Source organism: Peromyscus californicus, unplaced genomic scaffold (assembly GCF_007827085.1).
Source record: "Peromyscus californicus insignis strain IS unplaced genomic scaffold, ASM782708v3 Scaffold_13__1_contigs__length_99412109, whole genome shotgun sequence".
Classification (NCBI taxonomy): domain Eukaryota; kingdom Metazoa; phylum Chordata; class Mammalia; order Rodentia; family Cricetidae; genus Peromyscus; species Peromyscus californicus.
In genome coordinates, this window is record NW_026294424.1 from 83,373,113 (window position 1) to 83,445,201 (window position 72,089).

Sequence of the window (72,089 nt, forward strand, 5' to 3'; positions counted from 1 at the left end):
AGAGGGGAGACAGGTAATTAGTGCTCACAAATGCTGGTGTCGTCACATAGCTCAGGCAGGTTTGGAACTCACTCTGCAGCCAAGGCCAACCTGGAGTTCACAGTGATCCTCTTGTCTTAACCTTTCCAACTCTGGGGTTAAGGGTGCTAGTGAGCATGCGCACACAGTCTGTGCCCATTTTTTCTCTCTCAGCCTTGTGTGGGCTTTCTCTCAGGCCAGGTGGTTCTCACTTCATTCAGGGCCTTCTTCTTCATCATTCAACTGCTTTTCTGGGCTCAGGACACAGCTGTACAGCTTTCTGATGGAGCGTTGGCTTAACACACAGTCATGCCTTTCATTCACAACACCGCAAATGAACAAATAAAATGGTTTTCCTGGATGCCTTCCTCCTACCCTAGCTAGAGACATATTTGCATATTGCTGGTTATTGTAACAAGTACATTTTACCTAGGAACTGTGGGATAAATGCTGTCAGGGAAGATAGATGCAGAACAGACTTCTGTTGCGAGCAGCTTGCGAGAAACGAAGATCAAATAAGATCTCGGGTTAAGCTTATACAACGACTTCCCACGAAAATTGACTTAAAAACTCACAGGTTACCGGAGGAGGAGGGATTTCTGAAAGTCCAGAGGGATTTGTCAAAGCAAGCCTGAAAAGATGCTGATTGGCCTAAATGATGGGGTGTGATGATGTTTGAGGCCAGGAGGAGGGACTAAATTAACACACTCTTAGCCCTTTCCCAAGGAATGCCAGGGGTGAAGGAACATGAGTCAGCTCCCATGTGTGCGCACATGTATATAATATATATGTATATGTATATATAGTGTGTGATGCATCTGTTTGTATGTGTGTACGTGTGTGTGTGTGTGCATTATCCTGTAGCAAATGAGCCTGACCATCTTGAGAAGAGATGAAAGTGTTTCAGCTCTGTTGTCCTGAAAGTGAGAAAGAACTTACAATTACCTGACTCTTTAAGAGACCAGGCCGGCTGGGAAGTCTGACACTCAGAGGAAGGGGTATAATAGAGCTACCTCAGGCATCCAACACGGAAGCTCGAAGACTTTTCTCTTTAGGGACCAGGACCATAGTAGTTTTGACTTCTCTTTCCCAATCACAGGTCTGCCTACTCATTTTTCCCTAAGGACCCCAACTGATCGCGGGGTGCCAGCCTCTCTTGGGGGCCGAGTCATCCCAGAGAGCGTCAATGTGAGATCATCACTGAGATCAGCAACATGGAAGCTAACAGTCGACCGAGTGGCTTCTCATTGGCTCAGTGCTGTAGCAGAACACTGGCCGGTCCACACCATCTTTCCTTTCTCATTTGCAAAGGACATGTCAACTCCCAGATCAGCCTCTCAGCCCTCCCACCTCAAGTTCTGCCTCTCAAGAGCAGTGGCAGAGACATAAACCCAAAGAACATTCAAGGTCTCTGCCAATTTAATGTGCAGCCACATCTCTCTGGGAACTGGCGGCTGGGGCCCCACAGTGAAGACTTCAAGGTCTACATGGAGCTGTCTGTATCACTTCTGAGAATGACTGTTGATGAACTGAGGGAAATGTGTGAATAAAATTACCTTTGTGAATGGGTTCTGGCTCGCCTACTCTCCTGTATTTATGCCATGTTGACTTTGCTGGCAACGGCTCCAAATACATTTATGTTAATTTGAGCATTAGTGGACGACTACTCTTTTCTCTGGAAGGTCTACTGAAAATGATGCAAATGACTTATAATTGGGCCTTTAAATTTATTTCTATGATTCTTTTATGTAATAAAATAAACAGCAATAGCTTAGTGCTCATTAAATAAGTGAATTAATTTGACTGGAAAAATAGAAAGCTTTAAATTCTAATTATAGATGCTCTTTACTTAATCTTAAGTTAATTGTTTTTTTTTCCTAATCCAGAGTTATCAATATGTTTGTATACATTAGCAACATTAGCATTTGTTGACCATACCATGCACTTCAATGTACTATGTAAAATACTGTGACGGGGACCTGAGAGATGGTTCAGCTGTTAGAGCACAAACAACTCTCTTAGAGGACCCAAGTTTGGTTTCCCACAGCCACATCTGGCAGCTCATTGTTGGCCATGACTCTAGTTTGGAGGATCCCTTTTCTGGCCTCTATGGGGCCCTGTTCTCACGTATGTGCTTGTGCACACATACACGTATACACACACACACACACACACACACACACACACACACACACACACACACACTTAAAACACACAAGGGATAAATAAATATATATAAATACAGGGAGTCCAAGCTACTAATGAGTTGGTGTGAGATATAATCAATTTAAGGCATTATAATAAAGGCATGGGTCACATGTCTAGTGTTGCAGAAGTGGAGCAAACGATCACAGTGTGCAGGAGTTTGAGACCACCCACTGAAGGACAGAGCCTTGCTTAGAACTAGACAAAGAGAATGGCTTCAGCAGCTGGACAAGCAGTGAAGGTGCTTCAGAGAATGGGAGCGTGCCATTTAGTTGTAGTTTTTGTACTGTGTTTTTAGTCATGTGTGTGTATTCGTGTTTGAGTGTGGGCACATGCATGCCATGGCAGATGTGTGGCAGGAAGAAGACAAACTCAGGTGTTGGCTGTCATGTTCTGCCTGGTTTGTCACTGAGTATGCCAGGCTAGCTTGCCCATGAGAGTCTCAGGATTCTCCTGTCTCCACTTCCCATCTCACCACAGAAGCCCTGGGATTACAGATGTGCATCATCACATCTGGCTTGACATGCATGCTGGGGATCTGAACTCAGGTCCTCATGCTTTCACAGAGAGCAGTTTAGCCATGGAGCTGCCTCCTCAGCCCAGTTTGACTGGCTGTAAGACAAGAATAAAGTAGTTGTGGGCAATCAGGGTTAGTGGAAGATAAGGCTGTGATGGGGGAGGGATGTCCACACATATCCTAATTTAAAATGAAGAGATTCTTTCCCTCAATACTTCTTATATGCAGAGCACCAACATTTGCATGTCTTCTTCACATTGCTCTCACAACTGTCCAGTGAAGTAGCTGACAGGCATCCCTCCTGCAGATTCTGCCCCTGTGGATTTGGCTGACACTAGAGTAAGGATACTTCATTATTGCTATACCAAACAGCTGCAGGTGTCTTCTCTCGTCATTAGCCCCTAAACAACACAGTATAACAGCTATTTACTTATCATTTACATTGTCCTAGTAAATAATCTCTAGTTATAAGTAGGCTAGACATGACCTGAAGAGTCGGGGAGGTCGTAAGTCACATGCTAATTGTCCATTTTATAGGATGTGCTTTGGCATCCTTAGATGGTGATGTCTGAGCAGGGCCCTGGAACCAGGCTCCTAGAACTCAACTTTTAACATACATCATGCTAGCCATGGGTTCAAATTCAACCATTTCTTCTGAGTAAGATCTTAGTCTATTTCCTAGCCTTTTCAAGGCTTACTTTCCTCATATATAAAATGGAATATGATAATTTCCCCCATGTGATTGTATGATCATTACACTAGTTAGTAGCTATAAAGCCATGCAAGGGAAAAGGCAAATGGTACTAGTTACAAGAAATCTCAGGTTTTGTTGATCAAATATTGATGTCAGTGGCTCAGCCTAACTGGTATTAAATGCTACTGAATGTACAAATGGATGTCAGTGAAGGTTTTTACCTTACTAATTACACCCTATCATGTGTTTCCCATGTACACACTTCAACATAGGAGTTACACCTAGTTACACCTCTTGTCTCTCCTTCATCAGCTGCCTCAAATGGAATGTTCTCCCCTGTTTCTCAGACCAATCTGCATAGCCCGCAGCCAGATTCCACAGTAATGCTGGCTAACTGAATATCTCAGAGCTCTGAGCTAATAAAATATATTTTTGGAGGATTGTTTTTGGGAGCAGGGGCAGTTGATGTTAAGTTAAAAATATAGCAAAGTTCTAGCTACTGGATCAGACTTGTGAACACATAGATGTATACACAGTAGAATTTATAAGAATATTTCTGATAATTCATGAATTATTCATTTTATTGAGCACATCCTATGTACAACAAGACATGATATGAAGTACAAAAAGCACAAATATAAATGCAACAGACTCTGACTAATAACCGTAGTATGATATCTGGGATTTAATTTTAATTAATATATAACTGACAATGAAATATTTGGATCACCTAAAACAAGGAAAAACATTTTTGACAAATTTTATGGGCTTACATTATGCAAAAATAGCTGTAATAGATTTGGCCTTAGAAACCACATTAATAATCTAGGGCTATGTAACAATCTTAGCATTTAGCCACACAACACAGCAAACACTTATTTCACAAAGTTTCTGAAGATCAGGAACCCAGGAGTGGTTCTATTGGGTTTTCTGGCTCAGGGTCTCTCAGAAGTTGCATTCAAGCTATTGTGTTAAGTACTGGCCTTTGAAGGCTTGTCTCAGGCCTAGAAATCCACTTCTGAGACAAGCATAGAGCATCCGGATAGCTGCTATCGGAAGAGAATCAGCTGGCTTCGGGTAGAAAGGCTCAGTGCAGGATCTAGCAGGCTTTCCCCATGGGCCGCTCAGATCGTCACACACATAAGGAAGTGACCCAGGGGAGCTTTCAAGGAAACTCAGCAACTCGGTGATCAGATCTCAAGAGTTGCACACTCTCCCTTCTGCTTTGCTCTGTTCCTTGGAATTTCTGATGCTGAGAGAGTGAATGTTTAAATGTTCTCATCTTGGAGACGTGATAAGCATGTGGTGCGATTAACTTGCCTGATTCAGTCATTCCACATCCTAACCTACAACATCTCATCAAATGCCATACTTTTATAATTGCTTTTCCATTAAAAAGAAAAAGCAACCATTTTGTCCAGCCAACCTGCAGAAAGATTAAGGAGGACAGATAGGAAAGATCTTTTTAAAAACCACACAAAGTCAATGGCTCATTTGAATAATATTAAAAATATTTTGCATCTAGTGGGAATCTATTCTTGCATGTACTTCCTATTCTTTGTGGATGACTTTCATGTGACACATTTTCTCTTTCCTAATTGAAAAGTTAATACATCATTGTATAATATTTAATAAATATAAAAAATTAGAGAAACATAAAATTTTATAATCTATACATAACTTGTTATTGGTTTGTGAGTGGATATATGACATTAGCATGCAAATACACGAGTAAATACTCATCCATTAACCTAATGGATGGGTATTTTATAATATATTCTTATATTCATAAGGAGAATTTAGCCCCGTTATTAAAATATAATTTTAATGACTGTAACATTCTGAGCAAATGTTCCTTGCCTTTTAAATCATTTTTTTTTTCTGGTTTTGAACATTTAGTCTTTGTACTTCCTTTTGTCAGTATAAACATCAGTGGAATAAATAACTTTGAAAAATACCTTTGTATCACTGATGTCCACATACTATTTTACAAGTAGTATAAGGTAAATTTTACATCTAACTTGTGTTCAAGGAAAAACAAAATCCATTTGTTGCAGCACATATCACCATCTGTTGAACAGTTTGATCCTTGCTAATAAGGATTTTGTTGTGCTCAGATGCCCGTTTTCATTTTCTCAGCCTTGTGAGAACCGAAGGTGTGTTTGAAGGGGAGGCCCTTTTAAAGCTTCCTTCGCAGCTTGCACAATATCACATATCGCCAGCAGAGGGCGTGCTAGAAAAAACACTGCCGTCAGAGGTCTTTGATGTCCCCCACCCAGGCTCCTGGAGGCCGGATTTTTCCTTGGACACTCCGCATCCAGGGGTTTCTCCAACGCTAGCAGCCAGTAGGTGAGATTTCTCTGTCTCTGTCTACTTGGCCTGCTTTTCTAGCTTTTGATTCAGGCAGTCGTGGCATAACCTGGAACCAAGTGCAGGCTGGATCTTTGGTCAAAATCATTGTGTCTACATTTTCTCCTCACTCCACAAATACTCAAGACAGCACTGTGTGGGGCTCACTTTGCTGGGCACCCATTAGAGTTCTCTTCCCATCTTTATTGTTGCTGTGCTATCATAGCTTAATAATTCTTCATGCTAAACTTTGCCCATGTTACTGCAGTTTCTCTCTTCTGACCTGAATTGATGAACACAGTTAGATGCAATACTTTGCACACACTTAATAGTTACTTGCATTTTCTTTTCTGTGAGTTTTCAGACCATCTGTCTTTTTCTGTGCAAGGTTTGCTGAGTTTTGTATTCACTTTGTATACTATACACACACACACACACACACACACACACACAAACACACACACACACACACAAACACACACACACACACACACACACACACACACACACACACACACACATAAATAACATTTTGAGAGACGGCCTTATTCTGGGACACAGGTTGGCCTAGAATTCACTATGTAGTCTAAGCTGGCCTGAATTTATAATAATCTTCCTGCCTTGACTCTTGAGTGGTAGGATTACAAGGACATATCACCATACCTGGGTGGGTTTTAAATATATTATGATCTTTTGGCCCATTTTCAGTGAGATGAAACTGTGCCTTTCTTGATTGATGGGCAAAGTATTAGAAATACAAGACTTAGTTTCAATCAATGAGGGAGACTTCCTGGGGCAGAAATGCCACAGTGTTCCTACGCTGTCACCCAGTTCAGATTCTGGGGATGCTGAGAATGAATAACTCACTATTACAGCTGTTTCACAATTTAATATTGAAAATACAACCTTACCTTAGTACAGGTACCATGATTGAACAATTTAAAATAAAGAATTCAAATGGAAGTAGTTTGGGGCTAGAAGAATATTGATTAAAACTCCACACTGCTAAAGAGTTTACAAACAAAATTCCATAATATTTTTTTTCCAAGTGGGATTAGCAGACCTGTGAGTACCTCGAAAGTGTCACACGCAACAGCAGGGATGCTGTGGTGTCCCTCCTGGCTCAGCTACAGAAGCTTGGCTTTATCCACACCAGTCACCAGCAACAACTAGGTATTTGCAGTCAAATCTTGTTCTCCCTAATATAGTACATTCTATGTGTGTGATATATTTGTTTGCAAAGATAAAGAAAATGAATACAATCAACTTTTAAGACACTTAAAACCAGCTTGGAAGTTATCACTAGAATAGAAGTGTGTGTGTATGTGTGTGTGTGTGTGTGTGTGTGTGTGTGTGTGTGTGTGTGTGTGTGTGGTTGGGGAGGGCAAAATGAAGGGCCCAGGCTGAGAAAATCGGGGTTTAGGTTTTTATTTTTTATGTATTTGTATGTGTTGTGGATGTTTTGCCTGCCTGTATGTCTGTGCACCATGTGTGTGCAGTGTCCACAGAGGTAGGTGTCAGGTCCTCTAGGACTGGAGTTGTAGATGGCTTTGAGTCACCACATGGGTGCTGGGGAACTGAACCCAGGTCTTCTGGAAGAGCAGTCAGTGCTCTTACCCACTTAGCCTTCTCTCCAGCCTTGAGTTTAGGTTTCTTTACAGAGTCCAAAATAATTTTATTCCCAAAGGACAGATGGCTCTGATACTACAGAGTTAAAAATCATCAATCCTTGCAGAGATATTTCTAAATTTTATGAAAATGCTCGATTGTTTACACAGCTGTGAAACATGGCCAATTCAGGTCCTTGATGGCTTGAGAATGTGTGTCCCATTGACATCAAGAAGTGAAGTGTTTACTTCCAATCATTTATGAGTCAGCAAATGTCTCAGTTCTTTTCAGAGTGCAAGATAAAAACAAGTTTAAACCCCATGATATCAGCAGAGGCCACTTAAATCTGAGTTCACTAAGGAATTTGCTATAAATGACATTTGGAATACACAGTATCCAGGCTTCCTTCAGTTACTGAAAATGAAGTCCAATTTTGTCTCAGTCCAACTCTGAATTGCAGCCAACCTCGTCATTTCAAAGAGGAAGCAGGCTGCTTGGCATTCAGTTTTCCACGGCTTCAAGGTCATTCACACCAGAATGCAGAGGCCGATTGTCCATTCCTTTGACAGTACCCTCTCCAGCTCTGTGAGGCATGCAGGCTAGCAGTAGGTGCTGTGAGTGCTTCTAGACGGTGGTCTCTGTTTTCGCTGCCTGTTTACTCTGAAGACACTTCAGTATAAAGGCCCTTTCGGTATTGAATCTGAAAAGGAGAGGGAGAACATGACAATCTGGGTACCCGGAGCGCACTAGATCTACGGAAGGATGAAACGCGCAGGTGCACGCTCTGGACTTACTTCGCCATTATCCTTTCAGTCTCCCTTTTCTCTTCCTCGTCTAATCTTTGAAGAATGGATTCCAAGAAAGAAAAGTGAAAATTAATGTACTGCGCCACCTGAAAAGGGAAAGAGAAGGGTGTGTGAAAGAAAGGGTGTGTTGAGTCAGCGGGAGGGGGTGCGCGGACACACGGAGACTAGGGGCGTCCATACATCACTGCTAATTTCTTCTGTGTCTTTATCCATGAGGAAGATCCGAGCGTTGCTTTTGGATGGTCCTTGTAGAAGCCTCTGCAGCAGCGGGACATCAGTCTTCTTTAGTTTTCTCTGTTCTGCAAACGAAAAGGAATGAACCACAGTTAAGAGTTGAACCTAGAAAAAGGAAGGGGGAGGGAGATGGCGGGGGTGGGGTGGGGTGGGGTGCAACGTTGTCTTTTGGTCTTCCTTTGGTTTGTTTTGGAAGCAACAGGAATTGAGAACTCACTCAAAAACAAAAACAGAAAACCCAAAAAAATTAAAAAACAAAAAAACAAAAAAAACGGGTGAGTCATGCCCCATTATCCATGGTGGGTATGTTCCCAGACCTCAAGGGATACATGTGACGCTGTAGATGGCATATACTCCCATACATCTGCTTTCCCAAAACATATACATACATATGTATAATAAAGTTTAATTTATAAATTAGTCATAGTAGGAGGGTAGCATCACTAGTAACAGATAGAGGAACCACAATAGAGTCTAACAAAACTGTCAGCATTACGTTACTGCTTTTGTAGTTTGAGGCCATTACCAAAAGGAAAGAAAAAGAAAGACATTATTCGAAGACTAAGAGTATGGTGCCTCAACAGTTGATCTGATAAAGAAGCCAGCACTAGGTGGCTAATGGGGAGGTTGTGTCTACAGTGTGGCTACAATGGACACATGGAGGAGTCATCTCAGAGAGGTAGAGTGAAGGACAGCCCAAGAGTTTATCACTATACTCTGATGGTATGCGACTTTAAGCTTAGGAATTGTTATTTCTGGAAAAGTTCATTCAGTATTCTTGGACTATGGTTGACAATGGCTAACTGTAACCATACAAAGAGAAATTGTAGATAGGGTTAGATTACTAATTAAAATTAAATATGAAAACCTTTCCCAAAACTACAAGCAAACTTCTTCCATTCAATATATGGTCTAATTTAGTAACTCAAAGAATTCCACCTTTTAGTTAGGTCATTTAGACAGAGCCCTAGTCCTACCAAAGAACAATGTCGCTCAATTCTTTATAAGTTTTCCTTCCTTCCTTCCTTTCTTCCTTCCTTCCATCCTTCCTTCCTTCCTTCCTTCCTCCCTCCCTCCCTCCCTCCCTCCCTCCCTCCCTCCCTCCCTTCCTTCCTTCCTTCCTTCCTTCCTTCCTTCCTTCTTTCCTTCCTTCATCTACTCAACAAATACTTATTTTCAAGTTTGGTTAATATAAATCCATTTTTATAGTTCTTTTTAATTCTTCCTTTAGTTTCGACCTCATATTCAATTCTTGGGTATTCCAAGAGCTGAACTACAAATGCAGAATTAGTAAGATGACTCCTTTTCATTATTTATGGGTTTCATCCATTCAGCCATGAAAAGGAGACCAAAAGTTGGTACATTCTCAGAATTTCAAATTTAAAACATTACGATAAATGCCCCACCACAAAAGTACTGGCATTTTGTCAAAGTAGAGATTTTGTCAAATCTCCCATCTGGGATTTCATTTTAATAAAAGGAAGCACACAGAAAAGGCCCCAGTGTCCTTCAATTGATCTTCTTTTCCCATTCCCCCTTTTCTCATTTCCTTCCTCAGAATAGTCAAATCTGTTTCTCATCTCTGGATTCCATTTATTCCCATTTTTCATTCCAATTCAGTGTGTGCTGATTTCATCCCTTTGCCTCTTCTGAAGCAACAGGAAGCCCGCATGGCTCTGCCCCTCCCCTCAGCACAGCAGAGTCCTCTCTTGACCTTTATGTTGAAAGCTAATTTGGTTTCACACCCTCAGTTGCTTCCATATTTTCCATTCCTAAGCTCTTTGCTTCATGATGATTTGGAACCATTACTGAAAACATATATCCCCCACCGCGTTCTGAACATGTTCTCTACTGAGGGAGAGCTCATTTTCTTCCAATGTGTCAGACTCAGTGTCAAATAACAAAGAGCAAATGTACAAGGTCAGAGAGGTGGCCTGCAGTGACGACCAAAGAACTAGCTAGGCAAGGAGGGGGATGGAGAAAGAACCAAGTATATAGGTGACATAGACTAGGAGCCCAACACCTCCTGAAGAGCCCCCCACAGATGGATTCCTGATGGTCTGATCTCCACTCAGACAATGTCTGATAAACAAGCCAAGTCCTTTGTATTATAAACTCTGAAGGTGTTTGTTCTTAGGTTATCTTTCTCTGGAACTGGAGAAGATACATGATAGTCTAGCATCATTTTCTCCATGATGGGAGGGTAGCTTGTGTGTGTTTAGCTTGCACCAAAGCTCTGTAAATAACAATGATAATGTGATAATGAACCCTTTCATGCCTTTCCTGCAGTCTGTATCTTTTCTTTCCTTTTTTTTCTTTTTTAATGGCAGAATCAAGCCTATTCTATCTTTATGAACTGAAAACTAACTTGCAGCGCAGGTACAAAAAGAGATTAAATTTCCTTACCTCCTGTTCCAAAAATAATGTAAAGAGCAAAATCCCGAGGGCTATTCTCAATCTGTCAATGGAAAAAAAATGAAGAAATGCAATTGTGTCAGATGATGCTAGATTCAATTAGACCCAAAGTATTCAGCTGTGTCCCACTTGGCCCTTCGCTTCGGATATGTCTTCTCTGCTCCTGGGGGACAACGTGAGTTTCCAGGCTTTTGTTGCTCTGTGGAAAAGATCCACCAGAACTGAACAAACATACGATGCTGGCTCATGGTCCATGGCTTTTTTCAGAAGAGTGCATTCATGTGTCTCCATCAGCTTGCTCGCATTTACGGCAGCTCAGGCTAGTGAGAAAGATTACCTTAAATTTTTGGAGAAGTTGCTTTATTACTTCTTCAGTTCTCATGTTACTATTTGTTCGGACTTTGGTTTCTGATCCAAAGGTTGGGGTGAAAATAGATGTCTAAAAGAACAATAACAAAATCATAAGACTCCATCAAAGAACAACGGTTAGTATTTTGAACCTGAAATGAAATGGACTACATAATTCTGAGAAGTGATGATATTACTCCTAATGATGTCACAGAGTTCTCAAATAAACACTGTTTATTTGAATGATATATACTAAACAGTGTATAAAACTTTTCTAAGCCCTTTATAAATAATGACTTAATTCCCATGAAAGTCATAAAAATTAACTTTAAATGATATGATATAAATGTTCCATGTTTAGGGGGCTGAGAGATGGGTCCCTGGTGAGAGTACTTGCTGCACTTGCAGAGGACTTTTAAGTATTTGCCAAATGAATGAACACACAAGTGATTGTTAAAATGCATGGCATGAAAAAAAATCTTTGAATTCTGGGAGAACTAATGATATATTTCTTAACCTTCAACAAGTGAAACGTCTTACAACTGTTATAGGAAGACATGTATAAATTTTATACATCTTAGCAAAAAATAATCATAAAGGATATTTTATCTAAACTATAGCCACACTTGTATGAACATTTTGCATGTAAGTACAAGATCTAAAGGGCAGGATGAAAAATGTGATGTTTGATTGGGCGAAAGAAACAGTTTGAATGTCTCTAAACCAATCTCAGTGGGAGCCTTCATGTGATTTGGATGTTGTTTGTTGGTGTGTTGGTTTTCCTGTTGAAGCTTTGTACCCACGCCTCAAGAAGCTCATCCTAGGTATTTCAAAGGGTCAGTTCAGCGCCCAGCACCCAGGTGGGACTCACCCATCACGCTGGCTAATAGTCTGAGTTTTGGAGACAGACAAATATGGGTTCAAGTTCAGAGTTATTGTTAAAAGCAGTGTGACTCAAGAGAAATTGTTTGATGACTGTAAACTTTGATTATATGTAAAGGAGAAAAAAATAACAATACCTACCCTGATAGGAGAGCTTTTAGGATTAATGAGATAATTTATTTAAAATACATTTAAAGTTAGGTGTATTTGTCTATATTCTTAATGCTTGGGAGGCTGGGGCAGGAGGAGGTTATGTTTGAGGTCAGCCTGAGCTCTATAGCATGTACCTGGCAAGCAGGGGCTACTTAGTTCATTATTTATTTTTATTTAAAAATCTTTCATACAATGTATTTTGATCATGTTTTCCTCTCTCCCAGTTCCTCCCAGATCTCCTCACCTCCCTAGCCACTCAACTTCATATTCTATCCCTTTCTCATTCTCTCTCAAATAGCAGAAAAAATACCCCAAACCAAAAGTCAAAACAAATAAACCCAAAAAACCAACAAGACAACAAATGCCCAAACAAAATGAAACAAAAAGCTCCCGCTCTGCCAAATGGGGGTTGCTGGAGAGATGGCTCAGCAGTTAAGAACATCGGCTGCTCTTCCAGAGGACCCAGGTTCAATTCCCAGCACTCAAAGGGCGGCTCACAACTGTCTGTCACTCCAGTTCCAGGGGATCTGGCACCCTCATAAATACATACAAACATACATACATACAGACAGACAGACATTAGGCAAAACACTAATGCACATAAAAAAAAAATGGAGTTCATTTTGTGTTGGCCAACTACTCCTGGGCATGGGGCCTGTCCTGGAATGTGATGACATACACAGTGACATTCCATTTTCCTTTTGCCAGCCCGTATCAATTGCAAATAACTTCTTGGTTAGGCATGGGACCCTGTGTATCTCCCCCACTTTCAGTACAGGGACCTCAGCTGGCTTGAACCTGTGCAGGTATCTAATTTAAATCAGTGCTTAAAAACATCTAAACAAAGAAAGATGTGAAGAAGATCCTATTCAAACTTAGCTTATGAGTCACCACAGGGAAAGACTGATGAGTGCTAGGCATCTACAAACATTCTTATTATGGGTCTAAATTGAAACAAATAGCATTGTTAGTGCAATGGACAGCGTTATTCCACATTAACGGGACTGTGACTTGCCTCATGGTCATAGAAGTGTCCGTTGATAGAGGCTCTGTGGCTGTGTCTGTCTTTTCTGTACATCGATGGAGGCTTCATCTTTTTTCTCACCAAAGCTGCTTCACTCATGGTCCTATAGAGCAACGGGGATTCTGGCTCTTCGTCTGCATACGGCTTCAGGGTGCTGTGATAAGATAAATAGTCTGGGAAGAATAAAGATCACAAGCCAGTATCATTTAGCTGCCTATCTTCTTGCATGGTGGGGATACGGGTATGCTTTTAGTAACAAGGATGGCTCCCATTTCCTGGCAGTTTCCAAGCACTGTGGTTCACTGCTGGGTTTACACTGACTTATTAGGTGCTATGTGGGATTGGTCAGGCAGCAAATGCTGCTAGTGAGTTATGTCTCACAGGATTTACGTGATCATGTGATTGGTGTTTCCTCTTTTAATCTCTCTTTGTTGGGGGGGGTGCAAATTATACACAATTTTAGTATGGAAGAACTGGAAAAACATGTTTTCCTGTCAGTCTGAACTCAGACAGGTAAGATAAAAACAGGGTGAGTTGAGTAGCTTTTCTATGAATACAGTACTTCCGAGTGATGGACCAGGCCTGCCATCTCTGTTTTGTCCCGATGCCAAGCTTACTAGACCTTTCCTAAGAAGACAGATCTTGGACCTTTGTTCCCCTCTAGAACTACTGAAACATTCTTGAGAAGTCATTCTTATGAAATATAGAGACAGAATTTGTCCCTAAGTTTCATGAAAGCAAAGTGGCAATATGCTTTGGGCTAGTAGACTGCCAGTGATGTACCACACAAGCACCACAGTGATGTAAGATACAAGGCCCCTTGGGGATGCTTAAGAAGCACATAAATATGAGTTCATCAAGTGGTACTGTATGGGGGGCAAACATTTAGGAGTCGTGTTTCATATTGTTAAAAAAATACACTTTGATACTGACCTTCTGGGGAATGCCTTCCTTCAGACAGCAGAACTTGGCTCCTGTCCAGCTCACTGATATGATAAAGGTCATCAAACTCTCCCCAGCGAGTCATCCGCCTGAAAAGTAACAAATCCTGTCACTGAGACTAATTCCACATGATGGGTCTCAGACTTACAGTGTTGTGAGACTGGCGCTGTAGGCCTCTGTAGGTAACCGTGCTATCCAAACTTAAAAAAGTTTATCATGTTACAAAGATTACATTCATACCACAGTGATAAGCGTGTTTTAAATACAATCTGTATCTTTTGGAGCAAAACAATTCAGCGATACACTGAAATGCAAAATTACATAGATTCTGTAAAATGTATGCTTAGATAGGATTGGTAGAAACCAATGTGAGCCACTGATACACGGATATCTCATAAAGGGGAATTTAGATACAAAATTGTCATTTATACTCATGAATCAAGTATCTACAGCATTAAAATAATTATATAAAGTGACTATCATGACAAGATTCCAATTTACAAAATGGAAATGTATGAAAAACTTCTTCCTAGAAAATTGTTATCTCGTGTAGAATATTAGCAAATTTCAAAATATTCTAGTGCCCAGAATACATGGAACATGACAATTGTTTACTTAATAGCAGATTAACATTCATTTTGATTTTAGTTATCTGGCCTTAAACAAGGTAGTTACATATCCTCTCTTGGCCTCAGTGCCCTCATTTATAAAATGAGAATAATTGTATGAGGTAGAATAGCATTACTGGTAGAATTTAATGTGTTAATTTATATAATATTCTTGAAATAATGTCCTGTATATAGTTAAACTCTCAGTTTATATCTAAAATATTTTCAGAATAATCTCATCTTCAGTGGCATCATCATTACCACCACCATCATCACCATCATCATCATCGTCATCGTCACCATCATCATCATCATCACTGAAATCACCACCATCTGAATTCATTTCATGATGGATCAGGCACAATTTGGGGTCCAGCTCATTTCTGGACCTCTCTAGGCAAATGGACACTATTATTTTCATGAATGTTTTTTGTTCTGCTTTGAGTCTCTTCTATAAAATTCTTTATAGTATAAAACCCAAGTATTTGCATGTGGGGTGTCTGTGACCTTAACTCTACCCAAATGTCCCTGACTGGTAGTTTGAATGATTGTTTCCCCAAAGGCTTACATATTTCAAGACTTGGTCCTCTATTGGTTTGGGGAAGTTGTGGCAAGTTTAGAAAGTTGAGTCTTGCTGGAGGAAGAATACTATTGAGTGCACTTTGAGGATTTGGAGCCATAGGCTGCTTTCTGCTCGCTCTCTCTCTCTCTCTCTCTCTCTCTCTCTCTCTCTCTGATATCTGTGTGTGCAGGACAGCGTGATCACAGCTTCCTGTTCCTACAGCCATGCTATGCCTTCCTCACCGTGATGGACTCTATCCCTGAAAACAAATGTTTCCTTAAGTTGCTTTTGGTCATGACGCTTTATCATAGCAACAGAAAAATAATCAACACACCGATTTTTTCATCTTATAAACCCCAGTGGAAGACGCTGGCAAAGCAAAGCTATTGTTTTCCTCTTGGTCTTGGAATTCCCTTGAAGTCTTTTATAACTCTTTTTTTCATTTATAACAGCCATAAGAAGTAGATAATATGATCATAACATATTTGATAATAAAATTTTGAGCCAACTCTACTATGTGGAAATATTGACAGTCAAAATGCATGTCATAAAGTAGAGGAACTTTGCATGTTAGCAGTTCAGGTCTCTACCCACACCCTATTCATAAGGCACATAAAATTAAACATTTTCTCCAATGTACAGCATATTAGCACTAAAGTAGTCATGTTTGAAGCTATTGAAAGAGGCATGGCAGTGGGAACTGGATACCAATGGGAAGTTAAAACTAAAAGGCAAAGCAACCAGGTGCTGTTTCTAACGGGGAGACCAGAAGTTCTGCAGATAGAGTCCTTATGATCCCCAGAGCTGGTCAGTGACACTGGCAAATGTGACAGCCACCCCCTCAGTTTCCTTAGTTTCTTGCAGTATAATGGTGCCACATAAACACAGGGGCTGAAGAACAGCTCAGTATATTCATTTTGCCTCTTTCCTCCCTGCCACTCATTGTTGAAGTCAGAAACAACTGCTTCACAGTTTGGGATTGTGTGATTCAAGAACCATTCCATATACTTGTGCATATGACTAAGCTTAAGGGCAGTTGCCCATACTTTTCAAGCAAGAACTGGTTAGAACTTTAACATCAAACAGTTGAACATGTCTAAGCATGGAGCAGTTTGTGTTGCTCTGACCAAGCACCAGGAAGTGTACCAGGGGCCAATCTAAACACTGGAGAGGGGCTGTAATGTTTTGCAAAACAAAACGGAGGTAGAAATTTGACAGGCAAATAGAGTGCAGTCACTTCCCTACGTATAACATGAGAAGAGAAAAACCCAGTATCAATGCAAATCAAATGCACACCTGTTCACTTCTTGCTCTTTATTTCTGCCACAACTTGTCTAAAATATGCCAACACTGACTTTAGAAAGATCTCAAAACAGAAATGAAAACCAGCAAAAGCAAAAGTAGCCCCAGTGAGGCACTGCTTGTCTGTTGCATTTTAAAGACACAACTTCTGTAAGAAAACATTTGGCCGAGATATGAGAGCTCAGAGTCCTCCTTTAGAGTCATTTCCACGCACACACATAGTCAGAGCTCAAACAAACCGGTTGATTTTGAAGCCTCTACCATTCCCACTTGGCTAGTACTTCCTCAGTGTGACTCATTTCTAATACGATTCAAACAAACTAACATGGCGAGAGCGAGGAGTTTTCTCAGAGGATGAATGGACAGGCACACAACTGGAGTCATTGTAGCTGAGCACACACTGCCCATGTCCTTCACTGTCCACTGACCCACAGGGGACAGAAAATCTGAGCAGTGGTATAAACTTCTGTTTGTAGATACAGCAGTATGGGCAAAGGAAAATGAGAGAAGGTTTGGAATAAGGGAACGGTCAAATCCTTTACACAATTTAATTAGGGTGCAGAATTTAAATGAGTCGCCTTAAAGGAGGTGATCAAGGAAGGGAACCTGAGATGAACTGAAGTCAGGAAACAGTGCCGAGGGTGTCTGTGCACCCTCAGAGTCAGAGGTCACGGAAGGCCATTCCTCCTGTGCTGTGCCTCCTTGCCTGAATGCTCAGCTGACTGCACCAGGCCCTCTTGACTAACCAACCACAACCAAATAATGCTATCATGCTCATGTGTGTGTGTGTGTGTGTGTGTGTGTGTGTGTGAGAGAGAGAGAGAGAGAGAGAGAGAGAGAGACAGACAGACAGACAGACAGACAGACAGACAGACAAAGAGAGACAGAGGGAGTCTGCATTGTATGCATAAAGGGTGGGATCTCTTCCTGCTAATTCTTACTCACTAGAAAGATATGGTTGATGGCACAAGCATTCTTACAATGTTCTAGAAGATCTTGTTACTATGGTAAAGAACAGGTCAATACCCCCAGTGTTCTAGTATATGTCTGGTTACTATGGTGAATCACAGGCTTTTGCAGTTGTCTAGCTGTATTTTCTGTTTGGAATAATAAGAAATAACTTCTGTCTTGCTTTTAAGCTGCTAAGGCTTGAATGTGAAATGTACTCCATAGGCTCAGGTGTTTGAACATTTGGACCCCAACTGGTAGTACTTTCTGGGGAGGTTGCAGAGTCGTTGAGACCATGGCCTAGCTTGCAGAAGTGGCTCACTGGGGACAGACCTTGAAGACACTTTGATCAGAGCTCGCTGCTTCCTGATTTGCTGAGATATGAACAAGCTATGGCTCAGGCTCCCACTGCATGGACGGAGTCCCTCCAGCTACCATGCCTTTCCTACCATGATGGTCTGTAACAGTGAGCCCAAATCCCCCTCCCTGCCTGTATGCTGCTTCTGCCATGTTTGGCCACGGCGAGGAGAAGGGTTCTTACTATCCCAGCAATGTTCACAGTGAAAACGGGCTCTGCAGAAGATGTGGTGTGAGGATGACAGTCTATAGTCTGCTACAGCACATGAAAAGCACCATCAGCATTACCTTGTCCTTCCACCCCCAGTTCCTAAAAATCACCCAGAATTTCAGCATTTTTAACTCAAAACTAGTATTGTGAATTTGAGAAATTAAAACATATCTTTGAATAGCTATTAAAATAACAATGGCTTTACAAACCAGTGTAAGCGCTTTCTACATCCTTGGCATATCACTTTAATGCCTCATACTTAGGAAGTTTTAATAAACCAAAAGGAATTAAAATGTAGCAAAAGGATTGGCTTCTCAAAGAACTTTGCCATGAGTTCTGAGAAAGACGTGAAATACAATCACTAGTTTTGTGAATTCATATTGTGTATAGTTTCTTTTTAAAGCGAGGCTCTATCCTTTTTAAATGCTGCTTCCAATCATCTGAGTGGCCAGCCTTGTCAGACATCTTGTGCTTGTGGGATGCTGGGTTTCATATGCTGCCTGAGGTCGTGATTCCATTCGTGCTCATAAGTTCCATGTCCTGTGCCCACCGGTTGCCCTTAGCTTGGATGGGAGACAAGTGAGGAAAGGCAGATGGGGTGGGATGGTTGTCACACAAAGAATGTATAATTTATTTGTAGGTTCATGGGGACTTCATTTGGTCTAATTCCCTCCAGTCACCCTTTCTCCATCTGTCATATTTCTATATCCTTCTTTCTCTCTTTTTCCATCCCTTTCTCTTCCCATCTCTCATTCCTCTCTTTCCTTCCCTCCTTTCTTCCTCTCTCTTCTGGGCACTGAGATGCAGAGACAATTCAAGATGCCTTCCTAGAAACTCACACTGAAGATGGAGGACAAGACGTGTAAAAGTCCAACAAACTGTATGCCCTGGAGGTGATAAAGAACACTGAGGTCAGTGCGCTCAGTGTGGGCTGAGGGATCACGGGAGGCTTTCAGGAGAATGTGTTGAATTTGTTAGAGGTGAGTAAGAGAACTGGCCATTGATAAGTGGGCTGGCTTCCAGGCAGGCAGAGTGAGGAGAATAAGAAGCTGAATGACGTGTTTAGGGCACCGCAAAATGTTCAGCCTTGTTCAAGAATGAGATTTGACAAATGTTGGAAAGGTAAAAATCATGGGTATATTCTCTAAGGTGGTACCTGAAATTCCTTATATGTGGCCAAAGGTCAGACCACTCCAGTGCATCATCCTGGTAGCTGTCTGTCCATTTCTCCTCCAGGAATGGATGGGAGGCTAGGAGGTGTGAAGGGAATTGTTGTGGTCCAGGTGTCAGGAGGGAGGTGTGAAGGGAATAAAGATGCAGAAGAAAGGAAGTGAGCCCTTTCGTGAGTATAATTTGGAATAATTATTAATTTTCAAAAAAATTATAAAGGAGAATGACAAAACCCCACCAAAGTCAGACATTCAAGGTATAGTCGCATCCACCCATGCAGGGAACTGTTATGTGCAATGAATTACAAACGCACTTTGCTGAGTTAGGGTAAACGGCTCTGCTTATTCTGAACACGAACGTGATTCAGCCTTCTTTCCAGAAAACAAGAAGAGTCCTTTGTTCCAAGGAGCAGACAAATTTAAGTTTTCTTCGCAGTTTTTGAAGGTCAGCTAGGGACTATTCAAATCTTACCTTCCTATCGTGTTTCTTCCAGTGAACAAGTGCAGTCTTCTGGGAGAAGGCATGGAGCAGAAAGGCCCACAAGCATAGGCTGTGGAGCTCCTGAAACTAAGGTCCCTTTGATCCTGCCAGGTGGCTACCTAGGGATTGTGCACAAATTCACCTAACCTCAGAGACACGACTTCCAAATACCTAGTTGTTAACAGTGGTGTGAGATTGTCCCTAAGCATTCAGGCACAGCTATAAGCAACCTGGGCTAAGAGCGCAAACAAAGAAGGCAGACTGTGAGGCCATCTAAGGAACTACAAGGGAGGACAGCTTACCCTTTGCTGGAAAATGTTTCCGATGACTTCAACAGATCAAAAGAAGAGATTTGCTTCTCATCTTGTATTTTGAGCTGTATGGGTCGTTTTACTCCCCAGAAAATATCCAGCATTCCTTCAACAATCAGTTGTCCATCTTCAGTCTAAGGAAGAAGACGTTACCCACACTAATTGTCTCGCATCATTTATAGAAAGTTCAATGCTTTAACTGAAGATGTAGAAAGGAAGTCTATAGGAGCTATTTCTAGGTTTATGCATCTCTCAGGATGGATTATGTGGCTTCTCAGCCTATCTGCAAAAACAATTCTAATTTTGACATAGCCTTTCATTTTTAAGACAGTATGCCTGGCACAATAAGCCACAGTATCTATGGCACGTCCACCAACAGGCACAGTGCATTCTATGCTTTCGGAGCTCTGGTTCTTGGATTAAGTGGCATTATATTGCTTTAGTTCCATTTAATTTAAAAGTATCGCAGATTGAAAAGCTATACTGAATTAGAAATCAGAATAACTAGTCACTGAGAGCCTTAGTTGTTTGAATAAATAGGAATAATTTAACTCATAAAATTATGTAGAACAAAAAGACTGCTTGTTAAGGTATGATGGTGGTGGCGCCTGTCTTTAAAATCAACAAAGAGGCAGAGGCAGGTGTGAGACCTCTGGACACTAGCTAGTGTATAGTTCCAAGCTAGCCAGGGCTATATAATGAGAGTCCATCTCAACAGAAGAAAAAGAAGGCCTATAAAAAACACACTACATGATACAAAACAGAAAAGTGGAAACTGGTGATATTTTATTTGTATTAAAATATTATTTGTATGTTAATAAATAAAGTTGCCCGGGGGTCAGAGCTATTAGCAAGCCATAGGAAAGCAGGGCAGTGGTAGCGTACGCTTGTAATTCCAGCACTTGGTAGGCAGAGCTGGGTAAGTCTCTGTGTGTTCAGGGATACAGCCATTATTGGATACACATGCTTTTAATCTTAATACCAATCATGGAAAACCTGGAGGCCTATACAGACAGGCTGTGAGGAGGCGGTCATGTGGTTGGGTTTACAACCAATGAGAAGGCAGGACAGGAACTCTATATAAAGACTTTAACACAGGGGTAGCTCTGGTTCGGAGAGGTAGGACCACCGCAGGAGGAAGGGTAAGGTTTTAGCTCTTAGCTCTGACCTCTTGGCTTTCTTCTTTGCATTGGTTCCGTGTTTATTATTTAATAAGAAGGTTGGATACATCTACAGGAAACCCAAGTTCAAATCCCCAGCCCCTGTGTGAAAACCTGGCATGACTGTGTCTGTCCATCACCCCAGCACCAGGGGCTGGAGAAAGTCAAGCCCTAGGGCTCTCTGAATGGTTTAGCCCGAAGCAGCAAGCTTCCAGTTCGGTGAGAGACCTTGGTTCAAAGCAATAAAGAGAGGAGTGATAGCCAGAGACATCATGCTTTGGCCTCCTCATGTGTGAACAAGGTATGTATGCTTGCATACTTATGTTCATGCACCCCCCACCACACACACACAGGTGTGAACAAGGTATGTATGCTTGCATACTTATGTGCATGCACCACACACACACACACACACACACACACACACACACACACACACACACAATAAATTTGTGAAAAAATTAATAGTTTTAAGTACTCATTCAAAATAGAAATGGTATAACAAAAGGAGTAAATGTGTGAGTGAAGAAAAAAGAGCAAACAGGTGTCTGTATATTTTGCAAATACATAAAGAAAAGTTAAGAACAAAGCAATTCTCATACAATTTTCAAACCTATCTTGTTTTTTATATGCTAAATATCTTTTTATTAAGGTAATATATTATTGCTATAGAAACTTTGAGAGCATAGAAACTAGAAAGTTTTATTAGAAAGTCATTGGTGATTATGAAAAGCCAATTTGTAGGCAATTTAACGACTGAACTATTTCTCTAACATTTTAAGATTATTGACATTATGAGATAGCATACATTCACTAGAACTCAACTTATTCATTTTAATGAACAAATCAAACTCGACTTTACAGGTACAGCATGATTTGTTACAATAATACCACACTGGTGGCTACAAGGGTACTGTCACATTTTCTCATTGCAAATGGTGTCACAGTTCACACCTCTCCACACACATGTTGCTTTGAATGTAAGAAAGTAGTGGGCTTACTGTTCATAACATTATCCATTATTTGAGAAACATTCCATTTTAAAACAGAAAGCAAATGTGTCCTTAATATTATTTTTTTGTATGCTTTCCTTTGCCAGCAAGGCTTAGAAACTCGCAGGCATTCCAGGCCTACTATTTTGTGAATTACTCTAAACATGACAATCAGGATAAATTAGAGATTTATCTGCTTATATAGACCCCCACGTGTCCCTAGGTTCTAGACTCCAGCTCACCCTGACTCAGGTACATGGTAAAGACTCTGTGAATCAAGCTGTTGCATTTCTTTAGTGCACTTACCTGTCCATACAAAATATGCAGATTTTTCTGGTTTTCATAGAAAACATTATAAGCCTCCAGTAAAGAATTAAGTTGTTCCCTAAAAAAAAGAAAGAAAGGAAGAAAGAAAAGAAACATTTTTTTCAGTTACATTCCATCTTAAGCCTTAGAATAGAAAACACAGTAAAAGTACTTTCACTTCGTAAAAGTAGGAGATAAAAAAATGTTTCTGTGGAATCATTATTATTCCACCATTTTAATTTAAGGCATCCCATGGGAATCTGAAGCATTCTGAGAACATTAACACATTTTAATTATGCTAATTCATAAATTAAATGTATTGGTGGGAGAGCTTGGTCAGAGGAGGCAGCTGTGAAGCAAAGATGGTTTGCATTGTCACTTTGTGTTGTTTCACAACAGTTAACCACCCAGCGCTGAGCACCTACTATGCATCCGACATTATGGTTCTTTCTCTTTGATGTTACAGCAATGGCCAATCAATGGATTATTAATATTCACTGCTCCAGAGGCTCTCACTCAGGTGACAGGTAGACCCTGGGGCACTGGTTCCTCCACTTTTGTCTCTGCCCTTCCCTCTGAGGCATCATATCTGGAGAGGTTTAACATCTCACCTAGATTACAGAAAGACCCTCCTGCCAGGCTTCTTGTATCTATTGTGTATTCTTGACAACAGGAGTTATTTTAATGTGAACTTGGCCATTTTCCTCCTTTGCTCAAAACTCCTCAATGTCTTCTCAGCATAGAATTCAACATCCTGTTGTCATAGCGACTAGGTTTGATCTAGCCTTCTTCAGCCCATCTATCTCATTCCCAATTACTCTTCCCTTCACTTACTACACTCGGCTTTCTTGATGTCTCCTGAACACTCCAGGTCTTAAGGATTCGAACTTGCTGATTGCTTAATTAGAGTGACCTTCTCTTCACCATCACACTGCTAGCTCATTCATCCATTTTCTTTAAACATTTCATCAAAAGCCACCTATGGGCCGGGTGGTGGTGGCGCACGCCTTTAATCCCAGCACTCGGGAGGCAGAGGCAGGCGGATCTCTGTGAGTTGGAGGCCAGCCTGGTCTACAGAGCGAGATCCAGGAAAGGCGCAAAGCTATGCAGAGAAACCCTGTCTCGAAAAACAAAAACAAAAACAAACAAACAAACAAAAAAGCCACCTATGGAGCTGGAGAAATGGCTCAGTGGTTAAGAGCACTGGCTGCTCTTCCAGAGGACCTGGGTTCTTCCTTAGCACTCACATGCTGGCTAACAGCTGTTCCTAACACCAGATCCAGAGGACCCAATACCCTTTTCTGGGGCCTCCACAGACAATTCATGCACACGGTGCACAGACATACATGCAAGCAAAACACCCATATACACATGAAATAAAAATAAAGTCCCCACCCCCCATTTTTTAAGAAGTCACCTGTGTAAGGAGTCTTTCTTGACCACTCATTCTAAATCTCCGCCTCTCCCAACACTTCATATGCTGCGTTCTTGCTTCACTGTCTGCCTCCGAGGTATCCTCTAATGCTCTATAAGTTTGACTTCGTGACTCACTCCCACTCTCCCTCCCTTCCTTTCTCCCTCCCTTCTCTCCTCTCTTGTTTTTTGAGACAAGCTCTCATTGTGTAGCCTTGGATGGCCTGTAATTCACCTTGTAGACCAGAAGCCCCTGGGAGTGCTGGGATTAAGGGCATGAGCCATAATGTCCTGCTATAAATTTGACTTTTCAATTGTGTGTTCTGTTTTTTTCCATCAGAACGAAGCTCCTTGAGGAAGGGGATGCTTAGAAATTTTGTTCAGATTTTATGTATCCCTATGTCTTAGTCAGAGTTTCTAGTGCTGGGACAAAACACTATGACCAAAAAGCAAGTTGGGGAAGAAAGGGTTTATTTGGCTTACACTTCAGCACTGCTGTTCATCTCTGATGGAAGCCAGGACAGGAACACAAGCAAGGCAGGATCCTGGAGGCAGGAGCTGATGCAGAGGCTATGGAGGGATGCTGCTTACTTCCTATGGCTCACTCAGCCTGCTTTGTTATAGAACCCAGGACCACCAGCCCAGGGATGGCTCCACCCACAATAGGCTGAGCCCGCCCTCCGCATGGATCACTAATTGAGAAAATGTCTTACAGCTGGATCTTACAGAAGCATTTCCTCAAGTGAGGCTCCTTCCTCTCTGATGACTCCAGCTTGTGTCAAGTTGACACAAAACCAGCCAGAACACCCTGGTAGTATCGGTGCACAGTAGGCAGTCAATTAATTTTGGTTCAGTAAAATTATCAGAATAGTCTCTTCCTAAGAAAACCAATAATAACAAGATAAAGGAAAAAGAGTTGTTTAAAGTAAACCTATTTATCAAAAAATATCCCATAACATTTAATTCCAAGTAGTTCCTTGTGCGTGTCTCCTTGATCCTCAAACATCTTTGCCATTCCCATAAGAGTACAGGCTCTGGGAGAGCAGGTCAGTTTGGTTTCCCTCAATGCATTTTCCTGATGTTTAGGGTAGAGACTTGTTCATCTTAAGCTGTTAGTCAACAAACCCTGGCTGAATACTGAACAACAGGCCTTATGCATATGTTACATGTTGGAGTCACAGAAACATGCTTTTTGAATTGACTTTTCCTTGATTGCAATTTCCAATGTGCACATTTCTGGGGTCCATACTTTCCATGCAATGACCATAGGAAGAAATCCCAGTGAAGGCCTCCAGGCTACTGTTCCATTTCCCAAATGGCTTACTGAAAATGTTTAATATTAATTAGTATTTCTGCTACACTGATTTTGTCCCTTGGGGTCATTACTGTGACGCATTACCTTTAAAATTGTACTACAACTAAAGATCCCAATAGCCCTTTATAAGCTCTCATTCTTTATGCCAGAGCAGCACAAAGGAGTTTCAGGTTCACTAGGGATGCAAGTCCTGATATGCTGAGCACAGAGCATCCTTGTGGAAGCACATGGAACTTTATTTAATCTCACCCCCTCAGCTTCTGCTTCTGGAAAAACCCCAGTACATGGCATGGCACAAGCCTTCAGAGCATCACTCAGGACCATGCAATGGAAATGTTCAGTCCCTGAACAGAGTCTGATCAAATCCTCTAACACCAAAGCAAGTCTCCAGATGACTTGGGGAGTTGACAACCCCTGGTCCTGGGGATGCTTGTTTTTGTAAATGAATTTGTAATGGCGTCTAGCCACACTAACTTATTTGCTTATTGTTTGTGGCTGCTATCGAGCTATAACTGCAGAGTGGAATGTCTCCAACAGCAACCTTACGATCCACACACCCTAAAAATATTTAAAATTTGGCTCTTTGCAGAGGAATCCTGCCAATCCATACTCCACTGTGCAACATAGGGTAACAAGAGACCACCAAAGTTTTCCACATTTATCTCTTCACAAGCAGGATAATTTTGATTAAGTATTAAGAAAACTTTGAAGGATTTTGGAACATAGAAGAAGACTTTAACTCAGTAAACTAAAGCATTTAAATTAATTAATTTTTTTTTTTATTTTTCGAGACAAGGTATGTAGCTTTCCGCCTTTCCTAGATCTCGCGCTGTAGACCAGGCTGGCCTCGAACTCACAAAGATCTGCCTGCCTCTGCATCCCGAGTGCTGGGATTCAAGGCATGTGCCACCACTGCCCAGCGCATTTAAATTAATTTAGCAAAGTTAGTGGTAAAAGGTAAAATGAGGAATCATAAAATTTAGAAGTTTTGTGAAAAACCATAGTGATTGTGAATGCATTCTACAAGGGCCTCTTAACTGTGTGCATCTTACCAGAGAGGGGATTTTAAAAGATGATTAGTTCATGAACCCAATGAAGGAATGGGTGTACATAACACTGGGAAGAAAGGGGAGCCTGTGATAGACGAGGTTGATTAGTTGAAACAAGGGGCATAAGGAGATAAAGAGTCGCCATCCATTGGTTCTCTGTGTCCGCTAAATCAAATTAAGCATGCTAACAGAAAGGCTGAACTAATGGGCACTCATTCATCCATGCCAGAATCATACACAGGTGGGCACCAGATGGCTCCTGTGGTGAACCTGGGTGGGCAATGACTAAACCGGAAGAGCTTGCCAGGCCAGCCGAACACTAATAAGTACATATCACCATTTCTGCAGTCTGTGAGAGTAGCTCAGAGCTGAGCATGAACCAGGGATTTGTAAGAAGGAGCACTTTCAGAAACAAATCCATCCTCTGGGAAATGGGGAGCTGGTGAAGTGCTAGGCAAGAGGAGGGCAGACCAACACTGAAGCCCGTAGGTAGAGAGCTGAAGGGGACACGGCATGGGACAACATGGAGGCAGCCAGGGAGGCTGAGACCATCAGAACACTGAGGAAGAGGTTCAAGAACAAGGCTGGTGTTCTCTGGGAAGACATTTGAATGTCCCATGGAATGATCTAGAGTCTAGAAGGAGTCTAAAAAAACTGCAGTATAGGCATGTATGGCCTGATGAAAAGCGTTACCCAGGTTTTTTGGTTTGTTTGTCTTATTATTAAAAGGGATAGGATTAAATATACAATGTTACTTGTCAGTGGTAATTTTAGCAGAATTCTAAGAGTCCGCTTAAATGGACCCATTCTTTTTTTTTTTTTTTTTTTTTTTGGTTTTTCGAGACAGGGTTTCTCTGTGTAGCTTTGCGCCGCCTTTTCCTGGAACTCACTTGGTAGCCCAGGCTGGCCTCGAACTCACAGAGATCTGCCTGGCTCTGCCTCCCGAGTGCTGGGATTAAAGTCGTGCGCCACCACCGCCCGGCTGGACCCATTCTTAATTTAAAAAAAAAAATTGTGCCTCTTTCTCTCTCAGCTCCCAAATATGTCCTCACCCCACACAGAGCTGTTGATTAGCACAGGCCATTCACATCCCCCAACAAAGCTCTAAACTGGTAGCTCAGCAAGGGGCTACACATCTGGTCCTTCCTCATGAACCTGGGGTGTCTAGAAGACACAGAGATGGCAAAGAAACAGAAATAAGATTTAAACACATTTGAGTGAGTCATCAGCTCTTGACTTTCTGCGAAAAATTTGTGGGATTTTTGGAACATAAAATATTACATCACAGTACATAACATGGGTGTTTAAGAAATACCTTCACACGCTATATGAAGGGGAAGGTGTTTTTACTAAGCTGAGAAATGCCAAACAGACTGAACTTCTAACTGAAGGAATTTATGGGACCATCAGCTTCCACCATAGAAACTGGCATTCCAACACTGGCAATGAAGGGTGGGGATACTGGGAGGTGCTGACGTGTGCCCAGAATTCTCTAGCATGGGTTTTGGAAGAGAGGGAGCCAGGAAGGACCTGACAGAGGAGGAGGGATGCTAAGGGCACCTGCCCCTCTAAGGTCCTGCTTGGCTTTAGTGAGTTAAAAGCATATACAAGTGGACTGTAAAATGCTAAGACATACTTTGCCTATGTAAATGATCTGCAAAAATACTGAGGTGTACTTTGTACCTTGTGGCCAGAACTGGAGCTGCTCAGCAGATGGGAGGCACCCACATTCTGACGTGTGCCATCGATAATGAACTTAGCAAGAAATGGGTTCCTCTTTCTTATCATACTATTCAGCTGTCTAGAAGGAACACTAATTTGATTTTGTAAAGTGTAGTAAACACAGACATGAGACAGGATGATGGGTGGAAGGGAGTTATGCTTCCTATCCAGAGACATATGGACGTCAAATTCGAGTTGCAACATAGTAATCCCCTCTTGTTTTTCCAATTGTTCACAGCATTAGAAAGTGGATCTTCTATGCTTTCCCTGGAAACCACGGAGCTCTGTTCCGTTCTTGATCCTTACAACTTGTACCCAATGTGAACAAAGTACCGATATTGTCACATGCTGTAACTCAGCATGAACTTCAGAGACGACCATGTACCAAGTGACATCCGTGGCCATGCTTGGCTGTTCCCTACGTCTGTGCCGCTCTCTGGGAGACTTGTTGAGAAACGCTGATAGTTTAAGTCAGTCACTGAACTGCAGCCTGCTGGTGGCATTAGGTGACATTCTTTGTGCATGCTCCCATGTTTTAGAGTCCCTTTTTTTACTTGAGTCCCTTCAATACACAGGGCAGAAAAAAAAACCCTACTTTTTTTTTATACATTTAGTTTTCTTTTCTCCATTGACTCTGTTCATAATACTAAATTTTAGCAGTGAGATTATTTAACAATTTCATATGGTCGGTTCAAAAGCTTAATTTAAAACATTCTATATGCTTTTATAAAACAACTAGAAATTAGGGGATGGAGAGATGCTCAGAGGTTAAGGGCTCTACCAGAGGGCCCAAGTTTGGTTCCAAGCACTCATAACAGATGGCTCACAGCTGTCTGTAACTGCGATTTCAGGGGCTCTGAAGTCTCTGGTCCTTATGGGAACCTGTGTGGGCACATACACACATGAGCGCTCTCTCTCTCTCTCTCTCTCTCTCTCTCTCTCTCTCTCACACACACACACACACACACACACACACACCACAGACATGCATACACATACAAATAAAATAAAATAAATCTAAAAACAATTAGAAATTAAACATGTAGGTGTAATGAATTGACTGTTGTAGGGATTATTATTTTGTGGCTTGTAATGCTACACACTTTCCAAACTGTGCATTAAGCGTTTCATGTATTCATGATTTTTCATAACTGACATCCATAATTCATAGCATAAATGGCTGCCTGCCTCTAGAAAGGTAGAATCAGGAAATATGAAAATAATAGAAAATAAATCCCTATTGAGCCTGCTAACACTGTCATCATTGTGAACTACTGATCTTTGTAAGCATTGGCAAAATTCTCAGACCCCACTTTATCCTTCCTTCCTATCCATCTGAATCCTGGAGTCAAAACTGCAAACTTGAGCAAGGCCTCCCCCAGAAGAAACCTTGGGTGCCAGGTTGGCTTGGGCCTCTTTTTCTGGCTGGGGTGTTGAAGGAAGAATGCCTCACCACCTGGCGTACAGACCTTCCTCAGTTTAGCAAAGTAGGTTAGTCCCATTTCCATTGCAAATGAAGGGATTGGGTTCCAAAGTCTGAAAGCTGGGGGTGGGGGCGGGCCGGGGGAGGGGTGCTGGGGAGAAGAGGGCCATCTTTGACTGAAGCAAATTTTGCCTCTCTTGATGTCAGAGTCCTGTGTAGTGGGTAGCCATTCCAGCTTTGATCTGGAAGTTCCAACCCCCCTTTGAGGCTTCGGTAACTGTCACACTTACAAGGCGGGGCCAAGAGAGGGCCCTGAAGACCTGAGATCCGGATGTGCCACCTTCTCTTGGTGCCTGGATCCTGGACGCTGGAGGTAGACAGAACGGAGTTCTCCAGAGAACACCGATGGACTGTGGCACACCTTTCCCAGACCCTGCAACCCACCTATCTCTTCACTTGTAAGTTACGCCACTAAATAAACCTCCCTTTTAACTACGTGGAGTGGCCTTAATAATTTCACCAATAATCCTGTGCAGGGCACATGCACCAAGCTTCTGTCCTTTCAAAGAGGAAGAGTTCCTGGCTGCTCCAGAAACTCTATGCTAGACTATTGAGAGAGCTGCCCGTGGTCAGGGGCGGGGAGGTGGGGAACTAAGTGATAGATGAAGGAAAAGCTCCAGATGTTCTAACTACACAAATTCCACTGTATGCGCGGGCTCTTGCTGCTTGGAACCACATCACTAAGCCGTAGAAGGTGAGGACAGGATAGAAAGATGGAATACTTATTCTGTAGCCCAGGTTGGCCTAGAACTCAGGAACCTCTGTTTCTGCCTCCTCAGTTTCGGGCTTACAGTCCATTTCAAAGAGACTCCTTTCAGAAGAATAAATATCAGTATTTGAAAACGTTGCACTCCAGAGGGCTGTCTATCCATCAAAGAGAAGGGGCGCTTCCCACTGCCTTTCATGTTTGGTTTCTAAAGCTGAAGGTTAAAAATTAAACCATAACCTGCTGCCCAGCTGACCGCGGCAATGGGAGGCTGCATATCAGATCTCATTTTCTGCTAGCACAAGCAGCTAAGTACTCGTGGCGGCTTATGCTGTCACTGGGCAGAGCCCAGCGTGAAGGAAAGGCTCTGCCTGGCCACCTTCTTCTCTGGCCAGAGACACCCAGCAGCAGGGGCTGGGTCACAATGTCAATGCCATTTACACAGGAGTGCCATTGCTAATGCCAATCCAAAGGGAAGACCTGATACTTTTGACCAATGTGACTCTGTTTCTTGTTGGTGCTGTTTGGGGAGGGAACAGAGTGAGAAGCCCTCGATGGTGAAGAAAATCCTGTCTGAAAGCTCCACAAACATGGGAGCGGAGTATACCACTCACTACGTGAATGCCACGGAACCCAGTGATCCATACGTTAACTACAAACTTTGAATGGGCAACCGCATGGCCCACAGAGATCGTGGAGACGAGACTGCTGAGCTGTGCCTGCCACGCTTCTAATTAAGGAGGTCTGAGGTGGGCCCTGAGAATCTGCATTCTTGCCAGGTCCTCAGTGAGTCCAGTGCAGCTGAGGAAGCCCACTTTTGCATCCACTCTTACATCTACAGCACTGAGAACTCAGGTCATACTAGCTTTTTAAAAGAGGGAGAGGCTTTCTCCAGGGAGAATGTCAGTTCAGCTATGTTGTCCTTCTGATTAAAACTACACTGGTTACTTCTAGTGACTCCAAATTTGTATGTACATTAAGAAAAAGAGAGATGCATCATGTGGATCCTCACTTTACCCCTCGATAGGAAAACATCATCTGGGGATGATCCATGTGAAGTCATAGTGATGCTATGGGTAAGGTCGATGAGGCAGTTACTCTCATTTTTATCCAGTGGGACTCTGGTAAGGGACTAAAGTGTAACAGGTGTTGTGGTAGAAGCAGGCTATGGACTCGAATTCACAGAGATCCACCTGCCTCTGCCTATTGAGTGCTGGGATTAAAGGCGTGCGCCACCACTGCCCTGCATAGCACTGGGACTTCCATAGATGAGAACGACTTTCTAGCAGAGGGCAAGAAAAGAAAGGGAAACAAAACAAAACTAAAGGAACACCTTCATTTGAAGGAGGGGAAGATTTCTGAGAAGAAAACATGGTTCTATGGGACAGTGCTTGGGACGAAGATGTCAGAGAGGCAGCTCACGAGGTCTGAGAGAGTAAACTGAGGCCTCAGGAATGGGAGCACACAGCCAGAGGAAGAGCGAGGGGGAGATTCCGGGCAGACCCAAGTGTCCCGAGAGCAAGACCAAGCCTGGTGCTTCTGAAGGGAAGGGAAAGAAATGATTCCAAAGGAGGTTGTAGAGGGCCTGCTTAGCCTCTGAAGCTATCCTGAGGGGCGGGCATCTTGCTCTGAGCACAGCAAGAAACCTTCGGAGGATTTTGGCAAGATAATGGGGCTTACATAGGAGAGAAACATCTGGCAGCTCCTCGGAATGGAAGCCCCAGGGGAGGCTGTTGTAGCCCTCCAGGCCAGAGATCAAGGAGCGTCAACTGTGCAAGGCTCTGGATGGGCTCTGGAAGGGGAGGTGACTGGCTGGGTGAAGAGCCGGGATCACGGTTCCAAACGCCTGCTTCTCATTCCCCCCCCCCCCCCCCCCCCCCCCCCCCCCCCCCCCCCCGCTGTGCACTTACTTACACTTCAAGTTTTCAACCTTTTCTAAAACAAGGCTTAATGGAAATTTTTGAAAAAAAAAAAAAAAAAAAGCAAGTCACTTGAAAAGTAAACACAGCAGGGCTACACATCACTGGTCATTGTTTGGGACTTTGTGCCTGCTAAGAATGAAGACCAAAGGTGCCTTCACTCTCCGATGCTCTGCTCCTTTTGCATGGGGAAGCGATCCAATTACTTCACTTAATGAAGCCCTCCACTTGTCTCCTGTAGGCCATCCAGGCTCACCAGGCCTGTGAGAGTGTTGCTAGAAGGTGCTGGGTGATTCTCGGGGCCCCTGAGGTGAGCAAGCAGGAGCTTCTCCTCACAGAACTTGACAGCCGCTCTAACAGCTTTGCTCTCACGACTCGGGCCGCTGATTTTTTTCTTGTCTTCAAATAAGTACACTAACCAACTGCCCTGCTGTTCTGAGCAACCCCCACCTGTCACTCACACGATGTCCACTGAGCACTAAACGTGTCAAATCATATCATCTGCATCTGCTTTGCTTAACGTCTTTAAATGTCTATCTGTAGCTCTTTGTGAAAGCCCTCCAATCCCTATCACGGCACATGGTCCTGTGTGGTCCCTCTCCTGCTTTCCTTTTTAATGTCCTTTTAAGAGAACCTTTCAGGTCTGGAGAGATGGCTCAGAGGTTAAGAGCACTGGCTGCTCTTCCAGAGGAGCCAGGTTTGATTCCCAGCACTTAATAGCTGTTCACAACTCCATTCCCAGAGAATCTGATGCCTTCCTGGTCTCTGTAGGCACCAGGCTTGCACATTGTGTGTGGACAGACATGTAGACAGGACATCTATACACATAAAATAAATACATATTTTTTAAATTTAAAGAGAGAGAGAGACTTTCATGTGTCATGTACCTCAGCCAGCCTGGAACCCTTTGCTTGCTCTAACTCACTGGCCACTGGATTCTGAGGCTTCCTGCACCAGATCCCTCTTGATCCTGATTCTCTAAACTGTCCTTAGCTCCCCCCATCGTCAAACTTTGGTATAAACAGTCTCTCCTAGATCTCAGTCAGGGGAGGTCCTCTTACTTTGTTTTATATTCCTTATACCGGCACTTCACAAAGAGCACAGCGGCTAAGCCACCTGGCAACTGCGGTCACGAAGATACGTACCCCATCCCCAAATGAAGACCCAGGAACTCCGAGGAACGGCCTGACCTCTGCGCAATTTTCTGGGCAAGTTGAGAGCTGCAGCATCAGGCAGTAAAGTCCTTCTAGAAGGGTTCTGCTTTATCTAAACCCCTAGCTCTTTTAGTTTCTGGCTCAAGGTTCACCCTCAAACATCATTTGTTTAGGGAATAAAATATGGAAACTGAATCCCAGTCTACTGGGCAGCGGCGGCGGGGGCAGCGGGGGGGGGGGGGGGGGGGCGACGACAATGACACAGATGACGCATTCCTTCCACCAATGCAACTGGTAAGCCATCAGAAACTAAATTCTACACAGGTAATCAACAGAGGGGCGGAGCGTTTGCAATTTGACTTCAGACTCTGGGAAAGTCTCTGTGTATCTTGGAAAGGTCTGGGTTTTTGAACTTGCTGGAGTAACAGAATGGGTCACGTAGCAGATAAATTGTACTGGCAGTAGCAGGGGCCGTCACTGATACACTCAGTGACGACTGACAACATATGCCTTTGGGGAAATATTGGCTATTAAGAACTTTTAACGAGTACTGTCTTTCCACATACACTTTCTGTGACACAGCGCTATGGTGTCCTTCAGGTTTTTTTTTATTTTATTTTATTTTTTTTTAATAATAATCCTTTATTTTTACCAGATTGTCAGAGAGTAATACTGTGAAAATTCTAAAACAATCCCCACACAGAAAAATGTCCATGTTTGAAGGCAGATGATTCTAAGCACAGGCTTCAAGCCCTTTGTCTCGGGCTCATTTTAAACACTTGACTCCATAAAAACCTTAGTATCCTCGTTAAACTCAGAAGTGGCCTTCCTGAGAGCAATACTTCTCCTCATAGACCTCGCTGGCTGGGGCTTGGTGTTCGCTCCTTTGATCTGGAGACTCTGGACTCGCATTGCAACAATGCCCTCTGGCTCTTGGAGCCAGGTAGGAGGCAGCCTCGGGAACACTGTCCCTTTGTATATAATTTGTGCTTAGAAATGTAGGTGGCTAGTTCTTTTGTCTTAGCAAAGGGTACCGACCCAACATGCCTGGAAAAAGAAGCTGTAAGGAATAACGTATTTTCTGCACAAACTCATGACGCCATGCTAATTAAACTTATTTACTAAGGGCAGGAATGCACATGTGCCTTTTGGCCTGTGAGGGTTGATATCAGGTTCTGAGAAGCACAAAGCCCTACCGGGTTCTGAAATCCGACCTGCATTTGAAACTGGATTGGACGTTTTGTTTGTTTGCTTGCTTTAAATACAGAGCTGGTATTTACTCACTTCTAAAGTGTTCTGATTTACAAGGTAAAATAAAGGTGCTTTGAAAGCAAACAAATTAATGGAAGCATATTTAATTTGGAGTATTTGCATGGGCACCCAGCACAGTGGTGTCTTCAGGCAATGAAGCAGCAACTGGAACCATAGTTACTGGAGCTTCAAAGGAACTGACGCCAACACCCGTGAGCCAGGAAGTCTGGAAAACAAACTGTCACCCAGTCCTAAGATACAAGTGCTTTGCTGGCTGCAGGGCCATGACCCTCGGACCTCTTGTTTTATTGCTCATATGTTAATTCTCATTAAAGGTGCTGAACCCAAATTTGCAATTAGGTAGGTACTACTTTTTCATATTTTGAAAACCATTTCCAACACTTTCCTGCGTTTCGGTACAGGCAAATGAAAATACCTTCATAAGCTAACAATTTCTGTTTTGTTTACTATGCTGCCTAATGCAGACAGGGAGCTGAAAACATGCTTCCGTGAGTAAAGAAGTGGGGGCTGTTAGTCAGATGTGGATATACTGGGTCAGCCAGCAGTATCGTTTTCATTTTTGATGACAGTTTTGCAGAGATACCTTATGGTTTCAGGAGTTTAATGATGGGAAGTGAGAAGTTGCCAGAACTTCAGCCCTTCCGACTGTGAGCAGTTCAGTGAGTTCAGAGGGCAGGAGAGTCACCCAACCAGTTCCGGGACGGAGCCCAGCGTCTGTACTGTCGGTGAGATTCTGAATCAGAATCAAGCGTTCCACAGACCTCGGGTTGAAAAGTCCTATCTTGATGCATCGTGTCTGTGGGATTATGCTGCTTCCTGATGATACTCAGTCATACAGGGCTCTGATGAGCATGTGGAGAGCCACGGTCTAACAGATGCCTGGACTATGGAAGACAAACTCTGGGTTCTTCAACTGACCGATTCAAAGACAAAAAACATCCCCAACAACATGCAGCTTCATTGTGATATACTTAATTGCAAAGAAGTAATATTGCGGGAATGTACACAGGTTTTCAAAATGCATTCCTTTTTTTTCCTTCTATATTATAGCTGAGTATTACAAAATGCTTGTCAAAATATTTTCAGTGATGGAAATATTAATTTTACATATTAAGTGTTAAGGCTAAATGTACAAGTGAGCTAAATAAACCCTTTCTTTCCCTCCATGAAAAAGAAAGAAAGAAAGAAAGAAAGAAAGAAAGAAAGAAAGAAAGAAAGAAAGAAAGAAAGAAAGAAAGAAGGAAGGAAGGAAGGAAGGAAAGAAAGAAGGAAAGAAAGAAAGCCCAATGCAGTCTGGATGTCTTAATATTTTCCATAATGGTTAAAATAAAATGAGCATCTATGTTTCACTTAAAAATCATTTCATACACTAAGCTCACCCGCCTGTCCAACTTTGTGAAACATATGCAAAAAATGGGTAATTCTTACCCTCAAGTGATTTACATTTTACCTAGTATAACCAAGCACTCCTGTAAGAAATAAGGAAGAGAGGTCATGAGACCTTCAGCTGTTGGCAAAAGCAGATGTTTTTAGAGAGCTAATTTTAAGAACTAACCTTGCCTTATTTGTACACATTGATTCCCGGCTATTTCTGTCAACCAGCCTTATGTATCAAAATACTACAGCCATCTTGAAGACAGAAATTAGGGAATGACTACAGGGTAGTGTTTCTGTATAATTGAATGCTACTGTATCAATCAAAACACTTTAGGAAGACTTCTTTTAGTGGTATGGGGAAATATTTATAATCTAATGATGGACTTGTAAAATAAGATATAGTGTGGTCTCAGCTATGTAAAATGGAGTCTGTTTAAGGTAATAAATGAGCTACAATTTTCCCTGCATTTTCCATGGATGTTTGATCTGGATACTTTTATTCTTTCAATATACATATTTTAAATCTTCTCAGCTTTTCTAATTCTGTAAATGCAACATAAATAATGTAAAATGTTTGTCAAGATAGTAGCATTAAATCCTTGATATGCCCTTTTCTTTGGGCACTTTGCTATGCTCGACACGCATCTAAGCTGGGCAGTCTATTGCGGTCCTTGTTCTACGTCTCTTGTGGCTGTGGTTCAGGGCACCACCATCGATCCTCTTTGAATGGTCACTTCCCTGCCTCTATTGATGCCCTTCTTCAATGTGCCCCTCAAACAACAGACAGACCGATGTCACCACCGGTGTATTCAATATCTTTCTATGGCTTCTCACCTTATTGGGTTGGAAAGGCCAAGTCTCCCAATGGCCTCTGAAACACCATGTGTTCTGGGCCCTGTGGGTCTCTCATCTCAGCTTTGTTAACTCTCTTCTTTAATTCCTCTACGCTGGCCAATACTGTCAGTATGCACCTGTTTCAGAGGTCCGGATGCTCACAGCCACTTAGCTGAAGATTTTTCTTCCAATCCTCTGTCTTCACTAAGCCCTTCCTTGAACACTTCCTTGAATTAGAGACTCCCTGTCTGTCTGCCCTGGATTCGTTGCTCGCTTTCCTGTTTTATTTGTGTGTCTCATTTATTTCAGCACATATGTTCCTACTGGCTGTACTCTCAGTTCCTTGAAAGTAAGAGTTTTATTTGGTTCATTGCTGAATGCTCAGTGCTCATTACAGTCCTTCCACAGTGAGTAGACAGCCACTGTCTGAGCAACAAACAAGGAGACTTCTTCCTTTGAGTCGGCTTTTCATGTTTTCTTTCCACTCTTCTACTTCATCTTTATCCTCTAGCGGTGGCTGTTGGCCACACCGGTGCCCTTTGCTTTGCTACTCTGTCCTACAACACTGGCATTTCTCATGTGGCTTCCACTTCACACCTCAGCCTCCATACAACTTGGTGCATGTTTTGGTACCGTGTGAGTCTGCACTACCTCTTTCTCTTTCTCAGGATCTGCCCTGGCTCAGACAAGGTCAGTTCTCATCTTTCTAGATTTTAAATGTCTGTTGTTCCCAAAGCAATAGGAGATGCTATTTATTGTGTGTAGGAAATGAGGTAAGGATATTGGCCATATTGCGGGGGGGGGGGGGGCAGCTCCCACATTTGTTGACCCCAGGGACTCTTGAGGAGTGAAGGATAAGAGATTTAGATAGAAATATAGAGGGGAGAGAGACAGACAGAAACACAGGATAGCCTCAGGAGGGCCTGAGTCAAAACCCACCAGCCCCCTATGTCTCTTCTAAAGGGCTTTTTATAGAAATGCCAAGGGGTAGAGCAAAAGATCTCCCGCTAGCACAGCCAAATGCAGACCATCCCAGACACCTGATAACCATGCACATTGTCAAGCCATCCTCTAATGCAGCCCTGCTGTGTAAAGCAAGCTCAGATCTCACTACGAAACCTCTGTGGACCCCAACACCACTTCTTATATAATCTCATGTCAAAAGAAAAATGGAATGTATCAGAAATGGGAAGGCAGAGAGAGAGAGCTAAGGATTAAAAGCATGATTACTGGCCTTGGCGCAAACCCTGAGTATATTACTATCATCCATGAGCATTATCTCCCTAACTTAGTTTTCATACATATTTGAACTATTAAAACTGAAGCACAATTTTAAATGAAACCAGACAGCTGTCGATGAAGCGTGAGTGGCTCCTCTATGACAGCGCACAGCTTAGCAGTCTTTAGGAATCAACTTTACTTTCTTATCTAGAATCTTACCCAGTGACTCACAGCACTGGTCTTGTTGGCCATAGGTCATGCTTAGAAAAGTCTGAATGGCATATCCTCCCAGTGACTGGAGCAGACTAACATACCATACAGGTGTATGATTACCTGGTTATGAATGTCCTCTCATTGACAAAGATCCAAGAAGGGTACTGGTGATCCATCATTGTCATCCTTTCCCCCTTCCCAAGATGATCCGAGGATGCCCTAAAACATTAGGAAAGTGTTAATGTGTTGTCACGGGGAGACATCCCTAAGTTAGTGTCTTATTTAAATTTAGCATTTGCTTATGTCTCTAATGTACATGAGGATGTGTTTAATCAGTGTAAGGAATCACAGGTTTTCTACTGCAGCCGCCTCATCTAAAGTGGCTGGACCCTGGATCAGGACAAGATTCCAGGCACTGAAGTCAAGTCCTGGCTTGAGAGCTGACTAAGGATAATGTAATAGCCTCCAATTACCTACCCTACAGGCTCTGAAGCCTGAGGAGATCAGATACCAAGGATCACGTCTATTATGAGTTCACATAAATGGCATCAGGGTGTGGTCGCAAATATTAAGCATATTTTCTGTTTGGTCTGTTTTGTATAAATACACACATGATTACCATTGTTTTGAGCCTAGAAAATCACAGGCACTATATTCAGAATCAAAAGGCAGGCTAGAAAGAAAAGCTCAATTTTCTTAATAAAAAGGATCTATATGGGATTCTTTTTACTTTCATAGCTGGTTGTTTGGGTAGGTTAAGAAGAATGAAATACATTATATGTACTAATTTCCTGGGATACCGGGGGGAAGGAAGAGGAAGAGGAGGAAGATGATGAAGGAGGAGGAGGAGGAGGAGGAGGAGGAGGAGGAGGAGGAGGAGGAGAAGAAGAAGAAGAAGAAGAAGAAGAAGAAGAAGAAGAAGAAGAAGAAGAAGAAGAAGAAGAAGAAGAAGAAGAAGAAGGAATAGTTATTCTACTAGTCTCATAAAATCTTGCTGCACCCTTTCCCTTCAAGCACTTTGCTGATCTCAACCGACATCTTGCATCAGACTCTAAGCTGGATAGTTTACTGGGTCTGTTTGTCTTCCTTCCTTCCTTCCTTCCTTCCTTCCTTCCTTCCTTCCTTCCTTCCTTCCATCCTCCCTCCCTCCCTCCCTCCCTCCCTCCCTCCCTCCCTCCCTCCCTCCCTCCCTCTCTCTCTCTCTCTCTCTCTCTCTCTCTCTCTCTCTCTCTTTCTTTCTTTCTTTCTTTCTTTCTGCTTCTACCATTCTGACCATCACATTGCTTTCTTGGTACCAACCTTCCTGGATTTCACTCTCAGTACACACAGCCTAAGTCTCTTAACCTGGCATTTACGTCTTTACTTGTTCTCAAACTCTCTTTACAAACACAGCCCGACAGCATTTCTTCCAGGCCTCGTGTAATGAAATTTCATGCCATCAAGTGTCCCCTCGTCTGTTCAGCTTGATCACAGTGTAATCTCCACTGTAGGTCCAGATGGACTCACGTGGGTCCTTTACAAATCTCCTCATGCTGCTTTAGCTGCACCACTCTGGTTATGTATTTCTGCTTCCCACATTGTCATTACTGATTTATGCCTTATTTCCTTTTCTACTGCCCTTGTTCAAATTGTGAGACTGTCTCTTTGATGGCACATAATTGCCAAAGGTCTGTATCATGAAAGACTCATGCTGGAAGGGACAAAATCCAAGCTACAAACCTCTCCATGCTATGCTGCCTTATAACAACGACATAGTTGGCCCATGAGCCCAACAAACCGCTGTCACCCATTCCCAAGATTTGATGGATCTGGACGTCTGGTTACACAGACCTTTCTCTAGCATCTAAACCGAGTTTTGTTCATTCTTAGAACCTACAAAAATGCATTGCGGATATCCCACACCAAGATTCTCCCGTGATGATGATGTGGCCGAAACACTACCTTCTCCCTCCTGGATCAATTTATGGGTTATTTTCCATCTCTTTAATTTACTCTGTACCTCTCCTCCCACATTTAAATAATCAGTACTTTGCCAAATTGGCTATTTTGTCTGCCTGAGAGAAGCACTAGACCAAACTGAGTTTTCTCTTCCCCCGTGTGATATGCTTTCTGCTTAGGCTTTTGAGGTGGAGCAACAGTGACTTTGCCAAGTTCTTGCCACTTCACAGATCTCAGTGTGAAGTGAGTCTGCTCTGCTCACGTCTTCATGTCTCTTTAAATATGAGCTGGTTTGAGAGTCTGTCCCATCTTCAATTCTCTGGCTCTACTTCCAAACAAATGAATCTGCTAATCCACCCAGCTTCTCAGTTCTAGAGCCCTGTTACCACCTAGTTTCCACTAGGATGTCTCACAGTCTGCAGCCTTGACTTCCTCTCAGCTCCAGTATTTCCTCCTCCACAATTATTTCGTACATGTCCAATCAGGCACCCAAACTAAGTCTCTGTCCTGTTCTCCCTCCTTCTGTCATAAGCAGATTTGAACCTACACATAAGTACTCTTGGACTGTACTTTTACTATCCAACCTGAATCCAGTACCTAGAGAGCTGTCTTGCCCACTCTTACAATGGGAGGACCCAGAAGTCACCATCTATAAGTCAGATGGCAAATTCTCATCAAAGGCTGAGAATCTTTGGAAGGAGAAAGATCATGGAAGTGCTGTGTGATAGACTGAGTAGTGATGGGCTGAAGAATTATTGCAGTAGCTTTCCTATCAGTTCTATCTCTCTGTAGTCATTAAAAAAAAAAACTAAAATAGCATCATTTCAGAGGGTAAACACATCACTGTTCAAGTATATTGTCAGATTGTAATCTGTGCTAAAGTACATTGCAGATAGGTTCCCAAGACTCTGAAAGATGTAATCTTAAAAAAGAAGGCAGTTGAATAGAATTTAATGGACAAGACTTAAAAAACTGTGTTCATAGGTAGGGTACAATGATTGCATAAAAATAAGTTTGAACATGCATGATCCAAAAACTGCCTAAAATGTTCAGAGAACTCTAATAACTAAAACATAAGAGAATGGTTTGGTAAAATCTCAGAGGTTTTGCTTACTCAGAACAAAGTGTGGATCTCTAATTCAAACGGTTTCTCCTTTCTTTTTCCCTAGTCCTGTTCATTATGACTCAGCAAAACAAACTCTATGGAGTTCTGATGAAAATCTTCTAAATTAGTGAGAGTTGACAGGTTTAAGGTCTGAATCAGTTATCATAAAAGCGCAGGAAGAAAGTAACAGAGTCAGAAGCGGCCGAGATAAAGAGGATGTAGGAAAACAAGGAAGAACTGGAAGTCTGGAACTTTCTGAGGTCATACTTCGGGCACTGAGTTCTTTGGTGGAACACAATGCACTATGACTCGAGGAGGCAAATGGTGGCTACAGACATGCACTCTGCTTGGACAGTGAATCATAGTCACTGCCAGGCCCAGGGGCGAGAGCTGACTGACTCAGATTATGTATAAAATAAGAGCACTGGTTTAATAGGTTTGGCTATTTACTTTTCCATTTTGCCCCATAGGATGGATTTCAAGAGACAGAAAGTTTGACAGGGCAATCAAGTCTCAGCCCTGGAGACAGCAGGCAGGTTTAATTAAGAGAAGCCTGAATGGAAGAAACACAGGGAAGCACAATCATTCTTAGCTGGCAGATGGATCTGGAACCTTCAGAGATGGTGACTGACGGCACCAGTGTGTGGGCTGCCCCGGGACCTGAGAAAAGAAAGCGGAGGCCTTTGGGGTTCACTTTCCCCCAGCTGTGTATTCCTGCTTAGATGTGGGCATGCCTGGATTTGCCAGTTACCACAACGAGGAAGGCAGGGAGAGAAGGCAGGGAATTCAAGTCCCGGTGAATGCAAATAGACTGGTTATTTAAAACATCTTTCAGTGCCCAAGCATGGGTGACTTCAATGGTTACTTATTTAAAAGTGGAAATCTTGGCTCACTCCTTTGAATATCTAGCCAACTATTTCTTGAGTGTCTTCCCTGAGTCTGCTACTATGCAGGACATAGAAATATAGCCTAGATCTGAGTGTATAGCCAATGGGTCAGGTTCCTTAAAAAAGCCAAATCGAAAACCAAAACAGAACACCGTCGCTAACTCCTCAGGACTTCTCTGGCTTCTGAACTTTTATAATACATTATCCACAGCTTGCTAATCACCTAACTGCTCTCTTTCCTTATTTGCCCATATCTTATTTTCCTTAAGTTGACTACTAGATTCTTCACAACGGGATTACTACTACTTCATTTTTCATCATTTAGAGTGAGTATATGAAGTATACACACAAAAATTAATAAAATATTAAATACACTCAACCAATAGGGAAACACTAAAGTATTAAGTTCTATAAGAGGATGAGTGATTTTCCTCTTGATTTCATATGTACATTTAAAAAACATACATAGGAAACTTCTCTTACATTACACAATAAAAAGTAACTAAGAAACAAAATTAACCCCAGAAGTATCAGATGGAAAGAACAAGTGTGTATTTTAATTATGAGGTAAGATTACTTTAAGGACTATAAACATGGCATTATTTTTCAGAGACAATTGTTCCTGCATGGAGAAGCAGTAAGGGTGTACAGATATGTGTTTGACACTAAAATAAAGGTGTTTTCTCAAAACCTGGAGATAGGAAGAGCAGATCTAACTTCCACTTAGGGGAAATGAGATGTCGCTAGAAGCCATCTGTAACTCCAGCCATTATTCAGTTTTTGAAAGAAGGAAAAGAGTTCATAGAAACATGGTTTCCAAGAAATGCCTGGCTCCACAATTTTCTTTTCTACAGTGCCTTGTTTGTAGACATGATTGACAGCTGCCTTGGAATTCAAGGGTGGCCTTGAATACCTGATCTTCCTTTCTCCACCTCCTAAGTGCCGAGATTATAGGTGTGTGTAACTACACCTGGTTTTAAATATTTCATCTCTTGAATTTAAGGCAATATTAAACAGGATATGGATCAAAGGACCGAAAGACAAGACTTCAAAATGAGCATGCCATCCATCGCTCTCAATTCAGATGAAATGTCATTGGAAATCCAAATCTCTAAAATCGATTGCCTGTTCCCATGGCACTTATGCAACGCAGTCTCTTCTTGGAGTGCCTTGGGGAGATGAGGAAAGTGGGGTCAGAAGGGAAGGCAAACTGGTGTCATGATAATCAACTGGGGACTCCAGCGCTGTGGAGAGGCTCAAGATTCCCTGCTCCATCTGAGGTTCCAAACGGAAATTCTAAAAGTTGTTGTCCCAAAGATCATGACTCACTTTTCCTATTCACTTCCTGGATGTAAAATAACACTTTCTCTTTTGAACCTCCATCAACTGGACCCTGAGTATTAGTGAACATTTCCTTCGATATAGTCCTGACTTCTTTTCAGTAGGAGACATCCCTATGTTCAGCTGTTGGAATCAGCAGTACCAACTGTGTGAAAGCACTATAACTGACAGCTTTGAAAGGCACAGATAAATGTCTGCAAAGGAATAGTTCTCTACCGTAGATTTTAATACAAGGGATAGTATTGAGAAGTACTTGTTTAGAAGCTGCACTTTCAACACTTGACTGTTTCATTTTTATTTTGCTAAAACATATTTTTCCTCTCCTCCCTGTAATTCTTCTCATGCTGTCCCCTCTTAAATTCATGATGTTCTTTAATTATTGTTATCCGTGAACATACAATATACACACCCATAAATATAAATACAGCCTGCTTCACCCATTTACTGTCACACATATTCACAAGCTCTCCATTGGATAGAGCACTGATATCCAGAACATAGAGAACGATTACAAAAGTCCCCAGAGTAAAGAAGACAAATGAACCAACTAAACAACAGGCTACCAACTTGTCCTAGCCTGTTTCCGTTGCTGTGATAAACACCACAACCAAAGCAAACTGGAGAGGACAGGGTTCATTTCAGCTTACAGTTTCTAATCCATGGATGGAAGTCAGGGCAGGAACTCAAGGCAGGACCTTGTAGACAGGAATTGAAGCAGAGACCATGGAGAAATGGTGCTCACTCACTTGCTCCCTATGGCTGGCTCAGCCTGCATATATATATCTCCCACCAATAGTGGGTGGGGCCTTTCAACATCAATCATTAATGAAGAAAATGCCCCACAGACTTGCCTACAGACCATCCCGGTAGAGGCAATTCCTCAATTGATATTCCCTCTTCCCATATAGGTCTAGGTTCATGTCAAGTTGAGGAAAACCAACTGTACAAGTCCTCAACAGAGAGTTCTCAAAGGAAGAAATGAAAACGGCTAAAATATATCTTTATGTCAACATCCTTAGCAATTAGGGAGATGAAAATTTAAATTATTTGAGATTTAATCTTATTCCAATCAGAATAATTCCAATCTTATTCCAATAAAACAACTAACAACAGATGCCACCTGGATGTGGGAGAAGGGGAACACACGTTCACTGTTGGTTGGAAGGCAAACTGATGCCACCATGCAGTTCAGTGTGGAGAACTTGCAAAAAGCTGAAAATAAAACCACTATATGGCCCAGCTAGTCCCAGAATCCTCCATCTACATTGTAATCCAGGAATTTATACAAGGAAATGGACTATTATTAGCATTAAACATCTAGTTTAGTTACAAATATAAGTTCCTCATTTTAGGAAACTAAGAGTTGAGTATAAAATATTTAATGATATGTTATCTGCATTATATATTATGTTATTTTGAACATCATTAGGAAAGTTCATTGTTTCTTAAATACCTTGGTTATTTTTCTCTGATTGATTAAAACATTCTATAATTTGTAATGAAGTGTTATATACCTTAGGAATAGCAGATAAACTTACATGTATAACAGGACAGTTTAACTAGGAAGACTTACAGTTTTTTATGTGGTTAAAGAGATTAATCTCAATATTAAAATATTAAACATAGTCAAATAGATTTATCTAATTGGCACAGTGTTCTGTATATTGATATATCTGTTAGGAGATAGAAAATCAAACGCTTTAAATTGTATACAGCCATTTATATTCAGTATAGTAAATGAAAAAAATGTTCAGATAATACTCTAATTTGGCCTAAATAAATTTGATTATTTTATAAGCTAAACAGCGCTAATCACTGTTTGATACTAAAAGACACCAACAGCATGATGAACTTTGGTTCGTTTGGCTTTTAGGATTTTATTCATAATTCTTCAGTCAATATCTAATTAAAAGTGCATTGGGAAATGGAAGTTCTATAAAGAAAAAAGAATACTTAAGACGACGGTGATTTTCTGTCAAGATTCATGGCAAACCATTTAGCGACATTCATAAAACTAACAGCAAGAGCCACGAAAGTATCCTTTACAGGACCCTTTATGAGGAAAAGTCACTGCCTTGTCATTTAAGCCGAGGAGTTAGCGACTGACAAAGCACCGTCACCATCATTTGATCGTAACCATACAATATGTGTTGCAATAGAGGGCATGGCTCAGACGGTCTAATTGGAGGAAAATCATTCAAACGCAGTCTTTCCTGTGAGACTTGAAGGCCAGGGCTCTACAGCACGAGATAGATAGTAATTTTTCCACCACAGATGTTTTATTTCCCTAGACATAAGCACGAGTTTCACAAAATAAAAGTGAATAACATCTAAGTTTAAATTGGCCACCAGGTACGCTCAATACCTGAATGTGATGAGAAGCCAGGCAGTTTCGCCGCTCCTCAGAAAGCTGATGCTTGCCCGCTGTTACCAGCTTGGTCTTAGATGCATTGTTCTCTTCCAGTGTCCCCAGGGTCTGGTGTTGTCTGCCTAGCTCAGGTCAGCTTGCCCTCCCCACACCACCCATTTTACAGAGCTGCGGATTTGTGGGTGAAAGGTGCCATTTGTGGAATACCTGCTACCTCTTTAATCCCCACGAAAGCCCTAGGTGATAGATAATATCATGCTTGTTTCATACATGGCAGACTTTTGAGGCTTAGATATGGGAAACAACATTCAAAGCTAGTAAGTAATAGACACAAGACTCAGTCCTATGACTCCCCGGCTGACTTCAGAATCTAGATCCTAACGTACGTACATCCGCGTAATTGCGGTGATGTTTAACCACTGTTTGGTGAGGTCTTCATTACATCCCAAATCGTTTTCATTGTGATTTGTCTTGAGGAAACGAATATTTAACCGAACCCTCAAGTCAATGGCTCTTTCCCTTACGATGTGGTCATTTAATACACACTTTAAATGAAGAGACAGGGGGTGTCACGCAGGAGTCTAGTCATTTGCTAGGGTGGGGGATTCCTGCAGCTCAGGTCAAGTCCATGAGCTGGTTCTTTGGGAAAGGAGAGGGCAGGGTGGCCTCGCTACTCCAAACCTTCCCCCTTTACTCTTCCCCACCCTCCTCACAAGCTTACCTTGTCCAGGGAAAGAGTATTCTGAGAAAATTTTGATTCAAGGCAAACTCACACCAGAGTTAGGGCTGCACTGATGCACGCGCCCATTTGCCCTTCCCGACTATGGATTCAACTTTCTACGGGTCCCGCTCTCAACTTCCCGCCACAGCCCCAGCGGGGGTCTTCCCCTCCACCTCCAAGTTCACCTGCTATGATCACGCCGGGTAGAGGAGGCTCTTGCGATCGAGCTGCGCGGAGCCCGAGGTGGCGAGCGTCCCTCGCTGTAGCGGGGAGGCGGAGCTGCCTGCGGTGTCTCGGCGTCCTAGTCATTCACCTGCTCCTGGTTGAAGCCGGCGGGGCGGAGAGCACATGGCTGGCCCCACCGTGCAGCTCCCGGGCACAGCGAGCGAGCGCCAGCAGCAGTTAATTATTGCTAGGTTGCCCATGGCAGTGGGGTGTGAGCAACCTGAGCCACGCCCAGCGCCTCAGTGCATGTTGGGAGTGTTTACTCTCTCTCCCCAGGCGCGGGCAGGTGCACTGCTCTCGGTCACGGTTCTGCAGAAGTGGAACTGACGTTGGGGACCTTTGTCAGCAACGTCAGGTTGCGTGATTTTCGCCAGCCAACCTGTGCTGTATGTCGAGAAACGACAGCAGCTGGAACTCTGCGTTTTGTTTTTGAAAAGTTAATTCGTCTTTCAGCTTGAAATTCCTTAATTTTCTTTTACTTGGTCTTGGCTTCCCCATTCCTTACCTGCACCTTCCCTTCGTACACAAGGCATTTCTTTCCCCTCACACCCTTAGGGTGAGCCAGAACGTTCACGTTCCAGGCAGTTTGCAACACCAGGATATCTGCTTGGCCTGACCATCTGACTTAGTGGGTCCTGGGTAGGCATATTATTATTATTATTATTATTATTATTATTATTATTATTATTATTATTATTATTTTATATTGTTAAGCACCACAGAAGCATCTGGTAACCAGCATTTCATCTGCTGAATTGGGTGTGGGAGGTTTACTTTTTTACCTTCAGTTTCAAAAGGAACCCAAAAGATAAACAGATGACAGACGTTGTGGAAATAGTGTTTTTATTCACACACACACACACACACACACACACACACACACACACACTTAATAAAACTATTATTTGTACCTTTCTTTTTGTATGTAAGAAAATTATTGACAGTTTTTTAAAAAATAGATTGTTTTTCAAGGGTTAAGTTTTTGAGCTTACAGAAAGGAATTTAATGAGTTTTCAAGAGAAGATGTGACAAAACTGACATGTGGTGTCCTCTGCTGGAGTGCTGAATAAACCGAGTGATTGACAGTGACGCAGAGTCACAGTGCTTGTTTGATATGTCTTTGATATGTCTTTATGGTGTCTTCCACAGGATTCTACTCAAGCAGAAAGGATCAGACAGTTGAGGTAGCCTTTCGAAAGTGAAGAAGACCAGGGGCTTTGAGATTTACCAGGTCTTGGTCAAAAGGGGTACTGGACCCAGTCAGTCCAAGTATGAAGAGTCCTGTGTAAGGCCGGGCCCTATATTCTTTGTGCTAATTTGCCCACAATGGCCCACGATCCCCTGGTGTGTGGTTACTAGTGAGGACTGACCTTTGGATGATAAGGAACCAGGACCTACAGTGTTTACAGCAACCGCTTCTAGAACGTGTAGCTCAGATCGTGGCTCCGCCCAATCACCTGTGCTGGAAGGGATCGCCTGTTTATTTTCAGTGTCTGGGCACCATTGTGCTTCTGCCTGTATCTGCAGCCTTCCAACTGGACCCCCTTTGACCTTCAGGTGCTTTATCCTTGTGTAGATGTACAGTTTTTCTTTGTCATGTAAGACCATGTAACATGTACATTGTGGAAATTTTAGAAAACATAGAAATGAGAAGAAAAACTCTATAAATTTATCTCTGAAATAAAATTATTGTGAGCAATGGGCTGACGTCTTGACCGACTTGGTTGCTCTATGAACATATCGAAACGTGGCTGCATAGCTTGTTGTTTTATGACCTGCTTTTATCTCATAAAGGATATCATGAACAATTCACCATATGTCAACTCGGGCTATTATTTTTCTTACAATGTGTTTTAACTAGCAGCACTGTCATATACCATATGCACAGACCATTATTTATTTAACCGGTTCCTCATTGTGCGAAAGTTTTACTACCAAACAACAACTACAGCAGCCAATGCTTGTGTGTAATTGCACCTAACTGTGATTACAATCTTCAGAATGAAGTTGCAAGATGAAAAGTAGTGCATATTTTGAATTATTTTTACATTTATTTTACTTTTATTTTACGTGCATAGGTGTTCTGTGTGTGTGTGTGTGTGTGTGTGTGTGTGTGTGTGTGTGTGTGTGTGTGTACACCACCTGCCTCCGGTGTCTGAAACTAGAGAAGGGCGTTGGATCCCCTGAGAGTGGAGTTACAGACAGAAGTTAGTCACCACGTGGGTGCTGGGAACAGAATCTGGGTTCTCCTCAAGAGCAAGCAGCAAGTGCTCTCAATGGCTGAGCCATCTCTCTAGAGCCTAAAAAAAAAAATTAAATCCAAAGAATGATTTATCTTTTTATAACCATAAGGCAATATGCTATCATGAGTTATTATACTTCTTTCAATTGTTTATCAGTTTGAAAGTTTTTTTTTTTTTTTCGTTTTTCGAGACAAGGTTTCTCTGTGTAGCTTTGCGCCTTTCCTGGGACTCGCTTGGTAGCCCAGGCTGGCCTCGAACTCACAGAGATCCGCCTGGCTCTGCCTCCCGAGTGCTGGGATTAAAGGCGTGTGTCACCACCGCCCGGCATCAGTTTGAAAGTTTAAAATCATATTTTATTTTATTTTTTGAGACAAGGGCTCACTCAGTAGCCTCCACCTTTCAGCTCTTTGCTTCATTCTCTTGAGTGCTAAGTTTATAGGTGTATGCCACCATCCTCAGCTGATACCTATTGTAAATATGTGCAGAATTAGTTACTAGTAACACTGAAGTATTTCTCTACATTTACCTTGTAGTTTCACTTTAGAAAAAGTACTCTTTGCTCATCTTCCACTTATTGACTTAAAATGTGTCTTTACATATGAAGCATATCAGCTCTTCATTGTGTATGCTGTAGCTTAATTTCCTAGGCTATTTGTCTTGTTTATGGTGCTTTTGACATACAAAAGTTTAAAAATTTAAATAATCAAATCTATTAATTTTCAGTTATTTTGTAATTGAGTTTAATAAAACTTTTATGTACATATCTGTATCTTTTCTTCTAGGTTTTCCTCAGATATTATTTATTCATCAAATTCTACCCATCTGGATTTTTTACATTAAAACCATGAATTTTAAATCCTAACTTCATTTTCCTAAGTTTCTCAACTATTAAATAAGCCATATTTATCAAATAATACAAAGTATTGATTCCATATGAAGGCAAAGATCCTGTCTATATTTCTATTTCATCCCCTAGGCTTAGTATGGGGCTAGGCAAGCCCAATATTGGTCAGCCCTTAGTTCCTTTCTTTTCCTCCTCCCATGCCCAGCAAATTGGCAAGTCCTGATGTCCTTTCTCTGCTGCTCTCCCCCTACATCAGTCCAGCAGTTCTGCGGAAGGACCCTTCTGTATGCTGTGAATGTATGTTGCTCTCATTGGTTGATAATAAAAGCTGATTTGGTCTCTAGCCAGGCAGAATAAAGCTGAGTGGGAAGGTCAGCTGGAGATACAGGGAGAAGAAGGGTGGAGTCAGGAGTCGCCAGCCAGATGCAGAGGAAGCAAACTGAGAGTGTCATATTGAGAAAAGTTACCAAGCCATGTGTCATAGATAAGAATTATGAGTTAATTAAAGTGCAAGAGCTAGTTAGTGATAAGCCTGAGCTCTGGCTAAGCATTTATAAGTAATATTAAGCCTGTGTGTCAAGTATTTGGGAAGCGACTGCTGGGTATTTGGGAGCTGCTGGCGGGACAGAAACTTCTACCTACAAGCATGGTCCTGGATTGGATACTATAGTGATTGGTTTCTCTGCCCTTACTCTGCCCTACTATAGTTCATTCTCCACCTCAGGATCTTTTAGAAAGCATTTGGATCACATCACAATGACTTCCTTTGCTGGGAGCCTTTTTAGTGGTTCCCCCATACATGTGCGATGACATCTAAATTTGAGCTCCTTGCCAAGACATAAAAGACCTTGCTTGGCCTTCTCTGGCTAGTTTGATTCTCTGCTGCCTGTAGGCTTGCTATTCAGGGTTAGTTTTGCTCCTGGGAAAGACCAAGCTTGTTCTTCCTTCACATCCTTTGATTCTATGTTTGCCAAGAATCTCTGCTCTGGTCACAGCGTCTTCTCATTATTCTAATTTTTCCTCAGATACCAGTTTCTCAGAGAGGCCTTCCTGATGACAGTCTTTTGAGGGAAGTCTCCATTCTTTTTCTATCACAGCACCCAGTTTTGTTGTGCTCATGGCAGTTATCATTGCCTAAATGAATTTCACATTTCAGGTTAGTTCTTTATCTTACATCTCCTCCCATTAAAATATAAGCTCTAAGAGAGCATGGATAGAGGTTTGATACGGTGATAGGGTAAGCTTTGCCATTAAAATCCTCCCTCCACTTCTAATTGGCTCTCTCTGTGTTGTGCTTTCAGTCAGGGATGTGAGCTCACAGACTCCTGCTTCTGTTGACATGCCCGCAGCTTGCTGCCAGGGCTCCCAACCATGACAGACTCTCATCCCTCTGGAACCATAAGCTCAAAGTAACCCCTCCTTCTCTAAGTTGCCTTTGTCATGGCCACAGAAATGGAAAAGTCACTAATACAGGTGGCCTGTGTTTGGTGTCCAGCTAGCGCCAGGCCCATGCCGGAGGCTCAAGAAACCTTGCACTGACTCATAATGATGATGGTAAATATGTATTGAGTAAACAAATGTGCATCATAATGTTTCCTCATTTGAGGTGGCACTTTATTCAATAAATAAATATACATTGGAACTAGAATTTATATTCTCTTTTATGGCCATGTATCTGCAGTGTTTCTGTTACCATCAGCTCCATAGAACAACTCAACCTGACCACTTCTAAAAATTTCTTGGTTATTTTTGCTTCGATTACCACAAGTGATAGCTTCCTTTAGACTACTATGAGTTAAGTGGATATTTGCTCTATTCACCATAAAGCATTATCAAAATCTTTTAGGACTAGTGTACTTATATTAGCAACTGATAATTTCATGTTGAAGAAAGGCTCCTAAAGTACAGTGTTTACTTGGTTGTTGAGTTTTTTGATTGTTGTTGTTTTTAAATATTAGATTTTTGACATAAGTGTTGGAATGACTGTAGTAATGGTTCCGATTTGTTTATCTTCACCTCTACCTCCATCATGTTTTCTTTGGAAGAATTTAGCTGCACCAATTCTGGGCTTAGCCATGATACTGGCTTTGGTCTATGCATCAGTACCAAACAAGGCTTGAATGATTTCATTTTTTTTTATTGGGTCTTCCTGCTTGTTGCTCTTCAAACTCCCAATGATGATATGAATGAGTCTGGGTTAACATATGGAATGACAGGGACCCTTGGTTCAGTTGCTGGAAGGTTACCCCAGCTCACAACCTGTAACCAGAGCTCTAAGCCACCCCACAGCTGATTAAAAACCTACAAATGACTACAGATAATAAGAAAAACTGCCCAGATGAGCACAGTAAGCACTCTCAATCAATCAGAACTCTGAGCCAATAACAATAAGGGTGTTATTTCAATCCACTAAGTTTGGGATATGCTTTTCATATATACATGTGCATGCCCATCAATATAGTCTCAACTAGAAGGTAAGAAAAATACTTGGGTTGTGATACATTCCAACCACATATAGAAAGGAGACAAGAAAGAGAAAAAAGAGACTTGGGTTACCATTAGCCTGAGTAATTTCCATGACCCACGAAATCACTTCTGAAAAATATTTAGAGGTCACTATGGCTTGAAGAAAATATGTAGAGAACAAACAATTGTCCATTTTAAGTATGTGAGCCAGAGAACAGGGTTTACCTCTCAGTTTGGCATAGCCTTACACTTCTGTTTCCTACCTGAGGCTTCTCTCAGCTGGGGCAAAGGGCAGCTCAAGCGGAAGCAGGATTGCCTTTGATAAAGAGGGGACTCCCACAGAAACCCAACTGGAAACCACCTTGTTTAGGAAGTTGCCTTTACAATGAGCCAACAGACATTATTTTCCCAATGGGAAACGTTGGAAATAAATACATTTCACAATTGAGAACTTTTGCCATCATATTATAATAAATTACAATAACTGCAACAGATTAATTCCTGTGGGAAAATTCTGAACTTTTTTTTGCAGAACTTGAAGAATAAACATCACTTTCAGTTTCTGTTAAGAAACCTGAAATTGCTCTTCTGTGAAAACAGATTTTAGAACCTTGATTAAAATTCTTTGTGGGAAAAAGAACCCAAAAAGATAAAGGAGGAGAAATTTCCTTCTAGAATCCCCAGCAGCTTTAATTAAAGCAATGCTTTTATTGATGTACAGGTCGTTGTGAACTTCTAGGTAGTTGGATATTTTAGGATTTTTGTTCTGTTGTAGTTACGCTACAGGGCTCAACGGTTTGCCTGGCAGAGTTGGTGCCACAGCTGATTCTGGGGCTTAAACAATGGAAAGCCACTGTATTGATTAAGGAGTAATAAGATGATTTCCATTTTAAAAGTGACACATAGCTTCTATTTTTATGATAGATTGTTTTCCCGCAATGTGTATGCCAGGAGGAAAGCGGCCTAGTCGTTGACTGAAAAAGTCATCTGTGCCAGGCTGCTGAAGAGGTGGTATTACTCAGCAAAGAAGCAGCAAGACGGACTGCCTGGAGGAGCTCAGTGCTCAGCTACAAAGGGAAGCCCAGTTCATTTTGTCTGTCAGAGAAGAGATTTCCCAGCATGGGTTCCTTTCAATTCTTATCAACTTCAGAAAACACAAGGCGTCAACCATAGTGCTCCCGTAAGTTATAAGGAGTAGAAACGCGTTTGTTTTAATCAATATGTATTGTTTGAAAGGGGAAGAGAATCATTTTCAAATAAGTGAATGTGGCAGTAATCTTTGTCCCACCCCCAAACTGACTCTCCTTAAAAACGATTGTATTGCAAAGCACAAGGAAATTCAATGGACAGTGTGACATGATAGTTGTTTTTCTAAATATGCATTTAGCAAATTTTTTTTTTTAAAAAAACTCTATTGGTTTCCTTATTTTTATTTCTGTATTTTCTTAGAAAAACAAAATTTTATGTATATTTGAGTCTTTCAACAGATTGTGAAATACACAAGGGCAGTAGAATGGATGCTATATGAAGGAAGTAAATACATCTATCATCTTAATTACTTTTTCTAACGGCAAGAACACCGAAAACAATCATTTCACAAACATTCCACACACAGGAACTGTAACTTCGGTAGCGCTGGTCATTGTGCTGTCCATGAGAACTGAGTTCTCCGCAAACGGCTTCCTGCTTCCGCTCTTGTTCTCCATGCTTCCCCTGTGTCCCACCTCTTTCCGCCTTGGTCACATTGCTTCGTTTTCTAGCCCTGTATTGTGACATTTTTGTTTTTGTTTTCAGAGTCACATGCTGGTGAGATTGTGTTATATTTCGTTTTTTGGACCCAGCTCACATTCATTTAGCACAATGTCCAAACCCTTTCATGTTCAAGGCCGAATCATTTTTGTATGTTTATGTTCCATTTGCTTTGCTCGTTTATCCAGCAATGGGCACTCAGGTTATTTCAATATCTTTACTATTGTAAATAACACTGTGGTGAGCATGGTTTGCAGACTTTCTTACAGTAAGATGGTGATTTTGTTTTACTTGACTATATACCCGGATGAGGGATTACTGGGTCTACGGCAATTCTATTACTGGTGTCTTTAGGAGTGTCTGTGCTGTTTTCCATAATGTCTACAACAAACCACATTCCCCTGAACAATGTACTAGCCTTTTCTCCATAAGATTGCCAACAATTTGTTGTCTCTGGTCTTTTTTCAGTAGTAGTACTAATGAGTGTGAAGTGACCTGGTGGTGATTTTAATTTGCATTTCTTGGAAGACTACTGGTATTGAACATCTTTTCCTATAAACCTGTCTTTTTTGTTGTTGTTTTGAGACAGTGTGCCATGTATGCCTGACTGACCAGGAACTAGCTATGTAGCAGGGTGTAATTTTGAACTTCATTATAAGTATGGCTCACTTGGTTACATGGTTCTGGGGATGGAATCCAGAGCTCTGTACATGCTAGACAAGCTAGCTACCAACTGAGCTGTATTCTCAGACCAGACTGTTTTAAAATGTATTGTTTTCTATTGCATAAAACATGTTAGGTACTAATGTATAATGCTTATCTTGAGAAAAGCAGTTGTGTAATTGTTCAGACTGCTACCTGTGCTACCAGTTTTTATCGAAGGGTATTTTTATATGAGAGAACAACACACACATAAACGATGACCAATGTGGGTGAGGTTTCCTCAGAAGTGACCCTGTGATCTCTGAGAAAACAACTGAGATTATATGCTCTACAAAAAATGAGGTTTCAAGTGAAAAACAGAACTTGAAAGAGATGTTCTTGTTTACCCCTTAAGTTTCCTGATGAGATAAATGATAATTTTAGCAAATATGCTTTTCTATTGTGTAAAAAATGTATGTAGACATGTGAAAGATTTACCTATAAGTCAAAAAACTACCATTTTTCAATTGATCAATACATAGTGTTCAAAACAAGTCTATAGGTCAGACTAGTAACAGAATGAAAAGTCCCCTTATAATACCTCAGATTTCACATGGCAACTGATCTCTAAGAAAGCACCACCCATTGAGTTTTGGTAGAACATCAGTATTGAATTGTAGATGAATTTTGAATGTTTGTAAGTTATCTAAAATTTGCAAAAATAAGGAACCATTGAAACACCCCTTTTCAACTATATGTGTGTAGGAAGTTTCTAATCTCAGTATTATAAGGGATGTAATGCAGAGATGCAAAATTCTGATAATTTTTATTAATCTAAACATTAAAGAGATTTGTAACCCATAAGAAAATGGACTCTCTTCAGTACATGTTTTAGAAAATGGACATTTTTCTTAAAATATACTATAAGATTAATGTGATGATTATTTTTGAAATTATATGTAAATCTTAAAAACTTCCCAGTTTTAACTTCTAACATGATAAACACTAATGACTATAATCTAAATAAGCAAATGTTCTTTGTGGTCCTCAGTTTGATGCTGACAATGAAGAGGAAGGTAAATAGTTTGACATCTGACTTCACTATAGTCACATGCTTTAAGAGTGCTGTGCTGGAGTCGCAACATTTTCAAGTTGAGCTCGGAAGTCTTTACTACTTTTTCTTTCAGAAAGAACAAGAAGGAGAGAGAGAGAGAGAGAGAGAGAGAGAGAGAGAGAGAGAGAGAGAGAGAGAGAGAAAGAGAGAACTTGAAATGTCATTTGAATTCCACCCCCTCTCCATCAGGACATGCTATGGCAGTTTGTCTTTTACAGCCTTTGTTTCCTTGTCTGTAGAAGGAAGATGCTGGTAGAGAATTCAGGAGGGCTACAGTATACAGAGAAGTGAAGTGCTATTGGCCTTGGCCATAGCTGAGAGTTGTGGTTGATTTTTTTTTTTTACTCTTTGGGGGCCCACCACCCAGCTCCCAAATAAATGTATGGAGACTTATTTTTATTCTTACTTATGAATGCCCGGCCTTAGCTTGGCTTGTTTCTAGCCAGCTTTTCTAACTTAAATTATCCTGTTTCTCTTTAACTACAGTTTGCCTCTGGGCTTTTTACCTTTCTTTATTCTATATATCTTTTTTTCCTTCTTACCCATGGCTGGCTGGGTGGCTGGGTGGCTGGGTGGCTGGGTGGCTGGGTGGCTGGGTGGCTGGCCGGCCCCTGGCGTCCTCCTTTCCTCTTCTTCTTCTCACTCCTCGATCCTTCTTGTCCCCCCTTTTCTAGATTTCTCCTCCTATTTATTCTTTGTGCCTGACAGCTCCATCTATTTCTCTCTCCTGCCTAGTTATTGGCTGTTCAGCCCCTTACTAGACCATCAGGTGTGTTAGACAGGCACAGTAACACAGCTGCACAGAGTTAAACGAATGCAACATAAGAGAATGCAGCACATCTTTGCATCATCAAACAAACATTCCACAGCACAAACAAGTGTAACACATCTTAAACTAATATTCCACAACAGAGAGTAGCAGCTGTCCCTCCGTACTAGGCAGTGAGAAGAGGGCAAAGATCTGGGAAACACAAAAATTATCCTTCTAAGACTTATGTATCCATAGCAGAGTAAGTAGTTATCCTTGAGGGGAACCACTAAAGGAGAAGTAAAAGTAGACTGTGAGCCAGGAAAAGAAAACATGGTTCAGAAAGAATTCAGAATTTAAAAGTTTTTGTTCTGCCTTTGTTACTCAAATGCTATTTTGTTTTTTTTTGTTGTTGTTGTTTTTCGAGACAGGGTTTCTCTGTGTAGCTTTGCGCCTTTCCTGGAACTCGCTTGGTAGTCCAGGCTGGCCTCGAACTCACAGAGATCCGCCTGGCTCTGCCTCCCGAGTGTTGGGATTAAAGGCGTGCGCCACCACCGCCCGGCTTCAAATGCTATTTTAATCCCTTCCAAAAGACACAAGACTCTCTCTCCCTCTCTGTGCCCCTCTCTCTTCTCAAACATGTACCGAGGAGGGAAACCACAATAAGTGAGGGAGGGTAAAGCACTGAGTGGTGAGAGCTAATGATGCACATGTCTCAGTGGACCTGGAGGAGAGAGCTGTGGCAGGCATAGAGAGGAGAGAGCTCCTCTGCAGGTCCAAAACGCCAAGGATCTCTCAATGTCATCCAGTTCAGTGTTTTTCAATTATAGTGGTGCTGCCACCTGCTACTTCATATATTTGCATTGTTTTATAGAGTTTAAAGATTTCTTTTCCTAAATTAATATGACTGCTGGAGGCAGCAAGGCACAGTATAAAAAGATTAGGTTTTGGGCTTAGGCAGAAATGTCTTTGGCCCCTAGCCCTGCCCAGAATCTTTATTATTGATTTCTTACCATATCCCTGACATGGCACTAGCTCCTCGTGAAACAAGACTCAGCAAAAGACATTTATAGACCCTGTTCTCATGACACTCAGAGTGTCAACTCAGAGACAGACGTTATTTGAAAATGATTCTGATCAATGTACAATCACACACTGAAATAGTTGTGTGGCTTGGGAGGGGAACCATTATAATCGCATGGAGCAAAATATGCAGATGAGTGTGACAGGGAGGGACAGAAAGACGTGATCAAGCAAGGATAGCGAGAGTGAAGGCAGCAGAGGATAGTGAAGAAGTCTCTATTTGCTGGTATCTAGAACGGAATACTACCTGGGGCGATTTAGAGGTTAGCAAGAGCACATGGTCCAGCCAGCCCTAGCAACAGCGGCTGCTTATTATACAGTGACTGCAGTTGGCTTTAGGCTACTGCGACGTCATATAGTTCAGCGAGCTTCATGATGTCAGCTCTACATTCATTTCATTTTTTACATTTCAAGTACACTGTCTCCTCCAGACCAAGGACTGGCCGACAATCCCTCCACTGACCAGCAGGCCTGCAGTTTAGTGGGGAAAGGGGCACGGTTTCTGTTGCTCTTGGTTACATAGAAACTTGCTATTGGAGAAAAAGTATGTGGGATAAGTGTAGTGGGGTTGGGGAAGAGGCTGTTGAAGAAACTCTGTGTTCGAAATCTTCTGGAGACATGTCTGGAAACGTGACATTCCTTCCTCCTGTCTGTCATTTGTATCCCGCAAGCAGAGGTTCTGACTTCCCTGCACATTGCCACAAGCAGAGGGCTGAACAAGGAAGCTACTGTACAAGAATGTCAGTAGCATCAGTGGGCTCAAATTGAATGACACAGCCAGATAGACTCGCCTGTCTGGTGCCTTTTAAACGGACTCCAGGGAGCATCCAGTGGCCCAGGGATCATACCACACAAGGTCTGAACAGAAGTCTCATCTCTAGCCTGACTTCCTGGGGACTTCATTTCCCAAGGAGCAAGATGTTGCTGACAGTAGCAATCTCTACTTAAGATTGTGTGAGGACTGAGTGAGCACACGTGGCACTGTGGAACCTTCACTCTGGCACAGAGTGTCTTAGAGTTTCTAGTGCGGTGATGAAACACCATGACCAAAATCAAGGATTTTGGGGAGGAAAGGGTCGATTTCAGCTTACAGTTCCACAGCACTGGTTCATCAATGAGGGATGTCTGGACAGGAACTGAAACAGAGCGGGAACCTTGAGACAGAAACTGATGGGGAGGCCATTGAAGAAGTACTTCTTACTGGCTTGTTCCTCATGGCTTACTCAGCCTGCTTTCTTTTTGAGCCCAGGACCACCAGTCCATGGGTGTAACTGCCTACAGTGAGCTGGACCCTCCCCATCCATCACTACTTAAAAAAATGCACTACAGGATTTGGAAGCATTCTCTCAATTGAGAGTCTCTTCTCCCAAGTGACTTTAGCTGTGATAAGTTGACGTAAAACTAGCCAGCACACAGAGTAAGCATATGTTATCTAGGATAATTACAGTACCTGGCCTCTTACCCGTGTACTTACGCTCATACACCACACACATTTTTATCATGTTGCTATCAGGACACGAATATTCTTTGGGTGTTGCATGTAATTAGAGGACTTTGAATTCAGTGAGTCTTCAAATATTGTAGTTATTAAGGGCAACAGACAAAAAGAAGTATAATGTTTTAGTCTGTACAGTATCTTCTTGTCTTCTTAGGGATCAATGTTTCTTTATGTTGGTGTGGGAAGTACAAAGGACACAGGAAGATAATTTTGAAGCATCTCTGATTCTTTCCTAATTTCATGTATGAACACCAATTTCTTTCACTCCACCTCATCCATGGTCCCAACTGCTGGGTACCCACCTCAGTGAGATCAAGGCTGAAGGCAGAAGACAGCAGGCGGGCAGCATTATCGCTGAGCTGGGAAGTTCAGCCTCCTGTGTCCTAAGTACTGCCCTACAATCCTGGTGCCTTGTGGGCAGCTGAGCTCTCCTCGACAGGACCTCAACACCGATTCCCAGGCTTCTGGCTTGTGAATATTTTTTCCTTTGAGTACACAATCATGGACTCAATGACACGTAGCTGAACAAACAGAAAGGTCAACCTCACTGATAGAACTGAGGTCACAAGGTCGACTGTGGCACCCTCCATTTGTGACTCTGTGTCACAACTTAACCGGGCAAAAGTGACTGTGAGAGCCAGTGTCAGGAAAGGCTAGAACTGTCCCCCACTGATACAAGCTCCAGGGTGAAACCCAGTTGGAGGGGCCCAGTCATAGGGAAACACCAAATGTGTGTGAGTTTGCCTCTAGGGCTCCACTATGTTATTATAGTAAACATGGGGGAAATTCTCTCATGTTTCTGGCAAGGGGAGGGGAAAATAACCATTTGAAACTGACCAACACATTCTGGTATCCTTTAAAAGCCCTGATCTCCAGAGAAACCATTTATCTTGAGCCTAACCTGTTGGGGTTTTATGAAAACATACCCAGGGAAGATGAAACCCCAACTCCAGCTCCCTGTAGTCATCCTGTATCACCAGAGAAAGGGAAAGATGAAACACTTGTGAAGGTCATAGTCCAAAGGCACAGGTTTACAAAACATCTGAAATGAACTATAGGAGCCCACCCTCCTCAACACCACGGTATCAAGGCTCTGCGTAGTCAGTTGTCAGATAAAATCTACCAGCCATACTGAAGGGCAGCCAAAGAACCCAAACAAGTGTGGGAAACAGAAATGATATGGTAGGACTATTGGAAATATGTGACCACCAAACACACACGCAAAACCCCCAAACTGTGGTGATATTGTGTTCCCCAATATATTGTACGCCTTAGTAAACTTATCTGAGGTCAGGGAACAGAACAGCCGCTAGATAGATATAGAGGCCAGAAAATGGTGGCACACACACCTTTAATCCTAGCATTTTGGGGGTAGAGATTCATCTGGATTTCTGAGTTCAAAGCCACACTGAAAACAGCCAGGCATGGTGACACATGCCTTTAATCCAAGGAAGTGATGGCAGGAAGCAGAAAGGTATATAAGGCGTGAGGATCAGGAACTAGAGCCTGGTTAAGCTTTTAGGCTTTTAGCAGCAGTACAGCTGAGATCCATTCAGATGAGGACACAGAGGCTCCCAGTCTGAGGAAACAAGATAAGCTGAGGAATTGTTGAGGTGAGATAGCTGTGGCTTGTTCTGCTTCTCTGATCTTCCAGTATTCACCCCAATACCTGGCTCCAGGTTTGATTTTATTAATAAGACCTTTTAAGATTCATGCTACATCAAACACTGACTAATAGGATAAGGTTTTAATGCAAAACAAACAAACCAACCAGACACTGTGCAAGAGCAGACAGGTGACCAGAGATGGAAACCCCAAGGAAGGAAGAAAGGGAAACAGCACGTATCAAAACACTATTCCCTGCTACGAGGGAAGAACCTCTGAGCTCAGAGTATGTCACTAGAAACCTCTCAAGCCTAAAAGCAAAAACAAAAGACTGTGTAAGATGGAACTGAATACCCAGGAGAATACCCAGGATCTGTGAGCAGCCACATCAAGTGTAACACATGCAGAGTGAGGTCAGGGGGGAAAGAAGGGGACAGCAGGCTGATGGAGATGCTGCAGAGCTGGAAGGGGAACAGAAGGAACAAAGAAAGACACCATGATGCCCGGCCCGAGTCCCTCCTTTCCTACAGGGAAACTTGATTTTTATAGCTATCTTAACATTGTCATTTAGACAATGCTGAAGGTTGACGTTTCTGTTTTGTTTTGAAGTGAACTTTCACGTGCTTGTAGATTTTAGGGTTCACTCATTAGATTGAACAGTTTTCACTTAGCAAAAGCAAATGTAAATGTTGGAAATACGATTTAAGACTATTATGTGATTTATGAGTTATTTAACTTTAGAGAATATGGCGCCAAGTAATAAGATTTGTGTTGATTTATACGTAATAGCAACATCATTCAAGTCTGACCTGAAAAGCCACATTTTCCAAGACTTGCATTCTTGGAGTATTTAAGATTACTTTAAAGAAAAACAATTTTTATTTTATATAATTTCCTTCAGTTTTGCTATGAATAATAAATATATTTCCTGTAAATTAGAACTTTGCTCATTGTGTGAAGGAATGCATATTTGAGTGATAACTCTGTTATTTTAAAGATATAGTAAAAAGTTTCCCAATATTTTTGAGATTATGTGACTAATAAGAACTGTATTGATTTAATGATACTTTTCTCCCATAGACATCTCATATAGGAGATATCTTTATTGGGAGGTTGGGGAAGTCCATGGCATCCTCTTCCATGGGCTCAGTGTAGAGCTTGCAATGTTTTTTTTTCAAGACAGAGTTTTGCTGTGTCTTTCTGTATGCTGTGAATATGTATTGCTCTGATTGGTTGATAAATAAAGCTGCATTGGCCTATGGGAAGGAAGCTTAGAGGCAGGTGGGAAATCCAAGCAGTTATATGGAGAAAAGAAAGAAGAGGAGGGAGACACAACCCCACCACCCAAGGAGCAACATGCCAGCAGACTGGTAATGCTACAGCCACGTGGCAACATATAGATGAATAGAGATGGGTTGTTATATGAGCTAGCTAGCAAGAAGCCTGTCATAGGCCATACAGTTGATAATTAATATTAAGCCTCTGAATAACTATTTTATAAGCAGCTGAGGGACCTTAGGGCTGGCTGGAACCAGAGGAAGGTAGGACTGTGGGGCTTGGCGGGACACAGGAAATCTTACAGCTACAGTTTCTCTGTGTTACAGCCCTGGCTGTCCAGGAACTCACTTTGTAGACCAGGCTGGCCTCAAACTTACAGAGATTCACTGCCTCTGCCTCCTGAGTGCAGGGATTAAAGGTGTGCACCACCACTGCCCCTGGCTACAATTCTTTTTTTTTTTAAGATTTATTTATTTATTATGTATACAGAAGAGGGTGCCAGATCTCATTACAGATGGTTATGAGCTACCATGTGGTTGCTGGGAATTGAACTCAGGACCTCTGGAAGAGCAGTCGGTGCTCTTAACCTCTGAGCCGTCTCTCCAGCCCTACAATTCTTTTTTTTTAAATTTACGATGAGTTGCATTTTTAAATTGTGTAGCAGGAACAGAGTCACTGCGGTATTTACTGTTGTATTTGTTTCTTATCATTTCAAATCGAAGTTTTCTGACAGAGCCACCAAAGTGGGCTGCCTTTTTGATATTTTGCACTTTGGAAATAAAACTTATTTTATTTTGTTTTACTTTTTGGTTTTTCGAGACAGGGTTTCTCTTTTGGAGCCTATCCTGGAGCTCACTCTGTAGACCACGCTGGTCTTGAACTCACAGAGATTTGCCTACTAAGCTGAAAATGTTCCTGCCCAGTGCCGTGATGGACTGAGTGGTGCCAAGAGATCCACATGCGAGACCAGGGTTCGTTTCCTGTGGACCTGTGGGACACAAGCATATCTGAAGAGGTGAAAGCAGTGAGGAGCAGGCTGGGATGGGTGACTTCATTGCCACCCAGGGCCATGGTGATGTTTGGGCCTTGGGCTGCTGCTGGGGCCCATGTCTAGGTTCATAGTCCTGATGCCCCTGTAGTCTGTGTTGTTTTTCAAGGCTCCTGACACCCACTGAAGGCAGAGAGGATAGGGCTGTACAGAGTTGGCCCTGCCCCTCACTGGCTGCAGCACTGGTCCTGCCCCTCATAGGCTGAGGCACTCAAGAGAGAGGATCCTACACCTTACCTGGGCAGCACAATGGAGCTGACCCTGCTCGCAGAGGCATAGGTGAGCTGGCCCTGAGGGAATGAGAATGGGAGAGCAGGTTGTGTGCCTCTTGTCTGCCATGTGGTAGCATGGGTGAGGGAAAGATGCCCTCCTCCCCTTGCCCCTTGACACCTGCAGCATGTGGGGGATCTGAACCAACCCCTCACCAGCTGCAGCACTTGGGAGAACAGTCCCTGCACCCTGCCTGGGCACATTAGAGTTGACCCTGTAGACAGGAGTAGAGGTGAGCCAGCTCTAAGGGCATGAGAGGGGCACAGCTGGTACTGCCTCCCTTATCTATAGTGTGGGGGTGGGGGCAAGGGAAAGATGCCCTCCCTTTTTGCCCCTGCTGTCTTCAGCTGGCAAGGGAGCTGACCTGCTCCTCACTTGGGCAGCACAGTAGAGCTCACCTTGTGGGCAGAAGAGCAGGTGAGTTGGCCCTGAGGGTATAAGAGTGGGGTATCTGGCCACACCTCCCTCATCTGCCATGTGGTGGTGAGGGCAAGGGAAAGATGCCCTTCCTTCTTGGCCCTGCCAATAGTAGTGGACAAGGAAGCTGACCCTCCCCCTTACCAGCTGCAGCATTCAAAAAAGTAGGCCCTGGACCTCACCTGGGCAGCACAACAGAGATGACCCTATTGACAGGGTGGGGTGGGGAGTGGAGAGGGGTGGGGGTGGGGTGCAGGTTAACCTCCCTGAAATGTGAGCATGGGAGATCTATCCTTTCCCCTCATCTGTGGCATGTGGGAGAGCTGTCCCTGCCCCTCACCAGCTGCAGCACTCGGGAGAGTGGCCCCTACACCATGCCTGGGCAACACAGTAAAATTGGCCCTGAAGGTCTAGGTGTGGAAGAGCAGACCTTGACGGGTGTGAGAGCAGGAGAACTGGCCTTGTTCCTTGCTCATTGCCACAAGGGGTGACCTAGCCAGGGCAATGCTGTAGAGCTCACCCTAGTGGTGAAGACGGGAAGAGCTGGTGGGGTGACCAACCCTGCCCAGAACAAGTCCCAGAACCAGGGTTATGAGTTGGCCCACCAACATCCACTCCGTCTATGATCTGCTGGAGCATGTGAAGGGGACGGTCCTGTAGACCCAAAGCTGCAGAATCTCCACCACACAGGGCAACAACAGGATATCCAAGAGGAGTCCCAGGCAGGATCTGGCTTCGATAGTGTAGCAGAAACCAGAGTTCTAGAACCAGACCAATGACTCCTTGCAATGAACACTCGCCCGTAAAGATATATGGACAAAAGGGTTTACTGTGTGACTCACTATGTCACGCTACAGCTTCCGTGACAATATTTTTCCTTTTTCCTCTTAAATTTTACTTAATTTTATTGGGAGGGGGGAGGTTGCAAGGGCAGAGGGCGGATACAGAGGGACTGGAAATGAATGGGATCAAGATGCGTGATGTGAGAGACACAAAGAATAAATATAAAGAAAGTAAAAACAAACAAACAAAAGAACTAAGCTCGAATTCTACTAAAAAAAATAATTCTCTATGGGCTATTTTAAATTTATCTTTGCCTTACACAGAATGTTCTTAACTGACTTTGGCGTCAGCATGTACTTGATGTTTTACACTTCAGTCCCTTTTCATCCTGTTGGAAACACAAATTCCGCATTCTGTCGTTCTTAACTACTAACAGTGAGTGGTGGTTCACCGGAGGAGACCATCAGCTTGGAATTTATAGCTTTTACTGTACAGCAAAGGGAAGGTGAAATGGAGGGCCCCAGTAGCCACATGAAGGGGAAAACACAAACCATACATACTTATAAGAGTTTCCAACCTTCCTGTAATAGGTGTCGGCTGCACTTGCCCCTCCCCCAACTTGTTCTCTTGTATGATCCATTACACTCTCACTGCCACAGTGCACAACACTTTTCTTTAAAGGTCCCTCACGTAGGACATTAAATAGTCAACATTCTACCCTAGAAGAGTTTGAATCTGTAACTTGCAATGCCTTAGAATTTTTTTTTTCTAAACAGAAAAGAAGCTTGCCTAAGCGATCAAGAAAGTGTTTAAATGACTGTTTAATGGCCTCTGGATTTCCCAAGTGGGACTTCTTGCTAAAGGTCCTGTTTGATTTGTGAAAGAGAGGTCTACCTTTATGATGACTGCATACCCAGTGACCTACAAAGGAAATTAGGGTTCTGAATTTCAAGTTCTCCTGGTTCCGCTGGCCTGGGGCCCTGCACACAGGACTGCTGCTCATACTTAGCTTCAGTGTCCCAGTGATGTCCTAAAACACAGACAGCTGGGCTTCATGTCTAGAGTTTCTGACACAGAAAGCCCACAGCGAAACTGAGAGCTACTGGTGCCAACACCTTCCCAGGTGACGCCACTGATCTAGGATTAGACTTTGGAGTGGGGACTGATCCCAGAGGACTCAGATTTGATTGCTAGTGGCAGCATGGTGGCTCACAACCAACTGGAACTCCAGTTGTATGCGATGCACACTACAGGAAAGCACACACACACATTTACACCTAACTAAAAATGAATAAATTGAAAATGCAGTTTTCATAATTGCACCACAGTAATTCTGATGTTTTAAGTCTTGATTAAAAAAAAAAAAACCTCATAGATAATTCAGCTATGGGTAATCAGGGTTCCTGGTGTTTGACATTAGGAACATTCAATGAGTTTGCTCATTCAAAGAGATGAAAACATTCATACAACAGAGTTGTATCTCATCCTTTCCAATGTTTTCCTGCGCAAGTAACATTCTAGGCACTGAGGAGACAAGATGGACTGACCAGCTTGCCATCGTAGTTGATGACATGCTGTCTCTCTGCAAATGAGTCTGGGGTCTTCTTCAGGCGAGTTAGGCTTTTTTTTTTTTTTTGCTTCAATTTCAGTTCCTGTCATTTCAGCAGGTGCTGTCATTTCTTTTGCTGATATCTTATGGCATTTATTCATTATTCAATTGATACATGTAATTACAGACATCAATTAAAAACAGAATAGTAAATAAATATTTTCCTAAGGAAATACAAGCATGTACCGTATAAAGTCATATTATATGCTACAAACTAGCCTAATACAATTCATTAGTACAGGACAGCAAAACCAGCACGGAAATACCTCAGTGTTTTTTTCATGGCAGCTTCAGGCAGCCACATTTTAGGGCTTAGACGGTAGCGCCCTCTAGTGACAAACTTGGTTTCTTTTTTTGGGGAGTATTTATTTATTTATTTATTTATTTATTTATTTATTTATTTATTTATTTATTTATTTTTGTTTTTACATCCCAACCAAATTTCCCCCTCCCCTCTTCCCAGTTCCTCCCCACAATACTCCCTCTACCCACCCCCATTCACTCCTCTACTGGTTCTCTTCAGATACAGGCAAGTCTCCCACGGATATCAGTCCCCCAAAGCATATCAAATTGCAGTGGGACTAGCCTCCTCTTCTATTAAGGCTGGGTGAGGTGATCCAGTAAGAGGAATGGGTCCCCAAAGCAGGCAACAGAGTCCGAGACAGCTCTGGATCCCACCGTTAGGAGTCTCACAAGAAGAGTATGTTACACAGCTGTAACAGATGTGCAAGGGCCTAGGTCAGTTCACGCAGGCTCCCTGGGTAGTTGGTTCTGTAGGTTTTCTTGTGGTGTCCTTGACCTCTCTGGCTCCTACAATTCTTCCTCCCTCTCTTCAGCGGGATTCTCCGAGTTCCGTCTAATGTTTAGCTGTGGTCGTTGCATCTCTTCCCATCAGTTGCTGGGTGAAGCCTCTCTGATGACAGTTGGGCTAGGCACCAATCTACAACTATAGCAGAATAATATCATTAGGAATCATTTCATTAACTTTTTTTGCCAGTCATTTTTGGTTCTATCCTAGGTCTCTGGGGTATCCCACCTCTGGGTCCCGGCCCTCAGAAGTGAGCTCCCTCTCAGGGTATGGCCTCCAGCTGGGCCAGTCATTAACTGGTCATTCCCACAATTTCTGCATCACCTTTATCCTAGCACATCTTGCAGGCAGGACAAATTGTAGATCGAAGATTTTGTGGCTGGGTTGGTGTCCCAATCCCTCCACTGGAAGTCTTGCCTGGTTACAGGAGATGGCTGGTTCAGGTTCCATATCCCCCATTGCCAAGAGTCTTAGCTAGGGCCATCCTCATAGATTCCTGGGAGTTTCCAATTCTCCAAGTTTCTACCTCATCCCAGAGATACCCCCAGATTCCAGTTGTCTCTTCTAGTACTCTTCCCCTCCACCTGATCCCTCCTGTTCCCTTCCCCCTTCTCCTTGCTAGCCCCACCCCCCACCACTGCAATGTCCACTCTTTTCCCTCCACAGTGAGATTCATGGGTCCTCCTTGAGCCCTCCTTATTGACTTCTCTTCTCAGCTTCTTATGGAACCTTCTCTCTTTTTTTTTTTTGTAGGCTACATCGGTATTTTCTTTGACTGCCTGAAAACTGTCCCCTATTGGAAAAGAAAGGAACTCAGTCCAGCTGACTGTCCAATAACACAGCTGAGGTCCTGGGGTAATTTACATAGAGTCACAATTAATATGGTTATACTGTTGTTCACATAGCTCATGGTGAAAGACTTGTATAATAAAAACTATAAGACATTGAAGAAAGAGATTGAAGACACCAGAAGGTGAAGAGGTTTCCCCTGTTTGTGGATTTGTAGGATTAGTATTGTGAAAATGGTAACGTCATCAAAGGCAATCCACAGGTTCAGTGTAATCCCTATCAACATTCCAACACACTTCTTCACAGAAATAGGAAAAAACAAAACAAAAGCCAATCTTCAACTTCGTATGGGAACACAAAAATCCCAGGATATCTAAAACAGTCCCAAGTAGCAAGAACTGCAGGGGAGACTAACGTAAAAGCAGGCATGTTTGTCAATGGAATTGAATTGAAGACCCAGAAAGAATTCCACACACCCATGGGCACCTGGCTTTTGACAAAGAAGCCAAAAGTATGCACTGGATACAAGATAGGGTCTTTAACAGTTGGTGTTTTTCAGACTGAATGTCTCCTGTGGAAGAATGGAAATAGATCCATATCTATCACCCCACACAAAACTCAACTCCAAGTGGATCAAAGACCTCAACGTAAGATTAGACACCCTGAATCTGTTTTATAAGAAGAAGTAGGAAATAGGTTCATCTCATGGGCACAGGAAAAGACTTTCTGAAGAAGGCACTGGTAGTACTAAGACCAACAATTAATAAATAGGACCTCATGAGGCTGAAAAATTTCTGTCTAGCCAAGGACATCATTATTCGAGCAAAATGGGAGCCTACAGAACAAGAAAAGATCCTTACATCTGATAGAGGATTAATACTAGAATATGTAAAGAACTAACAAAACCCTGAACAGCAAGAAAGCAAATGACTCCGTTAAAAATAGGATACAGAACTAAGCAGAGAGTTCTCAAGAGGTGAAGCACAAATGTTCAAGAAACACTTCAGACACGTTCAACATCCTTAGTGATCAGGGAAATACAAACTAAAATGACTTTGAGATCTCGTCTTATCTCAGTCAGATTGGCCAAGGTCAGTAAAACAAACGACCACTTAGGCTGGTGAGGCTGTAGGCAAAGGGGAGGCCTCATCCACTGCTGGTGGGAGTGCAAACTGGTACAGCCACTGTGAAAATCAGTGTGTCTGTTCCTCAGAAAGGTCTCATTGTACATTTTTGTCTTGTGACCAATAAGGGAAGAGTAGTGATCAGCTTGATTCCTCAGCCTGTACACAGGAGACTGGGCTATCAGATGCAGGGGTGTGAGGAACAATACGAAGAGTAAAATCATACAGTGAAACCTAGGACGTAGAGAGTTGAGGAGAAACAGAAAACTCAGTATTCTCTGAGGTGGTGCCATCTCGCCACCATGACTTCTCTATGTTCAGAGGCACCACCGCTATTTTAAGAGACTGGGACGAGTCATTCAGAGGTCCAAGGTCATAGTCAAATAAGCAGCAAGTTTGATTTGAATCTGTCAGTCTTGGGGGAGTTTTATGAAGGTCTGAAGGAGCCCTTTTCAATGTGTCTTCACCCAGAGAACTCACATGCAATGATCCAACATTCCTCCTTCCCCAAATAAACTCCGTCTGTCAACCTCTTCTTCCCTTCCCTCCCTTCTTCCCAGTCTTCATGGGGCGGCTGTTCTGAACAGCCCTGATAAGTAGTTTCCCAGATGCAAAGACAAAGGTGCAACCTATTGAGATCCTTAGCCCCCTGGTATATCTCCCCTTCTTTGGTTCCCATTTCTTGTGCTCCTTTGTCCCAGGACATGTAGAATGTAGAAGTCCTTAGAGGTACAGTCAATCTCATTTCTGCTTCCCTAAAGACACATGTTGAAAAGAGTCAGGTGGGAGGAAAGGAAGAGAGAACAGAACTTTGGGGCATGCTAAGAGATAAGAGGGCATCTCTCACCACTGGAACAGGACACATAGTGAACCCGGAGCAGCTCTTCCTCCCGACAGCCCTGGAGTGGCAGCAAGGCAGTTAGGCACAAAGAGCTTCTACACATGCCATGTCCAGGCTTGGGGAGACACCCAAGACTTAGGGACCAAGATAGCTGGGGCCCCATGACAACTGGAAGGAAGGAAGAGAGATAAGAGGTTGGTAGGGGAGAGCTTGTTTGGGGAAAGAGAAATAACATATAATTTCAGGAGTTCTCCAGCTCCAGACACCCAGAAGAGGCTCTTCCAAATGTCCATGCAGCTAGAAAATTCCCCAATGGTTCCATCAGCCTCCACACAGGGCCACTGTTGACACTGAAGAGGGGAAGCTAGCAATGGTTACACTACCTCATAGATACATAGGAACAGTCCAGAGGAAACTGCACACCCATCTGTGACCTTTTCAGGGGGCTCGGACATAGTAGTGCTATGGCCTTAAGGGTCCAAGAGGCTTCCAAACTCGGAGGATTTCAAATTCCAATCTACTGACTTTTCTTCTTCCTGTGAAAAGGGAAATGCAAACTTGTTTACACACTCTGTCAAGAAAATGCTCATAGCAGCTTTATTCATAATACACATGCCCAGATGGAAACAATTCAAACACACAGACATTTCTGAAGAGCTGAGTAAGCTGTGGCGTCTGGCGATACGGTGGAACATCGCTGAGCACTATGAGACAACTCATTCAGGCGTCAACATGAATGAATCTCAAAACGTCATTCTGTGCTTGAGAAGCCAGGAAAGGGGATGATTGATGATGGATGGTTTCCATTATGAAGGATTCTCACAATCATAAAACCGCAGAGATAGGGTATAGAAAACTGCCGATTAGACGCTGAGAATGGTATGAGGGACTGACTGCTCAGAGCACGAGAGAACTTGGGGGATGAATTTCTAGTGACTCTGCAGCAGGGACTAGTTGTCAAAAGTTGCCAAATATCATTACAGTTTTGATGATTTTGTCATATATCAATTAACATTCAGCCTCACTGACTTTGAGAAAGGGAGTCGGGAAAGTGGGAAGGCTGAGAAGACACCAGGATGTGACCCAAATACCATGGTTGTGTATGAGAAGCAATATGGTTTTAAAAATACACATACAAGATTATTTCATCTTGTAATCTATCACATGGCTTTGTTGCTTTGTTCAATGTGTCGCTCTCTTTCTGAGTTCTTTGGCATCTGTGTGGTTAAGACATGACCGGGTTCCAGCTGACAGGCCTTATGGGAAGTGGCTGGATCAGGGGGGTCCCATGGGAACTCTCAGTGCTTTTCTTGGTTTGGTGAACTAACCAAAGTAATCATTTCTCTGTTTCCAAATATACAACTGAGATAGGTGTACTTGAGAGCTGTCACAAATAACATTCTCTGGCATCAAGTCACAGTTGTATTAGTGGATAGAGTCAGTGGACACACCCAGACCATCCTTGCCTGCTACCTATCTTGGCCCAAATAAGACCCAGAAGCACACAGCATCCTGAAGGATAGGCAGTGAAAATCAGTGCCTAGAGGACACAGGGATGGTGGCACTCATTGAAAAGACCAAGCAGATGCCGTAACAGGCTGCTTTGTCTTCTCTCAGAGATCAGGCCTCAATTTCAGTTTCCTGAAACTTGAGCAAGCAGTTTCTGGGAGGGTCATGAACAAAAGACATAGTCCTTGCTGTAGCTCCCTTTCTGCACATACTCTGACCGCTCAAGGTTCATTCACTTGTTTACTGTCTGGGACCCCTCACCAACTTAGTGACGCGCATGAGTCAAGGACAGAGCCTGGGCCACTGAGTCAGCCCCCACAGTCAGTATGTGCTAGGCCAACCAGCCTCCATGGCAGCTCAAGGACAAAGCCTAGAACTTGTCCAGGCCTGCCCAAAAATGGATAACTGTAACCCCCAACTAACCCTAGCCAATTAAAAATTATTAATATAATTACCACTCGCATAAATGAATCCTGAGTCTGTTTCTATGTAGTCTGTAGACCCCAAGTGCCCCTTGCTTTAAAAACCCTGCCCCATTGCTACTCAGGGTCTCTCCTGCTCTGCTGCTGTGTCAGACAGATGGAGAGTCCCAGGTTAACTGTAATAGTAAAAAGACTCTTTGCTTTTGCATCAATCTCTTGGTGGTCTTTGGGGGACTCTGGAAACAGCACTCATATGTCACAGTCTGTCCCCTGAAGAAAGCAGATGAGATTGGTGGATGGCTGTCTTCACGAATTCAGCCAGGGGATAATCCTG

General features: G+C 42.5%; 1 protein-coding gene across 1 annotated transcript; it reads right to left on the reverse strand.

The window, feature by feature from the left end:
- Window positions 1-6,657: 6,657 nt before the first annotated feature.
- Rassf6 (Ras association domain family member 6) lies at window positions 6,658-47,178 on the reverse strand. Its single transcript, XM_052735348.1, has 11 exons — window positions 46,826-47,178; window positions 38,401-38,499; window positions 22,603-22,681; window positions 20,136-20,278; window positions 14,187-14,284; window positions 13,245-13,426; window positions 11,184-11,285; window positions 10,838-10,889; window positions 8,378-8,496; window positions 8,186-8,283; window positions 6,658-8,091 (listed from the first exon to the last, which is right to left on the reverse strand). Exons 2-11 carry the CDS (start codon window positions 38,463-38,465, stop codon window positions 8,016-8,018), a joined length of 1,014 nt encoding a protein of 337 aa, XP_052591308.1. The 5' UTR covers window positions 38,466-38,499; window positions 46,826-47,178; the 3' UTR covers window positions 6,658-8,015.
- Between the last annotated feature and the right edge of the window lie 24,911 nt (window positions 47,179-72,089).

Coding starts and splice junctions, on each gene's coding strand:
- Rassf6 (XM_052735348.1), bottom strand. CDS start 38,465: ATGACAATGATGGATCACCAGTACCCTTCTTGGATCTTTGTCAATGAG. Junction 22,682..38,400: donor GAGAGGACATTCATAACCAG/GTAATCATACAC, acceptor TCTTTTTTTTAG/GGAACAACTTAATTCTTTAC. Junction 20,279..22,602: donor TGCATATTTTGTATGGACAG/GTAAGTGCACTA, acceptor CTTCTTCCTTAG/ACTGAAGATGGACAACTGAT.